Source organism: Opisthocomus hoazin, chromosome 18, assembly GCF_030867145.1.
Source record: "Opisthocomus hoazin isolate bOpiHoa1 chromosome 18, bOpiHoa1.hap1, whole genome shotgun sequence".
NCBI classification, from domain to species: domain Eukaryota; kingdom Metazoa; phylum Chordata; class Aves; order Opisthocomiformes; family Opisthocomidae; genus Opisthocomus; species Opisthocomus hoazin.
The window spans coordinates 10,312,584-10,373,531 of NC_134431.1; the positions used below are offsets into that span (position 1 = coordinate 10,312,584).

The following is a 60,948-nucleotide window of genomic DNA, read 5'->3' on the forward strand; positions in this document are numbered from 1 at the left end:
GAGTGCTAGCAACTCTTCTCCAACTCTTCTCTATGGCTGCTGAGATGACATTGGCCACTGTTGGGTCCCTGTAAAAGGACCCATCAATGGGTCCTTTATGCTAAGGAGCATGTCCTACTGCAGCCAGCAAAGAACCTGGAGAAATGTTGCACAGGTACGACTCACCCTGGCAGTCCCAGACCGCTGAGCACGTCACATTAAAAACACTGTCCCTTGGTGTCTCTTTCCTGCCTAGCAAAGAACCCGGCTTCATCCTGGACTGATGCTTGTGCAGAGACGATGTGCACCAGTTGTCTTGCTGTAAAGTCAGAATCAGCAGTGTGAACAACAGGTCTCAAAGTATCTATTCTTAAAGCATCCATCTTCACGGATTTTAACTTAGCAAACCAAGAAAGACCAGTTCAGTTTTGCCAGAAATTGACTAAAACGGGGCTTTCACTGGGGAAAAAGATTAATTAGGATAGGAACAAGCACAAACAAGCAGCAATGTCTGGGGAACCATCCCAGGAACTTCAGTGGTTTGCTTTACAAGTCTTTGCAGTGCAATCTGAGACCAAAGCTCAGAACCATTTGCTTGATCAGGAGAAATGTGATGCTCCAGCCCTAATACAGACTAAAGCACGTTTGGGGGCAGGGAGGGGGTGTGACTTTGTAGATACAAGCAAATCCTTTGGCCCGCTCACAGTTTCCAGGTTTAAATGCAGTCTTTCCAGACCCTGAAGGAGCACATCCAAAAGAAAGCAGCAGGCTGCCTCAGCACCGAGCTGCAGACTGGGAGGAGATGTGCTTTCCAGCCAGTGCCTTGCAGTGTCAGCAATTAGGGGTAAAGCAAGCCCTAATCCTCCAGTTCCTTTCTGCTAAGTACCAATGGGCTTACCAAAGGTATTGGAAAGTCTTGCCTGGCTCTCAAAGAGAGATGGGTCTGCCCAGGTCTGGAATAAAGGGTCATAAAATCAGCTGCCTCCACCGCTTCCTTGCTTCAAACATGAGCGTTCAGTCAGGTGAAACCTGCACAGGGTGGCAGCTGCCTGGTGCTGCGAGAAGGTGCCATAGCTGCTCCGAGCCAGGCAGGTTGTGCACAGCAGCTCCAGCCCTTGGGAAACGTCAATACAAATACAACAGAAACTTTTAAAGACCTATCTGAGCTTCTCCTGCCCAGCTGTGCTGTGTGCAGGTCTTCTGGGCCACTGCTGCTCGGGCTGGGAGCCGAAACTCCAGCAGAACTTTTTTCCAGGGGCTGAATATTGCACTAATGCACTTTATACTTACAGTTGTGATGCTAAGTCACTCCAGAGCGTCTTCCCTCCACTTCTCGCTTGTTATGTTGCTGTCAAGGAACATCAACCCTCTCCTCGGACCCTGGAGCTCACTCTGTAGGAATAAAAGCCCAGCGCTGCGTGTACTTGAGCTCATGAGTCCATTAGCTATATTTAGTTCCCATCTACCCAAGGATTTGAAAGAAAATGAACAAATGTGCAAATTTAATTGCAAGTTACATCCTATAGATTCTGACAGTTATGTCTTCCCTTGAAATATGCCTCCAGGATGCAGTTCTCTTTGAGTGTATCTAGAGTTCTGTTACTCAAAATGACTGTACAGCATGCTGGAGCCCCCCAGGCACCTTCAGACACTCAGCGTCAAAGCTGCGGTCTCACAGATACAAAGCTGAAGTAGAGCAACAGTATTTTTTCAGACCAATTTTTTCTACCAGTTCTTCATCCCAATGGACTAGTCAATGCATTAGCTGGGTTACAAAGCAGCACAGTAACAATTCTTAACAAACATACATAGAAGTGGAAGAAGGTGATCAGCTGATAGAAGGCAAGCCTTTGCTGTTTCACACATTTTTCAATATATATTGAACTCTGATGTCCTTTTTTGGAGCAGACATCCCCAGGCAGTATCTTTCCTTGTTCAACTCTGGGATTTGTGACCTGATGTGTCTCAAATCCAGTTCGAAAGAGGTCAACAGGAGGAAAATAAATCTAAAATAATGAAACAGTCAGTTCAGAAGACTCACCTTCTGTTGCTGAGTTTGAAAGATAGCTGCTTGACCCATTCAAGTTATTCTGTATTCAGTTACTTGTAACTTGGCCAAAGTTAAAACCACTCAGGAATTTTCCACGTCATTTCTTGGTCTGTATTAGGAATCAAAGGCTATTTCAGGAAAGTCAGCTATTTTCAATAACCAGATCAGGGTCAAAGTACACAACATTAACAGGGATGAGATTGTTACTAGAGAAGAGAAATTTAAGGGATTCATCAGGTTGTAGATCTCTGAAGATTAATAAGGGAGGGAAATTAGGATTTTATGTGAATATCTGAAATTCAGCTTTTCATCTCAATCAGCTACTTGATTTTGCAATCCAAGTAACCTTCTAACATAACAAAGAGAATGAAGTTACATCAGCTACCCTAACCGAAGGAAACCAACACTGCAGCGGAGTCAGGATCCTGGGAGATCTTCCACTGTGTTGCACAAGTAAATATTTTCCACAGTTTGTGACTCTTCCTGATCTATGGTATAAAACCCAGTATTTAATTAAAAAGAGAAGTATGAATTTCTAAAATCATCTGTACAGTCTGCTGAGGAACAAACATAAATTTGACAGATGGATTTGCTGTGTAATCATGCACTGGAGATACCAAAGACATCCGGTGAATTTTCTGTGCGATGATCGTTTTCCCGAGGTAAGGCTGGGTTCGTTGGCATCACAGTCGCCAGGAGCGCGCTGGGGAGGAGCCGCTCTCGGCAGCCTCGCTGCACGCTCACTGCTTGGTGCTGCTGACTGCGCGCGGCTGCCCAACGCACTCGCTCGCTCCAGCTCCGCACCGCATGCTGCAGCACTGAGCCTTTCTCCTCCCTTCTAGAAATCTTTCTGGGTGTTAGCTGCATTATGGAATCTGCTGTATTTAGGTTCCTGAAAGATAATAATGCCGTGTCCGAGCTATTTGATCTGTCGCTGGTGCAGCCAGCTCATGCTTGGCATGCAGTGCATGTCCATTGAGCCTTTGCAGTCTCCTGACTTTCACAGGAATGGGACAGCACTGGGGTTACAGGAGGGAAGACTTCTGGAGTCCTTTGGAGGGCATTTACAAAGGAAAAAACACTTGGTAGCTCACAAAAACAGGGCAGCTCATTCAGTGAAGCTTTCCTTTGGAAAATGACAAGAAGCCCCTGCACCAAGTAAGTCTGACATGGTGCTCTGGCATGGTTTGTCCCCTTCCCTGCCCAGCTCTACCCTTCGCCCAGCCCCATAATGGCACTGGTCCCCTCCCACCCACCACAGCCAAAGCTGCAGCAGGAAGCAGCTGCTTCAGCAGTTCAACGTTTTCCGCTCTTGCCTGGGGATTTTTTCATTCAGTCCAACCTGTCTGAGTATTTTCACTCAGCTAAACCAGTATTAGAAGCCCACATGCCAAAGCTCTGAATGGAGCATGACCATCAAACCCACTATCGACGGGTCTCTTGACCTCACACACTGCACTTACCAGGGTTTACATTGCCGTAGAGTTGGCCCCCTTCCTGACCTTTCAGACCCTAACAGGTCGCAGCGAGAAGGAAGCACAGCCCATTAGCTCCTGTGTCACAGTAGAAAGGACAGAGGGGGACTATGGGGTAAAACCAGTTTTATATTTAGGGCCTACATCGGGTTGTTATGACAACAGGAATTCCAGCCACCACCGTGGGCTCCTCCAAACGCCTCCCTGCCATCCTCTGCAGAGCCCAACTTGGCATCACTCACCAGCCTCCTGCCTAACACTGGGGCTGAAGGGGTGGGGAAAAAAAGCAACTCATCATTTCACAGAGAGGTTTTTCCTCCAGAAGTGAAAAGCAAATGAGAAGAACAGCTTAAATACATATGCCTACAGATAGAAGCACTGAAAGCCAAGTCTAGCAGCAGGAAGGCTCAGACCTTCTCAGCTCATGGAGCCCACAGGGTCCGAAGCCACCAGCATGATGAAACCCGGTTGGTGTGATCCCAGGGCGGACAACCGCACAGCTTCTGCTGTGAGTGAGGTGCTGACAGGATGCGAATGAACCCCTTCTTCCACACCCACCACTGGTCCTCACCAGGGCAGGCCTGGAGCTTGCACATACGCTAGCAGCAGTCTGTCCCTCATGGTGACACTCCCCCATGTGCAGTTTCTTTTGTCTGACCGGTGAAAATCTGCATTTTATCCATCTATGTACTTATACGGTCATCATCTCCACTGTGCCCAAATCTCAAGGGCCACCAGGACATTGTTTGCTTTTTTTTGCAGCTATCATGCTGGAATTTATAAACAGAAAAGCTGCATGTGAGACTCAAAGTAAACCTTCCCTTCCCTGTTACTAAAGCCTCACCTGGAGTTCTGCATCCAATTTCGACCAGTGTTCATCAAGACAGACAGGCCCCAACTGGTGAGAGCCCAGAGGACAGCAGTAGGAGTATCCAGAGATGTAGAAAAGAGCCTCTAAGGAGAGCCAGAGGCAAACAAGTCAGTTAACTCATGAAAACAGAAGGCAGAGCAGAGATGGGGTAACAGCTTTCCATTCACAAAAGGTTCCTGTAGAAGAGAGCAATGGCTTGCTTTCCATGTCTGCTGGGAATCAGACAAAAAATAATAGGATGGGATAATTAGGATAGCTGTCGGGAAAAACATTCAAAGCAGAAGTACAGCAAAGCCCTGAGGCAGGTTGCCCAAGGAGACTGGAGGGTGGAGACATCATTAAGACTTTCAAGAAAAAGGTGTTTAAGCATCTGTCAGGGACGGTCTAGATATACTGACCTCGGCTTGGTACAGGACAACGGATTAGGGTAAGTCTCCATGTCCCTTCCTGTCATGCATAGCTGTGATTTTTCTGTGAGAACCTCACACGTGCATTACAATTAGAAGCTGATCTTACACACGCCTCAGTAGTCACTTACAGCAATCAGAGCCTTCTTAACTGTGGTGACTGGAATTAGGCCTGATATTTCAGAAGACAGCTGAGGTTTTCCATGTCACTCCTGCAACCACCTCACTTTGCACACTCAGCAACTTTCCACTTGCCTTGTCATGGCCACACCAGCCTGGAAGCTCAGCGTCCCCGGCAGCAGCTTTCACCGGTCTTTGCTGCATTTCCTCCCAGCTGATGTCCTTTCACCTTAAACTAGAAAAAGCTGTTACTAATCTGTCAAATACGACCCAGCACTTAGAAACGGCTGTAATGTGATAACACCATTCCTGCAGCCCATCAGCTCCCGGTTTTCTAAGCTGCTTCTGCTAAACACTCTTGCCTGTTCTGGAATTAACAGCAGCTCATTGCATCTTACCGAGAGTCAGAACTCCTTTGCTTACTAAGAGACTGTGGAAAAGAAGTCAGGAGACTGCACACAGCATCCCTGTGCACCTGAGCAGCGCACACTGGCTAACAGAGTGTGGTACTACGTTACCACTAACACAGCGATCCATACGGGGAGGCTGCTGAGCAACAGGGCAGCTTGAATCCCAACTGATTTGAATTACAGATATAAAAAAACCAAACAATTGATAGATGAAACAGAAAATGAAGGGGGGAATCAAAACTCAGAGTTATTGGTAACCAAAATACGCAGAAGCGGTGCACCAGCCCAGAACAGCCGTGTCGTCCAGCATTCCATGGCTACATCTGCATATCAGCTTTGCAGCTTGTCCTCTGCTTCTGACTGCTTTTTCTAACTCACCTTGAACTGCTGCCACGGCTGCAGGATGCTTTAGGAGAAACAGGAGAAGCCAAAAAACCGCAGGGCCCACATTTCCCTAAAAATAAACTCCTGAGAGGAGTCAGTTGTTAAAACTGTGAGTAGATGAACTGGAACCAGCAGAGCCCCCATAAAGTGCAAAGAGCAAAACTCAAATCAGTGTCAGCACAGCCGTGGTGACAAATGCCACCGTGGTGACAAACACCACCACCCCATTTCACACACAGCACCAAGTACCACGGGCTGTGAAACAGACTCTTTACAGCAAAAATTCAATTACTGCAACATAAGATTGGGAAGAAAAGCAGACTGTCAGTGGCAGAGCGAAGTATCAGATCGGCCAGCACTGGATATTTTTGTTCTTGTTAATAAATAAAATTGTGATGATTAAGTGGAAGCAAAATAGCATCTGTATCAATACAAAGTGCCTATGCAGTACATTAAACCCAGGTAATTTAAAGAGTAGAGCATATCATGTAAATAATTCATTCTCTTTTGGTAAGAACAATGCCACTTTAGCTGCCTAAATATTCAAGGAGGGGGTTGCTTTTTAATTAAGATGTAGACATTTACAAATGCATGTGAGCCTTTAATTATTCATGTTTGAAGCAAGCTGACTTGGTCATGCATTAGAAAGTATAAAGTGGCTTTCGTCCATCTGTAGTTTACACCCAGGAAACTGCTGGGACTGTGAATGAGGCGAGCAAGTCTGTCTTGTGATGAGAACACATTTTCGTGCCCCATGCAGCACAAAGTCCTTGGGGAAGATGCGTTTGCTGAAGTGAAACCAAAAAAAGAACAAAGTTCCCGAGAGCCAATGCGATGCAGAATCAATCTGCCTCTGTGTCCATCTTAAAGCAGGTTCTCCCCAGCAATTAGAGAAGTTATGCAGGTGGATAACCAGAGCTCCGAAGATTTCAAAGGGTTTAATTGCTTTCTTCCTAATGACACTGCAGGCAACAGCCTTCTCCCTTCTTCCTGGGATCCCTGGCTCAATGGGAGCTTCTCAGATGGTTTGTGGGGTCTGGATCTGGGGTAGGTGCAGTGGAACAGGGTGCAGGGCAGTGGAACCTCAGCCCTGGCCAGAGCAGCAACTTCCACAAAGCAGATTCTAGCCGAAAATATACTTCTCAGAAAATAAATCAAAAGCACCCAACACTCCTTATTCTGAAATCTCCAGATTTTTCCCCTAAATTGCTGAGTCTTGAGAGGCCAGCACCATGAAACTAGCATTTACCTGCAGAGTCTGCTGTGAAGCACAGGTCCATGCACAGATCCTGGGCTGCTCTGCCCCAACCTGCTTCAACAGCCCACAGCAGCTGAGGATCTCTTCCACGGGTTCCGCATGCACCGAGTCATCTAAGCCTGCCTCAAAGCACAGAAACAACAGTATTTCAATGAAAATTAAGAAAGGAATATTTAGGTTAAAACAGCCCAGTGACCACAACCCGCTCTGCTGGGAATGTGCAGCCCGCAGGGAGGTGAAGGCGAAGGAGGGGTTTGCAGCCGAGATGCTGTGCTGATGACCAGTGGCTGCGCAGGGAGAGGCTGCAGCTGAACCTGGCGGCTCTGAGCACGATGGAGGACTCCTGTTCACCTCTGCCCAGCCAAGCAGATCTACCTGCATGGACTAGAGCTGCGGCTGTGCCTCGCAGCTCTCCTGCTGCTCCCAGCTCCTCTGGGCAGCTCCTGTTTACTTTGCTGCTCTGGCTTTTCACAGACAGAATTTTCCAGAGATGCTCTTTGATGCTGTCAGCCTCCTTCCCCACCGCAAGGAAACAGAAGCAGGAATTCAGGTGCTAACATAAAGTCTTGATGCAGCAGAAATTTGGCTAGGAATGCAAAGTCTTGCTGCAGCCAGTTTGCACCAGATTTGCCCAATTTATGTACCTGCAGCTCGGACACCAAGCCTGGACTGATGCAGGTATGCGTGCCGGGAGCCAGCCCCGGCCCCAGCCCTGTGCAGCCCCGGCAGAGTGGTGCCCTGTGGGCCCTGGCTCAAAGCAGAGGCTCCAGCCCCTCTCAGCAGTGCTGTCCACTGCCACTTTCGGCTTCTCCACAGAGACCCAGCTCCAGGCAGAGAGAGAAGAGGGAAAAGGCAAATTCCTACCAGCGGGAATAAGGGAGACTTCCCAGTTCACCCACACGATGCTCCGCCTTAGAAAATCTGCTAATGTTTAAATACCTGCGTGTGTTAGACCCCACTAATCCCACAGAGAGTGATATCTGAGAGCCGGGTCACCCATCAGAGTCTGGGGTCAGAGGTTCCCTCATCCTCCCTGGGTCATAGCTCTGCTCTGACCTGGCTGGTGCACATCTCCCATCCAGAAGGGGCTAAGCCACTCTGGAATAGTTATCTCCAGCATTCAGCTGGGCCATCTTCCTGCAGCCCCAGCCCAAGGGGGAGAACAGGAGAGCAGCTGCACTGTCACCCCAGCCCAGCACTGACCTGAGGTCAGCATGAACCAGGCATGGCATCAAGACTGCTCCACTTTCCTGACCTTCACATAGATGTGGCTGGTCTTCAGTGTGAAAAGGCGGACAACTGCAGTTTTCTCCATCATTGCCAGACAACATCAGGTACCCAGCTCTATTTGGGACGAAGAGTGAAAACATATCGATGCTCTTGTTTTAAATGCAGGGTACGAAGCCTTGACTCTATAGATATCTTCATCTGATACATCAGCATTTCGACGTTCAGCAGCTCTCTTGTCTCTCACTTCTCCTCCCTTTTGGACTTCTGGTTAAAAAACCCACACCAGACCCGTCCCCGAAAAGTCTCTCCTCTCCCCACAGATAAGCAGCTCTAGAGTCGGCCATTGCACAGCCATCACAGTAGAATGAATACAGCCCAACCCACTGCCCCCAGCATACTGGTGTTTAGGTTTCCACGAGGGAATGACTTCCACATTCTGATTTCAAGGAGAAATGACTTCTGGGTGGGAGAGAGGCAGCTACAGGCTTGGCTCGATGGCAATTGGGGTGGTGGGTACCATGGCTGGGCTGGAAGGTTTGGCTGGCACAGCAGAGATGGCTGACATGGCTGACACCAGGCAGAGATCGGCACTGCTGCTGGCGAGGCTGCAGGGTGACCAGCGCCGCACAGAGACAGAAGCCCCACGCCGCTTGGGTGACCAGACCCGATCCTCTGCTCTCTTCACACCACCTCAGCCGTGTCCGAGGGAACGATGTCCCACGGTCCCTGGTGCACGGAGCCACAGGGCTTACCCAGGGGGTTTCCAGAGCTGTATGGCACTAAGCCTGTTGGATGAACCCATGCTGGTTTAGCCCAACTCGGTACACCATGGTGCTCACACTAAACACTCCAACCCACAGACGGGTGGGTGGTCTCCGTTCTGTGCCCACTCCCCGCAGCATCCTGCGGGAAAGGGACCTGGCTCCGTGTCCCATGCAAAGCCATCACCTTGGGATTGCTTGGCCTTTGGCAGGGCATCTCCATGCCCGAGGAAGACGGAAAACAAAAAATATAAACCAATCTCTAGCTCAGGCCTTTCAGGTTTGTAACTCACTTTTAGCTGCGTTACCCACTACGGCCTTGAGGACAATCTCTCCCCCCCAGAGGCATTCCTGTCAGCCCAACAGCAGCTTTCTGCCCTTCTGCAGCATCCTGCAGTTTAACAGTTATCTGTGGAGCTCTGCTCCATGCTCATAGCAGTGTCGTTGCAAAGAAGGGAAAGTTACAGGTTTTTTTACTTATTAATGTCCTTATTTCAGAAGTGCACGCCATTACAGACAATAATCACAAGATCTGACATCTGGCAAGCAAGAAAGAAAACTTCCACTGGAGGGAAGAAGATTTAACTATTTAAATTCAAGCCACTGGAAGCATGATCTGCTCTTGAGTGTTATTTATCCTCTCAGAGCAGCACTTCTTTACTTTATGAACTCTTGTTTGGCTCTGATGTGCAACCATAGTGCAAGCATTGAGAGTTTTGAAAAAGTATTCTGATACACATCTATAAATTTTATCCAAAGAAAAACATGGTTTTCACCTGATTGCCTGAGGTTCCTTCTTTGCATTCTTATCCTATGTTGAAACCACGCACGTGGCTATGGCTGTACCAGCCTGAACAGAGGTTGCTGTTTAATCCCTGAGCATATTTCGCCATCCCTGTGCATACTCTGCAGGGAGCAGAGCCTCCTGCGAGAGGCTGAACTCATCTCACTGCAGCAGGGCTGATGACCCTGTGGTGGGACAGAGCCCTGGCAGAAGGCATGGAAATGGGAGCAAGGGCAGAGGAGTGACCTGTCTGCAGCCAGCCATCCTGGCACACCAGTATCAGCATCATGATTTTAGCTGTAGGCTGCTTTAGCAATCACGAAGGGCGACGGATAATGCTGATACCATGTTATATCCTACCCAGCCAACTAAACCCCTGCCTGCTCCGTACCCACACGGCCCCACAACCGCCTCAGGCAGAGAACAGAGGAAAACCAGGCAGGTGTGTTGCTTTCCTCTGCCTGCCCTAGGGAGGGGAGAGGAAGACACCAGACACCATCAGCTAACAAGGCTGTCGCGGCTCTTGCAGAGTAACGCCTCGAGCAAGGGTGAGGAGATCAACGAGAACCATGGAAACCCCAGTGTTCCCATACTTTAGCCAAGTTATTTGTGAAGGAAAAATATAATGAAGTCCAACACCCATGCATGAACAGGTTGGAGACATTTTCACAAAGCATGAGCTGCCTTCCTGGGCTCAGCGGCTGAGCCACGCAGTGAAGGGACATGAACAGCCATGTAGAGCGGAGGTCTGGTCCTGGGTGTTTCTGAGCAGCAGCTGGGTCTCCAGCTCCTCAGCCTCCAAAACGTCTCAGGGAGTTTAACCACTGTGTGTCAGGAGAGAACAAAGGTTCAGCAACCTCCAGCTCACAAGGCCAAGCCGTTTGCTGACGGACGCTGCAGACCGTGAAGGTGCTCCTGCCTGGTGCTGCAACCCTCAGTGTTTGCACCAGGAAAGTGTGGGAAGTCGCTAGTCTGAGCACAGCATCATGCTTAGGGCTCTGCACTTTTGGCTTCTTCTCAAGCAAAACACCCATAACCCCATTTATGCACTCAAGATACCTTAAAGAAGAAAAAAACAAACAAGCAAAAAGCCCCCACCATCAAAGCAGACCAGCTGAGTTTCAGAAGGGCCCTACCTATCACTCACTGCCAAAGGCTGTTTGAAAACACCAGTCTCCATCCTCCTGAAACACAACCAGGAGCTGGCAAAGGCAGCTAGTGACGAGTGACCTCTCCGCCCTGCTAGAGCAGGGCTTTGGGAATCCACCAAACAAAGAACAACGTTCCAATTTTTAACTTTAGTCAAACGTTTCAGCAGATTGTCTTTTCCCTGACACACTTAGCAATATTTTGTCATCATAAATTGACTTTGGTTTATATTAACTAAAAACCTCTCTCATTCAATATCTGGTTTGAAAAATGTTGGTAATAAGCATTAATTCAAAGTAGGTTTATACCCTCAGACCATGCTAGAACATGGGGCTGAGTTTTCCGAAACATGAACCTGAATTTTCCAAATAAGAACACGAAAAACCCAAATAAATGATTCACATCACCTAACTCACACAAGATAGATACATGAGAGCAGCGGGAATCTGCCAACACAAACCACTGTCAGACTTTGCAATATTTGTGTGTACTTAAGAAAAAAATGAACTGCAGCGTCTCAAGAGGAGATGGTACTTGCAAGGAGTTCAACATGAATTTCAAATATTCACCACATACTAAACTGCACCAGGTGGGACCCAGTGCTCCCAGAGCCGGGGCAGGAGATGCTTCCAGAAAAGCGGCCACTGCTGCCAGCTTGCATAGGGCTTGGGAGCAGAGATGGGCGAGTTAAGCCTGCAAGACTCCTTGGTCCTCCAAAAGACTCTTTATTCCCTATGAACTTCCGACAGGGGAAAGAAACTCTCAAGGTAGACTCGTGGGATGCACAGAAACACCTGTAGCCTCTTCCAAATGCCTTCACAAATTGTCCGAACTTACATCCCAACCTCCTCCTGTGCAGGCAGACAGCCGGACCATCGCAAACCTGCTCACTCCCTCCACAGAGACCCTACGGCCGCGGAGGGCCCAGCTCCCTGCTCTCTCCCTGCAAAAGCCGAACTGTTTATGCAAACAAAGCGTCAGAGCATGGGGAACTTTGTCTCCTTTCTACGCTTGGCCAGATCTCTGCCGGGGGACCGAGGGCCAGGAGTGCCACAGCGAGTCCCGAAGGCACCCAGGAGGATGTCACCCTTCTCCAGAAGTCAGAGGAAGGAGCAATCCCGTGGGACACACAGCAGGCAGCTGGAAAGGTCGGGGCGATGAGCAGGGCAGGGGGATCCAGCCCCGCTGAGCCCCAGGGAGAATGCAGGGGTGTTGGGACCAGTGCCTTACTGCAAAAGCAGCTGCCAGATCACTTGGATATCTAAGCCCATCCCGGTGAAGGAGAAGCAGCTTCACCTCCCTGTGTCCATCTTCTGGCATGAGGAAGACCTTGCAGCTGTCCATTTCAGGAGGCTGACAGCGTTAGATCTAGGCACATTTGTCTGATGTTTCTACAGAATAATATATTTAACTAAAATCAGACTGCAGTTTGCACCAAAACAGGCAGGGAAGGAGGAAATGGGGAGCTGAAAAACGTCCAAGCTTTAAAAATTTATTCTACTTTTCTTTTTTCTTTAAAGCAAAGCTTTGACTTTGTTTAAAAGCAGAACATTGTTGTATTGACAAATATTAATAGAGAAAAGGATTAAATCGAAGGGTAAAACAACATTAACATGAAACTTCGTATGCGAGTTTGAGGACAAATGTCTCTCTTCAGCTCAGAGCTTTCCCTGGTTTTACTCACTGGACAAGAAAATCCACAGCGGATCCACCAGTCCTGCTCAGCGGAGGGGCAGTGGAAAGGAAGATCCTTGCCAGACATTCCCATGGCCAGGAACCATGCATAAAAAAGCAATTAAGCAACTGAAAAACAGTTACAACGATTTCTTCTGGTAGTAAGTGACAGCTACAGGAGCAGGAGTAACCCACCCAGCGAAATCAGGGAAGTATCACAAGGAAGTCCTGGAGCATCTTCAAGGCCAGACTTGGTGTGAGAAGCAAAAGTCAACAGCTGCTTACCCACCAGCAGCTCCGCTTCCTCGGGTACTTTGAGATCTGCTCTTGGCTTTCTCTCTGCATTTTTAAATATCCTTGAAAACCCGGGATTTCTCCCTCTCTTGCAGGAACTGGACCCAGTTTTTCCCTCGAGCTACTTTTAGCTTTGTCCACCTCGCATCACTGCCCTGATCAGCAAACGTTGGGGATGCTGGGCTGAGAACTTGTGCCCCTGGGAATGAGAAAATCCCCCACAGCGCCTTCCTTTCCTTTCCCTTCCCCTTCCCCAGGCTGCCCCAGCCCCATCCCACCCCTCGCACCCCCGAAGGCCTTTGTCCAGGGGCTCTCTCCTTCCCACCACGCAGCTCCCGCCCGGAGCCACCGGGACCGTCCGGCTCCCGGGGCTTTGGGGAGCAGACCCTGCCAGGGCAGGCGGGGGGGGCTGCCGGCCGGCTTTCCTCCCGTGCGTCGGTGGGGAAACACGCGTGGGTCCCCCCGCAGCTGCCGCCGGCCCCGCGGCTGGGTCTGAGGAGGAGGGGGACGGGGGTTTGGGGTGTCCCCAGCCCCGGGGTCGGGGCCGGGCTGGCTCCCTGCGGCCGCCCGCCGCCAGATGGGGCCTTGGGACCGCGCTCCGTCGCCGGGCCCCGCACCGCCACCGCCCGAGACCGCACCGCCCGGGATCGGCACCGCACCGCCCGGGCCCCGCACCGCCAGGACCCTCACTGCACCGCCCGGGCCCGCACCGCACCGCCGGGCCCGCACCGCCACCGCATCTCCCCGTCCCTGAACGCGGCGCGGGCCCCCCCTGTGCTCCCAGCTCGGAGGCGGAGGGTCCGGGGCTCTCCCCGCTCAGCCGCGGGCTCCTGAGCCCCCGGAGCGGGCTGCGGGGCTCAGCTGCGTGCAGAGGGTCTCTGGAGCCCTCCCCTGAGCATCTCTGGGCCTCCCTGGGGGCCCGGCCCCCCGCCTGCACCCACCCCTGCCCGCCCCAGCGCCCCCAGCCCCATCAGCATCCTGCCCCAGCGCAGCCAGTCGGGGGGGGGGCTCAGCCCCACCACCCATCTCCCCTCGGGGCAGGATAGGACCCGGGAGGCACAGCTCCCCATCAAGGTGGAAGCACTAATTGCTCCTCTCAGCTCCCCTGCTCAGCGCCTGTTGTTGGCTGCACTGAAGCACCTGTGTTGTTTGCAGGCTGTTGAAATCAGGGCTGCAGCTGGGTGAGGGGGTTTGGGGGCTGCTGTCCCCCTCCCCACGCGCTAGTTTGGGGCTGAGCTGTGTCTCTGCAGCTTTTCATTTTTGCTCCCTCTCAGGGTCCGGCTGGCAGAGGTTTGGCTGGGGACGAGGGCAGCAGACCCAGCCACCCCGTGGGTGCTCCGTGGCTGGGGTGCAGCACCCCTCTGCAGAGCACGTGCTCATTTTTTCTGGGATTAAATGCCGCTGGCAGTGGAGTAGAGCAGCTCGGCAGGGGCTCACTCAGGCAGAAAAGCTGATCTGGGTTCAGGTAACCCCCTCGTTCCCCCAAGGCGAAGAGCTCCGAGCTCCACCTGTGCCTAGCGCTGGACAGAATTACCGGCTGCTGAGCTGCTGCAAGCCCCAGCCCTGGCTCATTTGACCCCCCCTCTACACGGGCTCTAAACCCCAACAGAATTAATCTCTGTAAAGGCAGCGTATTCCGTCCCCGCTCTGCCCTGGGGCTGGCTGCCGGCGGCTGTGGTGTCTCCAGGCCTGCTGTCACCTGTGAAAATTTTCCAGCTACAGAAGCAGCTCTGAATTATGAATGAATTTGCTTTGTCAAATGAAGGTCTCTGCTCAGGCTCAGGGATTAGGTCTCAGCCACGGGCTGGAGACACTGTTACTGATAACAAAGCCCCTGGCAAGCAGGTACCCAGTGATGGATGCTGGGCCATCACCTTGTTAATGTGATTAGCTGCTTTAATGCAATCAGAGGGGCAGGAGGGCCGGGAGGAGAGCGGGGAGGCAGGAGCCTGGGTGCCGGGGAGTGATTCCTGGTCAGCACAGGGATGGCTGCATCACCCCCCCCATCCCGGGTCCCCACGCTGTCCCGTGGGCAAATGCAAACCGCTGCAGGGCCAAGATGTGGCTGCACGGACTGTGCTGAGGCCATGGGTTTTACTCTGACCCTCCCGGGGCGGCACTGCCCTTCCCCAACGACTCCCAGGGCAGAGCAGGGGAGGGAGGATCTGCCTGGCCCCGCGGCTCGCGTTGGCCCCGCAGCGAGGCACTGGTCGCAAGGTGGCTGCCAGTTTGGTGGCCCAGGAAGCATTCCTGCCCGCTGGGAACCCACCGCACCGGTCAGCTGGCCGTCCCAGGGGTGTGGGTGGTTGTGCAAGCGAGTCCCACACATGTCACTGCATTCATGGCCTTCGGAAACTGCCCTCCTGCCTGTTGTCCCTGCAACTTGAGACGGGACGCTTAAGGAGCTGATTTCTCAACTGGATGTCCAGGCATCCCACAGTTATCCCCGACTGACCAGCTCAGCCTGTTTGGCCCAGCCACTGCGACATAACAACCCACCCACTCGTCCTGCATCCCCGCCAGCGCTGGAGGGGGTGGCATCTGCCGTGTCAACGGGGTAGAGGGCCAGCCGCGTCCCTGCTGCTCACAGGGGAGTGTTTGCCCTTGCTTCACCCAGGTGATACCAGGCGAGTTATCATTTTTTTCCCCTTTTTGCTGTTTTCTATTCCAAAAGCAACCCAGCAGGCACGCAGCACCATCAGCGGTGCTGGCGAGCCTGGAAGCCATGACGTGGACCAGTACCCACAGCCCCGCTCATCGCTCCCCAAACCGCACAGCCTGCAAGCCCGGGTGGATGCCCCGGAGCCCTGGCCTGACTCCCTGAGGCAGCCGAGCTGTGCAGCACCCGGGGCCGGGGGCTCTCCTCTTCTCCAGGGGAGCACGGGAGGGGGCTGGCACAGCCCAAGGGGTGCCCAAAAGTCCTGGAGGGACGTCACAGAGGCTCCTTGTCCCAGCAGGTGCTGCTGGAGCACAGCAGGGTGCTGGGAGGGTGGGCATGGGCAGGCTGGGCAGAGTGGGCACCCCGGCGGTGGGAGATGGGATGCTGAGGGCAGGCAGCAGCACAGCCTGCTGAGCTATCGGTACTGATTGTGGGAGAGGAGCCGGGGCTGCCGGCAGCCCTTGGCTGTGTATCTGGGAGAAGGTTTCAGAGGAAAGGGGTTTTTGTGAAGTCCTCCCAGCAGGATTTACCAAGGGCAGCTGCCTGAGATCCGCAGTTAAGTCTCCGTGACCCTGCCATTTCTGTTCACCTCGCCTCAACTACGAAGAGCTCTTCTTCTATCTTCTTCAATAACACTCCACATTGTCACACTGTTCACCCAAGGGAAGAATAAATACCTGGGGACACCCTGCCCTTCCCGTGGGGTGCCCACCCTGAGCAGCAGACCCTGGGGCTCAAGGGGCCATGGGACCTTGCCCTCTGCAGGGGGACCGAGGCCAACTCCAGAGCCGCAGCACGTTGGCACAAAGCTCTGGTGCGGCTGGTGACTCATGGCACTGCCTCCTAACCCACCCACTCCCAGGAGGAAATTAGTAACTGTGAAGGGGAAGAACACGAGAAACATTTAACCTAAAATCAGCTTCCTAGAGCTAGAGGAGCCTCTGAAGCCATACGGAGGTTTCACCAGCAGTATCACCTCATGCAGCAGCCTGGCTAATAACAGGGGACACGCTGATGCCACATGCAGGATCCCACCGGCCGCTGGGCAGACAGCTCGGCCCCGTCCTGCCGCGGTGGACACTGTCGGCGCTCACCAGCCCCTCTCACAAACAACGTGGAGTAACTCATCCCTATCTGCCTGACAAGAGGGGCCACGTCATTCTCCCAGCCCTGTCTTTGGTTACAGGAGTGCAGCCATCCTGGTCTGGTGCCTATAAAGAGCTGTCTCTGGCAGGAAAATGTTACATTGCACAAATCCTTGGGGGAAAGAAAATCATTATGGTTTTTGTGGTATTTATCAGATGTTCAGAAAAAGCCTGATTTCTGGAGCAGGTGGTCCAAAGGGGAAGGAGTAGAAGCCAAGCATCATCAGCCTCGCACCTCCACCTCACGGTCGCTGCAGTGCCTCTGCCTCTCCCCAGACCTTGTCGGTGCCCATGCTCACACCTCCCAGCCCGCTGGGCCTGGGGACTGCCGTGAAAACACATGTGAACAGGAGAGAACCCCCTGCCCCAAGCTCCTGCCCAGCCTTTCCACCAGCTCCCATGAAGGGCATCCCCGGGGGCAGCACCCCAGGGCTGCTCCGGCTGGGCAGAGATGCCCCACAGCCGCCTGTGCCCAGTGACGCGTGCGGCTCCGGCTGCCAGCCCAGGCCATCCCCGGCAGGTTTACTGTGTCACACGGAGGTGAAAGGAGGAAACAAGCAGGAAAAACCGCCCTGCTTTGGTGGTTGGGTTTTTTTCCACACTTTGCAGCGAAGCTCGAGGGTTTTGCAGCGCAGCGGGCTGAGCAGGGAGCCTCTCCCCCGCAGGCGTGGGCTGCTCTAGAGGAAAGCCTGCTCTGCGGCCGCTGGTTTGCAGCGGTGGCCATGCTGGAGCTCACTGCCATGCCGGTCCCTCGCAGGGCTCCTCTCTTTGGCACCCTCCTGGCACAGCCCACGCAAAAGGGGGTTTGCTCCCAGCTCTTTTGCAGCTGACCCTGGTGAGGGGTCCCCCCGCCCCACACCTGGGATGCGGGCTGGAGGCTTCACTCGCCTTCTCATTTCTCCCTGCATAGGGGCAACCCCAGATGTCTACATGTGCATCCACCCCCTCCAGCCCAGCTGCTGCAGGGCTGACACAGGCAATGAACCCCCCCAGTCAGGGTACCTGTGGAGGCACAGAGCCACGGGGATCCACCCAAACTGGGGTCAGGGTCTCCCACCAGAGCACGGCCAGGAGAGAGACGGGTCCCCATCCTCACTCCTGCAAACGCAGGGGGAGGCGAGGCCATCGTGCCAGGGCGGGTGGCAGTGGCCGAATGGAGCCCTGCCACCCCGCAGGCCCCAGCCCATGCCGTGGGTGGGAGGAAGCTTCCCAGAAGACAGTGAGCTAAATAAAGGCAATGCCTGGAACAACCCAGGGCTGCCAGCTATTTATTCTAGCATGCCTGTACCCTGCAGAGCAGGAGAAAGATATTTTAAAGCTGCTGCAAGGAACCTTGTATGTCTGCCTGGGTTTGTTGATCAAAAAATCTAATTATCAACCCTCCCCGCCAGCATCTTCGAGTCCTGCAACACCTTCAGCCAAATATCCTTCTGAACTCACCTCTCCCAGAGCAGCGGGCCCCTCCATCAGTACTACACTGAAGCAGACGCTTGGAAAACAGCCTTTTACTTGTACAGAGCAGTAACAGCTTGGGGAACATCCCCATCCTGCGCTCAATTTACTTCTGGCCAACCCTAATGAGAAATTTCTAACTAGCTTTGAGCATCAAGGGCTCATCCTTCTCCACTCAAACTCTGATACGCACTTACCCCTCTGGGCTTATAGATCTCCCCTCCTATAAGAAAAGCACATCCCAACCCTCCAATAAAAAAAGCAAGTAGTGCAATATTTGTTCTTGAATATGTATTTTTTACTGAAAAAATCATTCATAAATTAACAAATACAAAAATGTACAAACACATGGGTAAATAAATGTAATGACACAAAGGATTGCTTTGCTGAGAAGTGTGTGTGTTTTAAAACACTAGTCTTCAGTGCAAAAATGTCCCCCTGGCACCTCTTAAAAACATAACAGTAAGCTCAAAAGCCATGGTGATGGAAAGCTACTAGAGTTTACAGCCACTCCTGATGGCGAGCGACCCTAAGCGCGTGGCTGTTGCTCAGACGGTATCTCCCTTAGAGAAGCAGAGCTTTACAGATAACAACTGTCAATAAATAGTTTTGCAAATAAACCCCTCATGGCTCATTTAAAACAAAAACAAACAAAAAAAAGAAATCAGCATCAAACAGGACCTGCCCTCCAGCGGGGCTGACCAATGGTGTTGACATGGAAGGGGCGAACGAGTGGCCTTGTCGAATTTCAGCTGCCAGAATATGTACAAGTTCTCCTTAATACGAGAATTTTTACACCATAACAGCACATGCGCTTGACAGTATGTTTTTAACAGTTACACTTACTATACAGTATTTGACATAGCTGATAAGATTAACAGTGCACATTTTCAGATATCCCACATTTTAAAAAGGGAAAGAAAAAATTCAACGTGATTAGAACAAAGGAACTATGAAGAGGGATGCTGCTGGGGGGAATGGACCCTTCTGTGCCAACCGTAGAGTGCATTTCTGAGCAGAGGTAACGGCTTTTTGTTCAACACAAGGTGCGATGGGTGTCAGGTACACATCAAAGGCTGAGGATCCCGATTAAGGTAGTTTAACACCTACTCACACACACATGCATGATTCCCGGGATAGTGAACTCGGACTAGCTGAAATACATTCCTGTTTGAAGCACCATTAAACAAAGACAGATTTCTAGCAGTCTCAGGATGAAAGAGAAGAGGGGCAGGGCAACACGGGTTCAGCATCTGAAAAGGGTCCACGTGAATTAGAGATCGAGATTCAGAAGCAAAAGTCTTTATTGCTATATGCGCCAGAAAAGCAAATCCTCACCCTCTGCCTATAAATAACCAGGTTGAATCCCCTCAAGAAGCAAGTTTAAAGCACATGTAAGTTCAAAGACTTTAAACCTAAGTTACAAACTTACCAGCGCTTTTCAAGGGCAGGCTCGCTGTCCTCTCATGCTGGCTGATAAGATCTACACAACAAGAACTCGTGTTCTCTAAACTAACATTTTCTGGATACAGGTTAGGAATGCCCTGGGCAGTCACTCCCACAACAGATGTGCATGGGGATCATACGTCCACGGAACCAAGAAAATAATGTAAACCATGAGAAGTTGAGGAAACCAAAGGCAAACAACACAATAAAAAGAAAATTAAAGTACTTTGGAGGTTAAGTACCCACCGTTGTTCTGTATAAATACAAATTAAAAGGCAACCCCCAATGTATTTACTTCTAAGTCAGAGAGGTCCAGTAAAAGTGGCTGTGTCGGTGCTGTGTAAGGACTGGACCGAGCGTCAGTGGGAGCAGAGCCCGGAGCCCGGCCCGCCCACCGCGGCCACGAGGAAGGAAGGGATGGCAGACGGGACAAGGGGGGGAACACTCCAGTTTGGATGGTCGGATGGGGCATCGGACCAAGCTCTCTGGTTCCCAGTCGTCATTTTTTCATGAGCTTGATTCATGTGTCCTTCATTTCTCCCACTCACCTGCGACAACCTGCCCCACCAGCTGTGCCTGTGCAAGTGCTGCCAGTGCTGACAGCGATAACCACGCGCCCTGCCGGGCTCTAACACCACTCCAGTGTGCTCCCAGATTTACACAACAAACACAACCTCAGCCAACCTCCCGAGCGGCACCGTCACGCTACAGCAGTGACGTCAGGGCGCTGCCGGCGCGGGGTGGGCTCGGTGCGGTGCGGCCGGCTGCCCCATCCTGAGGACGGCACGTGGGCAGGAGCGGCCGGCCCAGGGCTGCACGTCCCGCAGCAGCGTGGAGGCGAGCGCTTGAGCCATCTGCCAAGCTCACGCTTGCCATCAGTGGGATGGAGAGCAACAGGCAAGGGATTTTCTTCCCTGTGGCTTTTGGATTCACTCGCACATCATGTTACAGAAGTGACAGAAAGGGGAGTTTTTCCATAAATATTCCCCATTTCCTCACTCTCCCTGGAAAAAGCCACCCTCGTGGTCTGGAGTGCGTGATGACACGGCTGTGTTTCTCATCCGCCACACTGGAAAGTTAGAGCCCTGTCGCACAAACATTTCTGCATATGCACAACTTAAATCAGGCAAGCAGTCTCACTGGCTTAAAAGGGAACACCGTGCACAAGTACAGTGATGCACACACAAGTGTTTACAGAATTCAGGACTAAAATGAGTGACCTTATGTAAACCTCTAGCTTGGATTTGAGCCATAGGAGAAAAATAAAAAGGGGCAATTTACACAGCGTATTTACACTTACACTTCTTTAAGAAGCGATTCTGTTGTATATACTCCAAGCAGGTCATTTAAAAAACCTCACAGACGTAGAAGAATGGTATCAGAAGTCCTCTGATCTCCCAGCAGGGCAGTTGCCGACCGAATCGCTCCCGACCTTCACTGCCGAGAAGCCAGAGTCCCTCAGCTGAGCCGCTCCCTGGAGGAGAAAGGGCGTCCGAGGCAAGTCCCAGTGCCAGAGATTGCTGGAGGAGGAATGTGGAGACAAGAGCAGCAGGTTGAACCGATGTTCTGAAACCCAGAAAGCAAGTGGCAGAAAAAAGAAAGAGAGTGCTGAGCTCGCTGCACAAGTATCAGGCTGGATTGGTACAGCTAGGGCAATTTGTGCGTGCGCTTTCAGCCTTATTCTCCAAAATACTGTGATCCTTCATTAGACAAAGTGTTGCTTGTCCTCAATAACCCTTGGAAAAGAAAGTCTAGCATGGTGCTTTCTTGGTGAAGGGCGGAGCAAAGTTATTTTCTCCTCTTAATATTCCGTCACCAGAGCCAGCTCCGGTGTCAGGTTAACAGTGATGTTCTTATACAAGGCGTCATACGTGACGTTTGGAAAGTAGTTCAAGTTATTGAGGCCGTCCAGGGCTTGCCTTTCTTTTGACTTCCTCAGCAAGGCATACCTGTGCAACGAGAATCAGAGGTCAGAGTCAATTCCACATACCCCACAGAGCCCTGCAAAGTCCTCCCAACACTACTAAAACACCCTTAAAACAGCCAGTCCCAGCAGCAGCTACAAACCAACCAATTTCTGAGCCCTTAATAAAGATAACCACCTCGTTTTTCTATATTGGTGAATATTCCAAATTTTAGAGAATTACAGTCCATCACTTGATGAAAAGCAAAATGCTCTCTGTGCCACCAGCAAGCATTCCGTTGTGAAAACCACCTGTAACTCCTGCCCGAAGCCTGCGGGTCCCATTCCCAGGAGGGGACTGAGCTCGGGGGTCCCATCAAGCCCTCACCAGTCAAAACACCCTGGAGAAAAGCAGCTGATGGGTGATGCGGTCCTTGCCATTTTTAAGAAGCTGAACCACAAAACAAGAGCAGAACTAAATGGTTTTAGTCTGAGGGATGGGAGACGAGGAAGTAAAACAAGAAGAATGATGGTTTGGGGAAGGAAACTGCAGCTGGTGCACAAAATCAGCCTCCACCAAATTTAGGGGCAGCATGATGAGATACAAGGGCTAAGGGTGGGAGGGGAAAAAAAAATAAAACAAGCAGAAACATCTCGGCAGGACAGGACGCTGTCTTTCTGCACCGCAGTGCTGGGGACCTGGCGGCACCAGGGCGAGTGGGAGCTGGGGCTGAGACCCGGGGACAGAAACAGCACCAGGGAAGGGATGTGTCGGGAGGAAGAGGAAGATGCTGCGTGAGAGCAAAGAGGGCCAAAGCTGGTTTCAAAGAGGTCACAGCATCAGGACATGGGCACTTAGCGCCTCGACAAACATTTTCCTTCTCCTTGGTGAGGAGCGTTGGGTGCCCTGCTCCCTGCTTGGGTGGGAGAGGCAGCAGGGCTCTCCGACGGCAGCAGTCAGGACTTGCCTGTGGGTACGTGCAGAGCAGAGGGAAGCAGAGCTTCCAGAGGCGGGACACCAAGGATATCCATTGCTAAGCCTCACCCAGGCTGGGCGTCCGGCTCCAGAGGCAGGAGCGCTCAGCAGCACGGGCATCGGCCTCAGCAGGGCAAAGCGCTGCCTTGCCCATCCTCACCACGGATCCCCCTCCCGCAGCACTGCCCCACAGCTCCTGCTGACACTGAACTAGGGCTCCTGGCTGGGGTCAGGAGCCCAGGGCACCGTTAGCAGCAAGAGCTCAATCCCACTGCACTCCCAGCCCTCCACGCTTCGAGGGTTTGACTAAAGCCAAAACCGACTTCTTCTTTTCAAGACTGAAATAAAAGCAGCATCTCTTGCTGACTGCATTCTGCGTGGCAGAGAAATGAAAACTAGGGCTAAAGATGACATAACCTCAAATGGAAACTCCACCAAATACGAGTCTGCTGTAAAAAGAGACTAGCAGCTAGCTCAAATGGTGTCTGCAACGTAAACCCTCCTTGCTGCCCCTTCTGCCAGCAGCGGCCAGGTGCCCCTCTGCAGAGCAGAGCTTGCACTGTCCAGCAGCTCGTCACCTATGAGTTTTAATTCCTGCAGTTGTTTGTGAAAACAGTATTTCTCCAGTTTTCTGCTGCATAGTTTTCAGAAGACTCAAATTCCATCCAGGTCCCCTGGCAAAAGCAGACATTCGACCAACCCTCCTACTCCTCAAGACAAGCCTGGCTCCGGCATAAAGTGGTCGGAGCCCTCCTGGAAAGCTCCAGGGAGAGTTTAGGTTCTTTGTGAAAAAGGACAAAGCGTTCACGCAGTACTTGTGCTCCTCACACACCAGGGTAGCTACTGCTCCTGATGGGTGTCCGAAATCTCACAAGAGAAAAACCCTGAATTCAGGGGCTCTGTACACCCAGCCTGGTCTGGGGCCAAGAGGCAGGAATAGAAGAACAAAGAGGGATGAGCTGACACACCAGAAGCAGAGGATGCTATTCAACAAGGCAAAGTGCAAGGTCCTGCACCTGGGTCAGGGCAACCCCCACTATCAACACAGGCTGGGGGATGAGGGGATTGACAGCAGCCCTGCCAAGAAGGACTTGGGAGTACTGGTGGATGAAAAGCTGGACATGAGCCACCAATGTGCGCTGGCAGCCCAGAAGTCCAACCAAACCCTGGGCTGCATCCCCAGCAGCGTGGGCAGCAGAACGAGGGAGGGGATTATGCCCCTCTGCTCTGGTGAGACGTCCCTGGGAGTCCTGCATCCAGCTCTGGAGCCCTCAGCACAGGACAGACATGGACCTATTGGAGTGGGGCCAGAGGAGGCCACAAAGATGATCTGAGGGCTGGAGCACCTCTCCTATGAGGAAAGGCTGAGAGAGTTGGGGCTGTTCAGTCTGGAGAAGAGAAGGCTGTGGGGAGACCTTAGAGCAGCCTTTCAGTGCATGTAGGTGCCTACAGGAAAGACGGGGAAAATATTTTCAGCAGGGCTTGTTGCGATAGGACAAGGAGCAACAGCTTTAAACTAAGGGAGGGTAGGTATAGACTAGATATAAGGAAGAAATTTTTTATGATAAGGGTGGTGAAACACTGGAACAGATTGCCCAGAGAAGCAGTGGGGGCCCCATCCCTGGCAACATTCAAGGACAGGTTGGACGGCGCTCTGAGCAGCCTGGTCTAGTTGAACATGGCCCTGCTCACTGCAGGGGGGTTGGGCTAGGTGATCTCTAAAGATGCCTTCCAACCCAAAGCATTCTACTATTCTATGATCTCAGCGCTGTGGTGGAACTGTGCTGGAGCTGCTGCCATTTCCCTGTTTGCACACACCATCAGTGCAAGTGCTTCCCTCTGACTCGAAACCCTGAACGCTGCCCCACTCTCCGCCTTCTGCAGGCTGAGCAATGCCTCCTTCAACACTTCCATCAGCCTCTTCTAGAAACACAGAAGCTTCTCTGACATTTGGCATTAGCCAAGTATCTTTATATTATATAAATATTTTTATATAAAATGGTATAAATATATAAATAAATTTTATATAATATATATAAAATTATAAAAAAATATAAATATAAAGTTTATATATAATAAGTAAATCTAGATATAAAATATATTTACATAATCATCCACCCCTTTAGGAACACTCCCCTCAAGATATAGGACATGTCTTCAGTCTGACATGCTGACAAGCCTCTCTTTTGGATGGCATCCAAGCAGGTACAGCCACAAAGTGAGGACCCCTCGTCGTAGGGATGCAGGGTATAAAACATACTGGAGGAATCCAGGCAGTGCTCTGCCTCTGTCATCTGCTGCAGTAAGTTTCCTTCACAAGTTAAGGCTGTTACTGCCCTCAAACAGCTGCAGGGAGCCTCGTACACAGTACAGACACTTTGTGAAGGGCTTTGGGATCCTTAAAAATTTACTATTTTTTTGAAATTCACTTGCCTTCCTAGGAACTGCACTTCTCCTCGATGATGGTGGGGAATTGATTTGTACTTCCCTGTGTCTCCTTCTGGTCGAGTCACCGAGTAGCCTGCGTACTGTACTCTGCGTTGGAAAGGAAAGAAGTAAAATAAATATAAAAAAACCCCAAAAATTAACTGCTGCATTTGCTGTGCCATCAGTGCTTGCCAGGGCTGCAGAGTTAGCGTGCTTGGAGCTCTTAAAGCAGCTTTGCCTTTCCACCCAGCAGATAAGCTGTGCAAACCTCCCCACTCCAGCCTGGGCTCTGAGCAAGTCACACAGTGCTCGGCACCTCAAGGCTTCAGCTCAGCCGAGGTCGGTTTGAGCTCAGCAGTGCGGGATCCTGCCCACAAAGCCAGTAATTTCCTAACCAGTGCTTCTCTGCCTCCAGCCTACTGCCTGCACAGGCTGGAGCGGCCCCCAGCCCCCCCGAGCCACCGCAGGCAGGTGAAGCAGGAGCAGCAAGCCCAGTGCCGGCTGCAGCGGTGACCATGCTTCCCCACACCGCACGCGCAAAGTCTGGCTCGCAGAGCCACCACCAGAAGCAGAGTTCAGGGATGCCGGTTGAGCCGAGCCCGTTACCTGTTCCAGAGGTCATCGTCTTCGCCACCCCAGCCCCAGAAGGCGTTAGGGAAACCATTGATCTTCTGAAACTGCTTGACGGTCAGGCCACTCACCCCACCAAAGAATTCGTTGTAAGGGAGCCTAAGCGGGAGAGAAGGGGTTAGGGCAGAGCCTGCCAGCGCTGCAGCTCTCCCGCTTGCAATGGGGAAAGCCCAAACTGTGAGGATGCTATTCCTTCTGTTCCCCTCTCATGTTTACTCTGCACAAAGCATGGGAAGCAAACTCAGAGTCACCCTCTGCCTTTTAAAAACATAACCTAAAACTGGCTCCTTATCTATTACGGCAGTGCGGAGGAAGACCAGTGCTTACAGATACATGTACTTATCCAGCTTGGCTGCAAAGTGCCTCGGCATCTGTCCACACCCATAATAGTTACGGTCATTTTCTGGTATGTGATCCACATCGTGAAAGATGAGACAGTCCCAGTCCAAGTCCTTCATTGCTTCCCGAAAGCCAACGTTGAAGAGCATGGCACGGTTAAAGGGTTGGTTTCCAGCCTAGGGGAGAGAGAGTTCCTTCTCAAGTGGAGTCCCGTGCAGCTCGAGCTCCACACATGCATTCTCAGTCTTGCCTAGAAAACTGCACAGGGCAACCTGCTCCCAAATCGGTTGTGCAAAAGGAAATGACGTATTGGAACAAACAGACTAGTGAGATCCACCAAGATTTCAATATTCAATTTGCTGTGCAGGAGCAAAAATAAAGATGCTGAAGTCTTCTTACTCAGACGCTTGGAATAAAAAAACCCAAACAACTTTGATAAATATTTTTAAGACAGAGCTAAACATGGAGGTATATTTACTGGGCAGATGAAGCCAGATAGCTTAAGTGACAGGTTCACATACACATCTAATGACAGGCTTATGTTGTACTGTCACGAAAGTCTTCCAGACACTGCCCAGACATGCAATGTGTAACTCTGGTCAGGCCATTCCTCTGCCTAGGGAACGCTCCCCACAACTACTACAAAGACATACAAAAACAACACAGCGTTATTTAAACTGCAAATACCTGGTTCAAAGTTGTCTTATTTTTAAAAATACCTACTCCATTATAGTTTAAAAAAAAAAAATCCCGAATCTCTGCTTTATTTGCTAGATAAAGTCATTTCTGGGCACACATCTCAGATGTGCCACTTTTAGGCAGAATGGGACAACTCAAAACATTGCAACACGAACGCTAAATCTTTAAGTGATGTGATCTGGCAGGTAAATGCCTCGGGACACAGTGCAGAGCTACGCTTGCAGCTTTGGCTGAAGCTCCAGCAGACGTCATCTCTAGTGCAGCACGTCCCTGCCCCAGCGCCTGCCGCCCCGACCGCCCCACAGCTCACTCACTTGTTCTACAACGTAAAAGGCGAACTGTAAACGTTGCCGCTGCAGCATGGGAATAAGGTGTCTGAAGAGGACGGGAAGATGCTCGTATCGATTGCGGAATGGGATCAGGATCGCCACCTGATGAGGAAAGGACATGGCTCTTACTGCACCGCACCAGTGGCTCCTGCCACCGACTGACCCCCGGGCTGGCAGCGGGACTGGCTGGTGTTGTGGGACTAAACATGGTGTCTTGGCTCTCCTGTGTAGGACTGGAGCAGCTTTTCTACCCCCACATTACAGCTTTCCTATTTACTTTTTGGGGTATTGCTGCTTTGGGGAAATCCAGTGTAACTCTGAGTGGGAGGGAGACCGGCAGCCCCCCACCCACCAACTCTGCCCAGCGCTGGGGACAGTGGGAGTGGGGCCAGGCCCTGCTACCACGCTGCCCGAAGCCACCTCCCTCCAGGGATGGCAGTCCCCAGCAGTGCCCCCGTGCCTCTCTGGGCCGCATCCCACCCCAGCCGGGGCGGTGGGGGGAGCAGGAGGCTCGGCAGCGGGGAAGCAGGTGGGCGAGCTCCCTGCCCTGCTCCTTAGCAGTCCCTGCGGAAACTCAGAGCTGACTCACGCACCAGCATTTCCCCCCCAGGCACTGCAGCCCCACACTTCAGAGATGCTTGTAACTATTACCGTGGGGCTTCAGCACGTCAGAGACATTCCCATTAGTGTCTTCCAACCGCCCGCCCAGGACCTTCCACACTCAGCAGGGACACGGGGCTCCCCAGCTCCCCGGTTACCTTCCAGCGAGGCAGGCAGTCACTTGGCTTCCAGTGGCCTCCCAGCTTGATGGAAGGGTCTTTTGAGAAGAACTGGTGGATATCCTCCATCGTGATCTCGCTCATATTTACATCGATGGGGCCCTCTGCGGAGACAGCCGGGGAGAAGCAGAGGAGGGGGTCAGGAACCGCTGTGGTCCTGGGTCGACTCGGTGCCTGCTCAGGGCAGCGCTCTGCTGCATCCCTGCCCTCCACCACCAGCACTGAATGCAGGCAGCCTCTTCTTTTCCCCAAGCACCAATAGGAATGGTTAGGAAACACTGCTGGCATGACTTGTAACACCTCCATCTCCCTGGCAGCCTGGCTCTGTTCAGCCTTTGTGGCCGCTGTTGGATGCAGCTCTCCATCAGAGACCCACACCAGCTGGGGCACCCCTCTACTTCTCCGTACAGGTTTCCAGTAGACACAAAACCCCAGACCTGAGCAGAGAGCAGTTTTCCCCTTTTAGGAAACATTTACCCACCAAAGCCAAATTTTCCACTGCAATATCACTTTGGTGGAAGCATTCCTCCTGGCTGCAGTTCCCTTGGTGGGGGCGGGGGGTCCAGCCTGTCTCCCACACCAGCCCCTGCGCAGCTGCTCCCAGCACACCTCGGGACTGGGACCAGCAGCACTGCCGAGGGGCAAGGGAGCCACCCCGCCGCCAGTCGCCCTGGGAAAGGGCTAGCCGAGCCTTTTCACCTGCTCCCAGCACACAACCCCTCTTTTGTTTGCATTTGCCAAGCGATGGGCTCCTGCTTCGGCAGGGAGACGTGCCCCTGATGCAGCAGGGATTAATTCACGTGAGTGGGTAAACAGCGATTTCCCAGGAGGGGACTGGGCTCCAAACAGTGCTCCCTTTCTTCCCCAGGTGCCCAGCAGGGAAAGGTGCAATGCTGGTGAGCCAGGAAACACCACGGTGTGCCCCCCAAAGCCATGGAGAGCAGGAGAGGGGCACAGGGTCGTCGGGATGCTACTCACTCATAGAAGGGAGCCTCTCAGGACAGGTGTGGTTGGGGAAGTAGGTGAAGTCTTCAGGAAGAAATGTTGTGGCTTGCAGAAAGGTGTCGTTGTGGTTCAGATCAAGAGGATAATCTGGGGAATAGAGAGAACAAAAAAAGAGAAAAGTTTACACTTGAGCTGCAGGTCTTTGTTGTTTCCAGCCACCTCCCCATGCCACCGTGAGCAGAGTCCAAAGCCACCCATGGCTGAGGATGTCCCCAACGGCATGGAGGTGTCCCCATGCGGCGTGAGCTCTGCACTTGCAGCCCAGGTGGGTGCTCATCCCCATCCCGGGGCAGGCAGCTGCAGAAGCCCTGGCTGCCTTAGACTACGCCATATCAAAGAAACCTTCATGTTTTCTGGCCAAAGGAAGCTTTATGCATCACAAACAGCTCAAACCAAAGGAGCACATCATGCTTTGAAAGAAAAACTGCTCAGCACCTTGTCCCTGAAGGACCACGGCACAGCGAGAGGAGACGTGGTCCTCCAGCAGGTCCCTTCCTACCCGGCTCAGAGAAGGAAGACCCCATGCAGGTCTCAATGGCAGCAAGGACTGTCAGCACAGCCGGGAAATCCTGCCTCACATCCTCCTCAAAGGATCAACAAAAGCTATCACGTTACACACAGCCTTTCCTACAGTTTGCATCGTGCAAGAGTAGAGGAGCCTCCATGCCCCAGCAGTCACGGCAGTGCCCAGCATGGCACATTTCTCCAGCCCCCCTCCTTCCCCTGCATCCTTTTACCTCCTGGGCAAAATCCCTCCAGCCTGTTACACCTGTAGATGTTTTAAGAAGGTTTTTATATAACCATGAACTTCTGCTTTCTACAGGAAAGTCACCAGCTTTGCATAAGTCATCTTCAGCCAAGCATTACCTTTCTTTTAGGCAGTAGAAAAAGTTCCCTGCCTGTAGTAAGGCATCAGCTGCTAAAGGAGGATGCTGCCTCTCCACTTTCTCCGACCGCCAGACAGTTAGTGGTGGGTTGGCCTTTTGGTCCCACAGCACCCAGGGCACCAGCATCAACCTTGCAGCCCACAGAGTTCCTGGAAAGCGGCCATTTACGGCTGAACCACCCGGTCCCATCCACAGGCAGCCCCTGGACCAATCAGGACAGGAAGGTCTCATCCTTTCCAATGATATGACCACGCACGGGCATTCCTGCAGCAGCTAGCTGCAGAAGCATGCCATGGGGCTGACATGCACCGTGCTGATCCAAAGCAAGAGCAGCCCTGATTTCTCACGAGCACAGTATAAACCAGCTGGTGTTGAGGCACGCAGGGACAAAAGAATGGCTAGTGTCCCACCCGCCACTCCCCGAGAGCTGCCCAAGCAGCTTCACAAAACCTTGGGGCACAAAGGTTACATGCGTTCCATCAGCAAACAGTTATTTACTGTAGGTACCCAGATTTTAAGTTATTTTACTGAACCCAGTGTGAAATTCAGATATTTTCTTTTTTTTAAACCAGCAGCTACAACCTTTCAAATTAAGCATACATTTAGTTTCAAGAACATATTGACAGCAAAAAGGTTTCACACATTTTATCCAGAGAGCAATTTAATAAATCCAGAATTACAGTGAAGTGAATGAATCAGCTAAGATTAAGAGTTAAGAATCTAAGCCATATTTAAGAATAGGAACATTTAAGTAATTACATAAGCACAGTATATTCTCCATAGCAGAAAGGCTACACCTAATAACCACATTAATGATACATCAAGAAAAAATAATCTAGCAACAATTTAATCTTTCAAAGCAAAGCAGGGAGGGTTGCCTTTACCTACAAGGTCAAAGTCTCCTATTTAAATCAACTGGGACAAGTCATTGCTGGCCTCATGTTTCAGCTTGCTTTACTGTGCTAGCACCTACCATCATGCCATTAATACTGTTTACCCGCTCAAATAAGTAGTACCCAAACTATCTCAGACCCAAGGTGGACTTGTAAACAGAACCTAAGGGCTTTTCAAGTATGAGAGACATTATTTTGGATGCTTGATACTGCTCTAAATTTTAATAACCAGATTCCCATTAAACTCCTACCACCAGAGTGCCCTCTCAATACTTCGCCCAGCTGACAATGCACGGTGAAGCTCAACTCCCCTTTTTCCACAAAGGGTTGCCTTTTCTGCTCGAGGAAGCACAGAAGGGGCCCCTCTCGATCCACCAAACAGGAAACCTATTATTGCATCTATTAGCAAATGCTGGAAAAAGTTCTAAATTACTTTGTTATTTTAATACAAGAGGAAAAAAGCTAAGGGCAAAGAATAAATGCAGATGGATGGGGACAAGCACACTGTGCTTGCAGCAGCCCATGCTGTGCTTGGTCACCTTGCCTTTCAGGGTGGGATATCGCATTTTTAAGGAATCTGCCTAGAAATGAAAGCCTCAGCTCCCAGGAGGACGCACACACAAGGCAGCACTGCACATAGAACTGCTCGGCCCTCAGCCCCTTGCTGGGGCACGCGTGACGTGCAAGAGAGGCTGCAGCTGAGAAAGCATCGGCAGCCTCCTACTTCCCAGTGCTCCCATGCAGCTGGAACAGGGACAACCAGAGAGTGGCCGCAGGGTCTTCTGCTGCCCATGCTGGCTTGTGGCCTGTGCCAGCTCACCCCCAGCAGCAGCATCCCTGCCCCTGCTACAAACACCTCTCCCAGGAAGAGGGCAAGGGATGCAGGGATGTGCAGGGATGTGACCGCTGCTGCTGCCTGCAGGGTAGGACAGCCTGGGAGCTGCTCCCAGAACCTCTGAGTCATGACTGGGACAGCCAAGGCCTTTGCTGGGTTCCTCCCTGCAGCCACACCAGGCAGGTGTGCTCTCCCAGCCACCACTCTGCCCGCAGCAGCGTGCGCAGGATGCTCTAACCAGGCAGTGCCCCCTGCCCACAGCCCACCGAGGCACCTGAAAAGTGAGTCAGGGAGGGAAGATACTGATCCTGATGTTAATATACTCCTTGTGGCCACAGTGCCACGTGCCTTCCAGATGTCCCCGCCACCCGTCATGCTCCTGTTTTGACCTGGCTGCCAGGGAAGGTCGCCCAAGGACGGTGCACAGTGCTTGTGTACGTTAAAACCGTCCTGGCGGCCGGAGCTCTCAGCACAGGAGGGGTCTCAGCCCATGGCTGCTGAGCTGGGATGGATATGAGGGCCGAGCAAAGCCAGTCGTTTCAGTAGCAGCAGTACCGGTACCACCAATGCTAACGTGGTAACCACATCCCTGTCTGCTGCAGAGAGCAGGAGCACACAGTCGATTTTGGGAAGGCCAGAACAGCAAGCGGCAGCAGTGGAGCGTCTACTGTCCCTCCCCTCGGGGGATCAGCCACTTCCTTACCCTGGTCTGCTTTACTTGATGTTTCCAGCCTTAAAAATAGCCTGGGCTGGCCGTCCTGGGTGGCTCCGGCGGGGACAGGAGGTGACCCGGGGTGCCAATCTCTTGCATAAGTTGATAACTCCCCTCCTGTGCCCATCCCCAGTCAGAACCCAGCTGAACTGGTGGCTACACCACCCACTCCTCAGTAGGCTGGGCAGCAAGGACACGGCTCATATTTTTTATTACAGAAATCACCTTGCCTTGTAAAACTACCAGCCCCTGCTGACGAACCCTTGCAGTGGAGGAGCTGAGCTAAGCTCCCCGGTATCACTGCAGCCTGATGCCAGCCGAGGCACTGGTGACAGGTCAGCAAGGAAGGTGCGTGCTCGGTGTCACACTGGCCCAAAGGCAATGCCTCACCGTGGCTGACAGACAGCCATGTGCACTCCTGCTTCGCTGGACTGTATTCACACCGAAACTTGCAACCCTGTTATCAGCTCCGTATTAGAGATGACGAACAGCCTGGGAGTGGGAGCCTGGGACTCCGCTCCCCGCATTCTGCCCAAAGTTCCATATATTATTGGTGGCAGACGTCCAGCCAAGTTATCTCAGTTCAGCCTTGCATGGGAAGAGTGAAGCTTATGAGCAAAGGCTCCTTCAGGTGCACGGAGCCAGGGCTCTGTGCACACGTGCACCTGGGAAGTTCTTTTTCAGATATGAAACCTGATCTTTGCACTGAATTTGAAAGTGCTTATCCTCAGACTGGTTGAGGCTAGCAAGTTGAATCCCTGGAAAGCAAAAAGGTTTTCAGCTCAACATCCCATCATTTGAGACCTTTCAAGATTTTCACCCAGTTAGAAATATTTGAATTTTACATATATGTACAGAAATTATTTTTATATATATAATGTGTATATATATACCGTAATTCTATATATAATATGTGTTTTTATGTTATATATAATATGCATTTATATGTATTGAAAAAAGAAAAGCAAATTAATCAATGTTCCCACCCTGCATTTACCAGCATAAATTAATGCCTTCAAGCGAGACTGGTTTGGGCTCAGACCAACTCCACTTCCAGCGGAAGTGGAACCTTTGATCAAAACGACAGCTATTGAAGGAATACCTGAGTCATTCACGCTGCTGTTCCTCTTGGCATAGGCACTGCGGACCACCTGCTCATACACCTGAGCTCCTATTGTTCGCATGTTTTCACGAATCATGATGCCTTGGGCTTGCATCATGAAGAGGTAGGTGTTCACTGCAAGGAGAAGAAAAGAAAAAAAGGAATATTTCCATGAGCATCAGCTTTTGTACGAAAGAGAAATCAGAGTTTTTTGGGAACCATTCCCAGCCTTCTGCCTGGTTTCAGCTCCCTCCTGTCCTGTCAGGAGGATCCCCGGGTCACACATGCCTCGGTTGCCCAACGGGAGCTGGGAAGAGCACAGAGTTGGGAAGCAGAGGCATAAGGCATCTTTGGAAACCCAGCTGGTTAGTAAGGGGAACGTACCCAGCTAGACCTGACAGTGCAGACTGTAACACAGCATTGCAGCTTAAACAACAGTACCTTTTGCTGCCTAATTAGGAAATATCCTTTTATCATCAAACTAAGCTGCACACCTGGAGAAGGGCATTTGTTCTTAGACTGCAGCACCAAGGGCTGAGGCTTGCTTGGCAGAGGTGCCCCAAAGGGCACCACAAAAAACATCCCACTGCCAGTCTCGGAGCACGTCAGCAATCCATACGTCCCAGAGCAGGCAGCATTTTGCAGCGCAAGCCCCCCGGGTCCCTGGGGCCAGCCTGACTCCTTCCTCTCCTCCTTTCCTGCTGACCCCGTGCCCTGGCACTGCGTAGGCTGAGCCTGCTTAGGTTTCAGCTTAAGCTGACACCCAGCGCTGGCAGGGACGGGCCCAAAGCAAACAGCAGCAAGCACAGCCCTGCATCACCAGCAGTGCCTGCAGGGACGGCAGGGCAGCCACCCACGGGGATGGCGGGACGGCCACCGCACACGCCACAGCACCCATCGCCAGCATCGCAGTGCCAGCCACGGCCCCCCTGCAGTGACGTTTCAGGCTTATGAACGAAGCAAAAAAAACCTCTTGATTTGATAATATGGGGAGGAAGGGAGATCTAGAAGGCCAATTCTGCACTGGTGATTAAAAAAAACAAGTCAAAAGACACTCCAGGAGGGATGAAAAGGGCACCAGGCCAAGGAAACAACAGAGACCCCACACAGGGGAGGGCAGTAACCGATAAAATGTCACCAGGAAACATCCGTAACAGACAGGTCGTTTCTACAGCAGGCGTATCACACGCTGTAATAGCCTGAAACCAGCGGCTGCCAGTGCCAGGACAATATAGTCATTGCTGGAGTCACCGGGAGTGCAGATTAGATCGGGCACCCCAAGGGTGGCACCGCTGTCGGGGAGCAAGGGTCCCCCCAAACACCGCCCACCGGCACAGACGCTGATGCCCTGCCCCAGTCTCCCTGCCCTCCCTTCTTCTTTTAACCCACAGGTTGAGTCAGCCTCCAGAAAGGCCGCCCAGATGCATTTCCCAATCCCAATCGTATTTTGTTTTCACACAGCTAAGTAAATATTTCAAAGGGCGACGGAGTCCCACGGATGCCCAGAGCCCCCCTGCCGTGCCCAGGCACTGCCCATGCCCAGCCGGTCCCCCAGCCATGGGCAATCACCAGGTTTTCAGCAAGAAGGGGGTCGGCTGCATTAAGTGCTTGGCAACTAAACGGCTTGAAATGCATTTTTAAATGCTTGTTTCCAGCCTCTCCCTTCCCATACACGCACCCTTTGCGGTGCGGCCAATGCCGCCACCTTACGCCAGTGGTTACACCAGCAACAAGCAGGAGCAGCCTCAGCCAAAGCTGCACGCCAGCCCTCTTCACAGAATCACAGAATGGTCGGGGTTGGAAGGGACCTCTGGGGATCATCCAGTCCAACCCCCCTGCCGAAGCAGGGTCATCCAGAGCAGGCAGCACAGGACCTTGTCCAGGCGGGTCTTGAATATCTCCAGAGGAGGAGACTCCACAACCTCCCTGGGCAGCCTGTTCCAGTGCTCCGTCACCCTCAGAATGAAGAGGTTCTCCCTCATGTTCAGCTGAAACTTCCTGTGCTTCAGTTTGTGCCCACTGCCCCTTGTCCTGTCACTGGGCACCACTGAAAAGAGCTTGGCCCCATCTTCCTGACACCCACCCTGCAGATATTTATAAGCACCTAATGGTCCCCTCGCAGCCTTCTCTTCTTCAGGCTGAACAAGCCCAGCTCCCTCAGCCTTTCCTCATAGGAGAGATGTTCCAGTCCCCTCATCATCTTCGTAGCCCTCCGCTGGACTCTCTCCAGTAGCTCTTCATCTTTCTTGAACTGGGGAGCCCAGAACTGGACAGAGTACTCCAGATGGGGCCTCACTAGGGCAGTGTAGAGGGGAAGGAGAACCTCCCTCGACCTGCTGGCCACACTCTTCTTGATGCACCCCAGGATCCCATTGGCTTTCTTGGCAGCCAGGGCACACTGCTGGCTCATGGTTAACCTGTCGTCCACCAGGACACTCAGGTCCCTCTCCGCAGAGCTGCTCTCCAGCAGGTCCGCCCCAAGCCTGTACTGGTGCATGGGGTTGTTCCTCCCCAGGTGCAGGACCCTGCATTTGCCTTTGTTGAACCTCATCAGGTTCCTCTCTGCCCAACGTTCCAGCCAGTCCAGGTCACGCTGAATGGCAGCACAGCCTTCTGGTGTGTCTCTTAGCTCACTCACCTCTCCTGGGGCCAGCTCTGCAACCCAGAGCAACCACTGCATCGGTTAGTAACACCTACAGAATAAACACATGCTCCGGTGCAGTGTCTTGGCGAGACACTCCCGCTGCAATGACAGTGAGAGACAGCGAGGGCTGCTCCTGCTCGGCAGGACGGGGAATTCGCTCTGGCAGATCCCCAGGATAAGGCTCAAGGAGAAGCTGGCATTTCGATGTGGCACCACAGGCCAGAAGCAAATGGAGCTGAAATTCCCCATGCAAAGCCTGGCACCCAGCCCTAAAACCTCTGTACGCTTGCACTCGGACTCCACTCCTGCTCGGAGCTCAGCGTGGAACCGCACCACCTCCCAGCACCAGTGCTTCGGCCCCAGCATCCCTCCCCGCAGCCAGCCAGGACTTACGGAAATGGGAGCTCCTGGGAGGGGGGAGAAAGGTTTGTGGAAATGGGCTGCTTAGGGGTTAGTGGTAAATAAGCAAGCGATGCAGTCCAGCCGGCACGGCCTTGGGGTCGAGAGCAGGACGCGCAGGGCAGCTCCGGCCCAACCTACCTGTGCAGGTCTCCCAGATGACCATGACAAGACATCTTCTCCTTGAGCTCATCAGCCCACGTCACAGCTCTGCCTCCATTGCAAAGGTGACATATTATGCTTGGGGCATACGGCTCTGAAGGACACATTTATAACATCCTGCCCCGATGACAGCCCCCACCCCAAGCTGCAGCCAGCAGCACTGCGAGGCTTTGCCCGGAGGCAGCACACACCACCACATCCAGCGATGGAACAGCATTCTCCGAAGCCGAGCATCAACTCGTCAGGGAGAGCAGCACCGCACAGGCTCACCTTGGCTGTCAGCGAACAGCGAGGGGCAGAGACTGTCCAGCTCCCCCTCTAAAAACCCAAAAGGCTAACCAAGAGCGGGGGCACAGCTCCCCGTCCCTCTGCACAGAGCAAAGGGTAGCTGAAGCCACTCGAGCCAAAGTGTTTCTCAGGACCAGGCTGTTGGTAAGGGAAGGGGGGCACCAAGCTTGCACCTTCCAGCTTGCCTGGAGTTTGAGTCAGCAGCAAGGCGTAACTCACCGATGCTGAACAAGTAATTGAGATTTCTACTTTGTTATGCCTTCTGCTCGCTGGATAAAGCGTAGCTAGGTTTGGTGAAGCATGAAAGAACAGCAGAAACACAAATCGGCATCCAATCCCTGCTTAATGCAAGGAAGAGGGAGGTTTGTCGGGCGCAGTGAAAGCGCCGTTTGTTCCCTGCTCGCTTGTTGGGCGGACGGAGCCGGGCCTCGCCGCTGCCACATGACACGGCTCGCTGGGTCGGACGCGCACGGGGCTGCAGCGGGAACCCTGAGCAGACTGTCACAGCAGCCACCACCCCAGGGGAGCGCGAACACAAACAACACCAGCTTTGTTTAAAGCAGCAGTTGCCTTTCCACGTATTAGCCCCTTTACTCAGATGATTAAGGGGATACCTGGCCATGGACAAGCTGTGCCATCAACACGGCATCCACCCGACCCCAAGAACCCCCACACTCACACCCACCCCAGCCCAGGGAGGAGAGCCTCTTCTCCTGCCCCCGGAACGACCCACCACTGTGAGATAAGCTTCACAAACCCCACGCTTACCCAGAACATGCAATTCATTCGGGTCAGAAAATCGGATTTAAAACACATTATTTAAAACATTTCACTCCCCCTACCCACACGGTGCCTAAATTAGCTCCACGGAACTCCTGCAGCCAGGGCTGGGTCTGGACCAACATTTGGGAAATCACTGTACCGAACTCAAACCTCACTCTTCAGTTTACTTCACTTCTGATGAGCAAACGGGTTATGTTTTGAATTTATAAAGCCTGAGCTGGCTGACCACAGAGAACCCAGGGCTCCTGTACTGGAGAAGCAGCACTTCCCAGTGCCATCGTGCTGGAGCCACAGCCAGCAGGGGAAGGAGATTCCGAGCATCCCCACCACCTGCCCCTGCCAGGGAGGAACACGAACACACACACACATGCACACACACGCACACACACGCTCACGGCACGCTCAGCCTGAACCAAGGTTCAGCCAGAAAGCAGCTCTCCGTGCCGTGAGATATTGCTAATCCAATCACATAGGATGATCTAAGAAAATCACACTGGCATTCCGCCTTTACTCCATCTGAGCGCGGAGCACTTCAGACCACAGACACAGAGCAGTAACAGCCCGGCTACAGCCGCTGAGCAGCAGGACAAGGACGGGAGAGGGATTTTAGCTGCTGTCAGCAGGAGGGGAGATGCCTGTTTTCCTACAAATTTCCAACAGACCCTCACTACTGATGCAGAAAACAAGAAAAATTTACGAATCCATTTGCCCAAATGACTGCCTTAAGATTACTCTCATTAGTTCATCAAAGGACAAGGCAACCCCGCTGTGATTTAAACACGTGGAAGTCACAGTATCAGACCTACAGCTTGCCACTGGCTGGAGCAGAGGCACACGGGTGCACCCCCCCAGGATGCTGCACCCCAGCCTCCCAGCTCACGAGCAACAGGGAGGGAGGGCAAGCACTCACCCAAACCCATGGTGGATGCAAAAACTTCAAATGGGGAGGTCCAATTATATCAATGAGCACTGAAAGCTTCCTGTAATTATTTCTCTGTTGGTACTTTTGGAGCACTTCTAATCAAGAAACAGCTGACTCTCTCATGGAAAATTAATTCACCGTGATGATATGTACTAGAAGAGGCAGCAGGGTAATCTGCAGCTCGGGAACCGATTCAGAAGAGGCCTGAGTGCGGTCCACGTCAGCTACTGACACAGGAAGGGGACAGACCTGACCCGTCTTGCTCCTGACCCCAACACGCTTCCACCATCTGGGGAAAGGACCTTCCTCCAGCATCCCCTGGTGCAGGGGATTGCGCCGTACTCCAAGCCCCATGCCGGGAGAGACAGCCACCAGAGCTGGGGTCAGGAAGAGGGGCCAGGCAGCTCACAGCAGCCCTGCACGCCCGCAGCAGTATCAGCACCCAGCACGGCGGCCAGGCTTTCCTGAGGAAGGAGTGGGTCTTCCTCTGCTTTGAGATTTAGCGCTTTCTGTCACACTCAGCACTTTTCCTGGTTCATTAGTCCATCAGCGCCGCAGGATTGCAGAGGGGCTGTTTGCGAGTTTATCGTGGTCTCACTGCAAGGCACTGCCTTCTCCTGCCGACACCCAGGGCTCTGGAGCAGCCGGACCCCGTCCCACCAAGGGCAGCCACCGCCAGCCCCTGCCCTGCCCCGGGAGCGCACACCTCAACCAACACAGCCATAAATCAGTGTATGCCCAGGGAAACCACCATGGAACGAACGGCTCTGCCAGACGTTCGGAGCGGTACGGAGCACCCAGCAGAGCCTGCAGGACCCCTGCACACGGGAGATGCACCGGAGCCTCCGGGAGCAGCGACATCCTGCAGGAAGCAGCGATGGGTGCTCAGGTCCCTCCCAGCACCCTGCCAGGGCTGGGAGATCCTGCCCGCTGCAAACACCTCCGCAGGGCCCGGAGACGACGAATCCAGCAGAGTCCTGGCTACCTTCAGCCGTTTGTTAAGTTCTCCCAGCAGATCTCCAGCACCAATTCAGCTCCGCTAGCATTACCAATATACAGGGGTTTAATCCAACTAAGCCTCCAAGGAACAGACAGACAGTTACGATAGTCTTAACTCGTAAACAACCTAACCAGGAAATTTAGCGGCATCCTATTGCCAACACACCATGAGACCTCTGTCTATTAGCCTTCCAGTGGCACCGTATTCCCCAGATGTAGAGTGCTAGAACAATTAAATAAGAGGTTCCTATTAGTTTTAGAGAATTTAATATTAAAGCCATCGCTGTTACTTAGCCCTTCGCCTATAAATAGCACAGGAAGGAATAATTTGATACGTTAAGTGGTCTAAGAATTAACAGTGCTGCAGCAGCACTGAGCTGCTAATTACAAAGCACCCGTCCCCAAAACTGGCAAGTCTGCAGCCTGCACGTGCGCGAAGCAAGCGGGGAAGATGGGAGACTGCAGTGATGCTCAACCAAAACCTGAATATGGCTAATCTGCATCTGAACTGTCTTCGAGAAAAATGACCCTGGGCAGGCTTCAGTAAGGGGGAAGAAAATTCAGATTGTTCTAATAGTCCCTAAATTATTAACCTATGCATTTAAGATGGCAACTTTCAGTTGCAGTCCCACAGCTGGCTGAGCTAAGGCGTTTGCGCAACTCACTTTGAGGAACACTGCACTGATTTTAGGATACCCAGCAAGAGGAGCCACAACACGCACCGCATGCACGGGAAAACTCCGCAGGCCAGGGGAACTCACGGAGCATTTGCAGCACCAAAGCACCCACGGAGGGAGGCCTGCACCCCGCAGCAGCCAGTGCTGGTAGTGGGACCGAGCTCTGGGTCACCGGGGTGCAGCCAGACCCACCGGGACAGCGAGCAGCCCAGCGCTGGCACACATGGCACCCAGCTCCACGCAGGCAACGCTGCGGGTGGGGAAACCAGAGGATACGGTTTGCCGGAGCCCCAGGGCAGTTAATGCCAAGGATGGCTGTAAGATCACACAGGACTTTGCAAATCCCCAGAGCAGCCCAACTCCCGGGCTCTGCTGCAATTCCTCTTTGCGAGGAAGGGCATAGCGACATGTGCAGGCTGGAGCACAGAGAGTAACAAGCATTTGCCCAAGTTAAATATGACTCTTCCTAGCGAGATTCGGACTCTCCTACTTTAATTGTAGCTCAGGAGATGCAACTACACATGACTGCGTCTCCCGTTTATCTCCTATCCCTCCCTCCTCGCGGCGATGGGCAGCTCCCCCCTTCCATGGCCAGCCAGCCCACCCCGCCATTTCGCCTCCCTTCGCCAGGGTCAGCGCAGCCGCTTCCAAGGAGGAAAAACAACATCAGCTGCCAGCAGATTTCTCCGCACACAGAGCATAAAAGCACAGCACTCACTGGGCACTTGTGGGCACCGCACAGTTAAATGTGCAATAAAAGGCTCTTCAGCAGGCGGAGTGAAATGGTTGCTAACCTCTCCGGCTGGCAGCACTGGCAGGCAGGCTGCTGCTGGCTACCGACAGCAAACATTTACAGTTCAGCGTTTGTTCCTTGGGTTCATTAGGAGACAAAGTGGTGGAAATTTCCTGCATCCCGGACACCATCTCGAAGCAGCAGGAATTCTGACGCCTGAGCCGGATGCTCATATAGGATCAGGCTGAGGAAACAGAGAGCTTTGGTCCAAAAAAAAAAAAAAAGAAAAAAAAAAGATTTACGTGAATGCTTGAGCAAGCAAGGGAGAGGAAGAGCAGGCATCCCACACAGCACTGCCCCTGAAGCGGGAGGGCAGGGGAGGACGTGGGCTGCTCAGGACAACTCCTCATCTCCTGGGTCATGGGAATTGGCACGGCTGCGGGAGGGAAAGGAAATCCTTTCCTGCAGGCAAGCCCTGCCACCAACCTGGACCACCTACTCAAACAAGCAGCCTTCAGACATGCAGGAAAGAGTGGATACGTGGGGACGTATTGCCCAGGAAATGCATTCAGCAGGGAGTTTTCATCGGGGCTGTCCTTCACCAGTTGGAGCAATCTGGAATACAGCCAGACCACAGCAGAGAATAGAAGACAGGTTGGATTTGGATTTAAAATTTCTACATACATCACACACCATTTAAATAGATTTTGAAATCACTGATTTGTTAGTCTTCTGAACTGGGAGATGAATTATACCTACTGGAGAGCATGAAACTGTCAAGATAAAAACAACTTAAGAGTCATGGATTTACCAACTCAGTTCACATGGTACAAGCTGCACTGTCTGAACCTTTAACACCCTGACTTTGATGGAGGAAAAGAGAATGGGACAGTTGTTTAGCATATTCTGTAAAAAAACAGACAAAGACCTGATTTTTCAAGCATGTTTTACAAGTTCAGCATGGCTGAACAAAAAGGGTTATCACATGCCCAGCCTCATGTTTGCTGCAACTGAGCTGTTCCAAAGGGGGGTCCGAGATGTTGCTTCTGGTCCGTGGCCTGCCTCTCACACCAGGCTGGACCATCCCAGTTAACATGCATGAAACAACACGCCCTCCCAGTTGCGATGCTCAAATGCAGGCACAGGATTTGTGGTTAAAGCATCCAGGATGGCATTCGTTCTTCGCTCAATTCAGCAAGATCCGCAGCACATCCTCCACTGCCATTTATGGCTAAAGCATGGTCCAGATCTTATTTACATCTTCGTCTCCAAAAAAGAAATTAGCACGGGGAAAGTCCTGCTCCCTGCCTAGTCTGCCCACGAAGCAGACACCCCAGGGGACCCGCTTCTTGCCATCAGAATGCCGAAACCCAAGGCAGAGATTTTCGCCCCTGCGGTGGGCTGGCCTACGCCAAGCTGCTGGCTGCTCCGTGCCCCGACCAGGGCAGGGTGTGCTGTGCCGGTGGGGACACCCACCACGACCCACCCCACGGGAGGTGCAAGGCAGCTCGCAGAGTGCAACCCTCAGCCCACACTATGGCCTTCACCCCAACAGTCCGCAAGCACCACGATGACTACCCCTACCCGCACAGCAACGTTCCCCACCGAAGCTGCAGGCTCTTGTCTGATCTGACGCTGGGCGTTCCGACTCCTCGCTGCGGCTAAAAAGCCCAGAGCCAGCAGCACACACTGCAATATTGCAGTCAGTACCTGCTGCTGAAAATAAAGCATCCTGCAAAGGCTTCAGTCCTGAAAGTACAAAGGCTGCTTTGCAGCAAGCATGATTTGAGCCATGGAGAATGCACTGAAGGGAAGATCCCTCCGTAACAACACCTCAAGACTGTCCCTGCTGCGGTTTCTTTTCCATACATCACCAGGTCCTGGGAAACCAGCCGTTTCAGCAGCCAGGGAAGGAGCACTGCCACAGCCCCACCTCCACGCTACGCATCAGCCTGGCTCGTCTGCTGGAGAGCCCATCAGCCCTTTCAACACCTAAAAAATTCTCCAAACTGAAATTCCTCAATCACGTGGGATTATTGTCATCCCAGATTTCAAAAGGCAGCAGCTCAGAGCTCCCTGCCAAGGGTACTTCCACCACACAGTGCCATTAGGACCCACAGCAGCTTGGCCTCCGCAGTACGATTACAGAGTTGTTCTTGTCTGCAATAATTAAAGACTGCGCTGCAAACAGTCAGTACAGCTGCTGTGTTTTTATAGGATGAAGAAAGCTATCAAAAAGTGGATGCTACTTTGAAGTTCCAGCATACAGACCATTACCTATGGGATTTTATAAGAACTCTGATGCTCTAAGACATTTATTAGCTTTGTTGTGAGCTATGTAGCCTTGGAATTCCTAACATTTTTTATTTGGTTTTCTTCCGCCTGACAAGCAAACTGGTAGTACAGCTGCCGTAAATAAATTAACCAATTCCACTATCAGAGCAGGGAATGACTTCATTGGCAACAATTCATCCCTCTGTCTACGAACTTATTTAGCACTTGACTAAGAGACTACACATCACAGCCTGCGTGACACCTTCCTGGGTGCAGAAAAGCAGTGCCATGAGAGTCTGTTTGGGATGCTCTGAACAAGGCAAAATGGAAAAACCCCTCTCCATCACCCCGCGCCGCAGACCTCTGCCGTGCACTTTGAGACCAGACCTCAGCACACGCCAGAGCCCTCTCTGGGGACAGCCGTGCAGCTTCCCCCTCAGGACCATTCTCCTCTCCCCCTCTCAGCCGACTCATCCCTCCTGCCCAGCCACAGCAAACATTCACCAACCGCGCTGCTGCCCCGGTGCCAGCCATGAGAAAACCCTAAACCTTATCACAGGAAGGGGGAGAATAAAGTGCCCTGGCATCAGAAGCCAGATTCGCACCGCCCTTTACCACAAGCACCACACTCGCAGAGCTACCATTAAGTTACACATTAATCCTAGATAAGCAGAAGCAAGGCTGTTGAGTGAGCTCAGCAAGGGGTAAGAGCTGTACCCAGGGTTCCAGACCCACCACGGGCGATGGCGACATCGCTGGCCACCAAGGACGGGGAGCCCCTGGCCCCCAGCCTCCCACCCCACCAGGTTCTGCTGGGTTTATACAAACAGGGAGAAAGCCCAGTGCAAGTCCAGCGATGCAGGCTGTCTGGGAGCAGGCTGTGGGGAGGGGGCACTGGGCACCAAGCCCAGCTGCCCACAGCATCCCAGCAGCACGGTCACTGCCTTCTCCTGCCCCGAGCCACCAGCTCTCATCTGTGTGGTGGCTCTGCAATGGCTTGGGGACTTCCAAGCCCAAGTTTTTCCCTATTAACTCGCAGCCCTGGAGAGGGACGAGCACACATGGGGACACATCGGGGAAGAGTAAACACCCCCTCCCTCCATCCCACTGCCCCACAGAAATGCCTTTAAGCTCCTCACAAGCAGCAGCTGAAGTTTCTTAAAGAGAGTTGTGTGTTTCCAGAGGGATCTGACCACTAGCTCATCCATACGAGCAACAGGGCAGGGGGAAAAAAACAAAACAAAACAAAAACTAATCAATTCCAGCCTGCCTGCACCCAGAACTCAAGCTCTGCAAACAAAAGTCAGACATTCAGCTAACTTGGAAAAGATAAACACACCGGGAACAGGAGGCCGGTGCTCCCTGGGCCGAGCAGACCCCCCAGCCCCGCATGGGACGTGTCCCCCCTCCTCGCGCCCAGCTCAGCTGCGCTGCCTCAGCCTCCTGTACAAACCCCTTGGGATCAGGGGGCTGCACCTGGCAAACGAGGAGGGGAATTAATTTCTAACTGCTGGGCACATCCCTTGGTTCGGGTTCAGGAGCTCGGTTTAGACACGGCGGCTCCAAGAGCTCATCCATGGGGGATCGGCTTGGGCACACAGAGACTGCTCCAGCCCTACTGCTGCCCACAAACAGGACCCGGGTGGGCAAGAGCAAGGCAGAGTGAGGGCTGGGGGGCAGGTGGTGAGGCTCTGTGCTTTGCCACCACGGCACAGAGGTAAACTGCAGTAATCCCGGCCAGCATGGGCTCCCCTGCCCTGACCCAAGCAACTCCCCATGACTGTAGACAGAGCCCAGTGATGCCAGCCGCTGATTTGTGTCCCTTCTCACACCCAGATTCCATTTAATAGTCTCCTTGTCCTTCATTCCCCACATTGCTAGTGAGAAGTTAAAATTCACAAGTGCATCAAGTGTCTCAGGGATAGCATGTTTCCTTTGCATCCTAAAAAAATGCACCAAAACACTGCATATCTCAGTGTCCATCCCACGAAGATGGACCAGAGCCAGCTCCCTGGCGGTCTCAGGGCCAGGGCGGGCACTGGGCAGCAAGGCACTGCCCTGCTGGGTGCTGGGAGAGCCCTGTGCAGGACGGCTGCAAGCAAAGGCAGCTTCATCAGGGGCTTAACAACCTCCTCCTCTCCCTCTGCAAACACCCCCCTCACTGCAAATCGGGCTGGGCAGGCTGTCGCAGACAGCCATGGGTCTGGAGGGCTCCAGGGGTGGAGCTGATCAGGGCTGGCATCCCATGGACTCTGCCCACACCAGCCCCTCCAACCCACCCAGCATGGCACCAGCCCACCCCCCTCCTCCTCCCAGCCGAAGCACCAGCCCATCTCTCCCTGTAGGATAACAAGATTTTAGATTACACCAACTTATCCACTCAAGGTACCCAATGTGTCCATGTTGTGCTTGCTACTCCACGATATCATTACAGCTAAACACCACCCTCCTCCGCTCCCCCCGTGCCCCACATGGCCAAGCCCCTGGCAGCGCTCTGCAGACACAGCCCTACAAACGCCACGATGCCCTTCCGCAGCAGCACCCTGCAGGCTGGGGGGATTCGACCCGCTCCCAAGCCAGCTGCAGACGCAGTGTCCCAGGTGCAAAGGTGGGTAACAGCGGCCACGTTTAATACAGGTTCATACAGGTTGCTCTTCTTGCAAGTACAGCCCTTCCCTAGCTGGAGCAGATGCTGTGCCACAGGGTCCGCAGCGGAGTCCTCTGCCATCAGTGCTGGTTTTTGGCCCTTTCGTAGGCTTGGGAGAAGAGCTACCCCAGCCCTGACGCCAGGAGCCTGCTGCCACACCGGCGTGGAAGGACACCAGCCTCATGTGGGAACATCCACCTGCGGTGTTTCGGCACCCGTCAAGTGCAAGTGACAAACTGAAGCAGAGAAAGTTCCAGCTGAACATGAGGAAGAACTTCTTCCCTCTGAGGGTGACGGAGCCCTGGAACAGGCTGCCCAGGGAGGTTGTGGAGTCTCCTTCTCTGGAGATATTCAAGACCCACCTGGACAAGGTCCTGTGCAGCCTGCTGTAGGTGACCCTGCTTCGGCAGGAGGGTTGGACTGGGTGATCCCCAGAGGTCCCTTCCAATCCCGACCATGCTGTGATTCTGTGACACCAGGAGCCCCGGCCGCGACCGGGAGCCTTGCACGCCCTCGGCACAGCCTGGGGACACGGCAGCTGCAGCCCGCGGCAGGGCAGGGGACGGTGCTGGGGGAGGGCAGCGGGGGGAAGGGTTGGTGTCAGCACCCGCCGTGAGCCCTGCTTCGCTATCAGCTTTCTGCAGCGCAGCAGCAAATGAGACAATTACTGTGTTGACTGGTGTTTTTTCTTTTTCAATTAGGTGAGAGCAGGGTTAACCCAGAGCACCCTGAAGCTGGGCAGCCCCCCCAGCACAGCTCCCTCCATCTGCTCTTGCTCTCTGGCCCTTCCCAACCCAATGCACAGAACAAGCAACCCTGGAGCTGCTTCGCAGGACCAGGTGCCAGCAGACACCCCACTGCTGCAGCCTGGAAACTGTAAGACCACCTGATACAACCCAGGACACCGGAAAGCCAGCGCTGACGCGATGACTGCAACCTAGCCAGCCTGCTGAGGCCTCTGAGCACTAAAGGACGCTTGTCCCATCCTTACGTGTAATTACAAACGCAAGATAGGGCAGGAGGACACACAGTGGGCTTGGGATGGAGGAGAAGGGAGGTAAAGCTTTGTTTACAGGTTTGATTAGCAATAAATTAAACAAGGGAACACTTTGCACCCAGCTGTCACACAAGGAGATTGGCCAGCCCAACACAAGGGTCAGGCCACATCCCAGTGAGATGGGGCAGCCAGGGTGAGGGATCCCCACGCCTGCAGCACAGTGAGGATGTGTTTACGCCAGGGTTATTTCCACTGCGGCACGCAGCGACGGAAAAACACGAAGAGTTCTGAGAATCAAAAGGGAGAGAGGTTTGCAAAGCCCCAGCACTACTGTAAGCAGCTTCCCCTTGAAGGAGCAGCACCTGCTGCTGCGTGAGAACTGCATAGGTTGGTTCACCTCAAAGCAGAAGTCACCAGTGTCTCTCCTCCAGCCATCAGGTTGGGGTATTTTCTGTTGCGCAGGCAGTGCCTACAGTCACGTTCACAGAGCGGGAGAGCCACGAGCAGCGGCTGCCCTCCTTACGTTGAACGGCGGTGAGGCGGAAGGTGGTTACGGGAATAAACTTCCCTTTTTAAGAAAGAGGAAAGGTGATTTGAATAGCGGGTGTATTTTCAACATCTTGGTCAGCTAGGTTGGGCCAGCAAATGCCTGCAGGCCGAGCGGCGCAAGCTGTGCTCGCAGCACACTGACCACAGACACAGGACAGGGCACCCGCAAGCACCAGCACCCCTGTCACCGCAAAGAGCCCCCGCCCTGGGGGCTGAGACAGAGACAGCCACGCACCTTGCGCGCCCTTTCCCTACCGCTCCAGGCAGACCCCGGCACGCGCAATGCTCTTATCTGGAAAGTCATTTTGAACTTGCCTCAATATCTGCTTACAGCAATGCTTCCTTCCACCGCCTTGGTGTGAACACAGAAATCAGCCCTGTGCAGCAGGTCTACCACCGGATCCCCCTGCCCCGTGCCCCCCTCCCCGGGCCAGGCACCCCTTGCCCCACGTGGGGACGAGCTGCAGGCAGGGCAGTGCCTGCCCGAGCCGAGCTGGAGCCCGCGACCAGCAGCCTGCTGCCCTGGGAAACGGGGAGAGCTGCTCTTGGTGCGAGACGTGGGCTCCCACCGCACAGCAAAGGCCAGCGCAAGGAGCATCGGCTGCTTTTATTCCTCTGCGACCAGCATGAGCCTCTCTGTAGCTGAAGTCCCACAGCGTCCCATGGCAACGGCACTGGGGGGGACCAGGAAAAGGGGAGACTCCTGTGAGCTCCAGCGCTGCTAATGGCCTCTGCAGGGGGTTGTGGGGATCCCTATGGAAGCACTGGAGGATCTGGTCCCTGCTGCAGAACCACACAAGCTCACACACTCACACACACACACACACACACCCCCCCCCCCCCAAAAAAAAAAAAAAAATCACAGCTGCTTTTCTAGAAGGTGAAAGCCTGACTGCCAAAAGCCAGAGCATCTCCCTTACCTGCCAGCATGGAGCTTTGTGTATCTGGAAACATGGTTGCAAACTGAAAGCTAGAAAAGGAAGCCTTTCCCCCCCCAAATCCTCTGGGATACTGAATGACTGACATCATTCACACACTCCTACCTCCCCATCACTTGAACCTTTTCCCACCTGCTTTTGCATTTGGTCACTGCTGCAGTCTGAAAGCTGCCTGCTGAACTACCCGGCTTCTTCGAAAGCAAGCCTCGCCACACAGAAATATGGCTGAGTAACCTTCTCACTCCATAGCCAGTCTCCAGGCTGGCATTTCCAAGGGCTTTGCTCCATTTCAAATAAGGCAATAAGCTTAGCCCTTGATTAAATACATAGTATAATCCACCTAAATCTTGTTAGCTGCAAAGCAAGTCGCTCGTCTCGGTAGTTGTGGGTGGCGTTGCGTTTCGCTGCCAGGCCAGCGGGGCTGCCCGCAGCGTGAAGGGTTCCTCGGCAGCACATCCCAGGCAGGCAGCAGCACCAGGGCAGCTGCTGACCGCAGCAGGCAGGCACCCTGCTTGCCACCGCCGCTCCGGCAAGCCCACACGGATTCAAGGCACAGAAATTCATGGGATCCTTCTGCAAAGCTTCCCCCTGTAATGGGCACAAGCCACCCACAAGAAAGAGCTTGCCCCTCCTCGCTTGAGGACATAAGTAGGGTGCCTCTGGGCTCGCCCTGCAGCCAGGGCAGCAGGCACCCGACAGCCAACAAAGCCCTAAAAGAGAAAAAACAAAACAAAACACAAAAACCCCACAGCAAGAGAAATGACTGACCCCGAGTGAGGGAGCCAGCCTGCAGCGCGGAAGGAGGATGCGCTGCAGCTCTGGGGGAATTTCACACCGTCCCAGTCACGATTCCCCTTCCTCAGGAGGAATGAATCAGTAGCACAGCTCTGTAGAGCCTTAGCAGCAAGGCCCGGGTGCCGAGTGGGAAGCACGCCACGACAAGGGTGACTGTCCCCGCTGCCGCAGAGGCAGCCTGGCTCTGGGAGAGACGGAGGCGTGCAGCCGGGGTCAGCCTCGCACACCCGGCATCGCCGTCCCGCTGCTCCGGCCCGCTCTCGCCAGCAGCGACAAGAAAAGCAGCACCGCGTCCCTCCCGCGTCCCAGGCTGCCGCTCGGCACGTCCCATCACGGGCGCACCGGGCTGCTGCCGTCCCCAGCAGCGGGAGACGGTGGGCCAAGGCAGTTCGGGAAGTCTGGGAAAAAGAAACCCTCCTTCAGGCAGGCCCTGTTCCTCTCCCACTTGGCTCTGGGATAACCATATAAATTTACAGGTGAGCCTTGCAAAGTGCACAGAGGCAGAACACCAAGTGGAGGAAGACTGTGAGGATGCTGTTTCCCAGCCCCGTGGATGCTCCTTCCCAGCCCGAAGCTCCCCACCAGCAATTCCCCCTGCAGCCACTTCCACCCAAACATAAAATCACGCTAGGATGTGGGACAGGGGAGATCTGCTCCTGAGACTACAGCGTATTTATTATTTGAGTTATTAGAAGATAAATTCACTGAAAAGCGCTCTTGCTCTCTATTTCTCTCCAGGTTTTGGATGCAGCAGATGGGGACCAGCTACGATCCCAATCCAGAGGCAGGAGCCCTGTAAACCCCAGCTCCATGCTGCATTAGCAGCTCCAAGGCTTCCCGCAGCAGCCAGGCATGTTTAAACAGCCACTGGAAGGATTTTCATTAAATTTTACCACGTTAACATGTTACGTGGCTTCTGTCATCTCAATTACCTTAAAAAGCCCAGGCAGAGATCTCAGGGGGAGTGCAGGGAAGAGGAAAAAAAAAATTGATTTAAGAATTAGTAAGGAGGGGGAAAAAAAAAAAAGTCTTGGGCACAATCCCAAAGCACAGTCTCAGGCAGATCAGGAAAAAAACTTCACAGGATTTCAAAACCAAAAAAAAAATAGAAAAAAGAGCCAACAGAGGCAGTATCTGCTTTAATCAAATACTAGCCAGGAAGGCTCAGCAGAGCAGATCTCACCAGTCACCAGCTGGCAGAGCAGGAATCAGTATTTTGGCACTGGCATCCTCGCCCAGAGCCGGGCAAGCGAAAGCGCTGCCTGCAGAGGAGCCGGGATGACAAATGACAGCAGTTGAGCATTGCAGGGGCATTTCACCACTTCAGAGGTTGCTGCTGTAACAATCTTCTCTGACTCAGCAGCTGAAAGGGACGCCGGGAAGGAAGCACCACAAAAAAAAAAAAAAAAAAAAAAAAAAAAGTCATGCATTATTAATATGGACTCTGGCAGCAAGACATGAGTTGGAAAAACACTGAGAGGAAGAAAAAAAATAAAAATGACTGCAGAGTAAGAGCGAGCTGCATGTGCGGAAGCATTTCACACTCCCGCAGGAGCTGCTGCGCTCGCAGGGCTGCTGCAGCCGGGGCCACCCCGCACCCCTCCGTGGGGTTCCCAGCTCCGAGGGACGCCCGTGTCTGCCGACGGGAACTTCACAGCCACTGTTTTCTCCCTCGAAGCAGGTTGCTGCTGCCATAGTGTGGAAAACACCACACACCTTGGGCATGGTCCACGCTAGTCTCAAGCTACGACAGCCCTGGGCTGTGGGATACAGCCATGTTAGCCAGTTTATTTACCCATGGTCTGTGCATTACTCGCTGGCTCCCAGCAGCTTCCCGCCCCGCGCACCCCTCCAGCCCTGGCAGAGCCTGGCAGACCCCCGGCCATGCCGCTGCCACCACGCCACTGCCGGGGATTTCAGCAAGCGCAGCCGCTGCGCAACGCGCCCAGGGCTCCCACGCCACTGCTGCCAGCGCGCAGGGCTGCGACAGGCAGGAGCGGGACTGACACGCCTTCCTTCTCCTGCCAGGTAAGCAAGGGAAAAAAAAAAAAAGAACAAAACCCGAAACCATATCAGTTAGTACTTGACTACCTGGTGCACTGCAGTGTTTGCTTTCCTCTCTTGTTCTGCATGCTTTGTACATGTTTTTTTAAAGGCACTTTATAAACATTAGCATTCACGTAGGCATCTTCACCCCTTTGCATCCAAAATCTTTGCTCAAGACACAGCTCCTCCCAGCCTGCTGCTCAGGGGAGACACCATAAATTCAGAGTACATGCTCCGCTATCGCAGGCGTCACGCAGACCTCCGCCAGCTTGTCCTCCTCGCCGCAGGGTAACCCCCCACTCCCTGTGCAGGGGCCTTTCGGCAGTGCCTCAGCATATTTAAAGTTTCAGCGCAGCTTGGTCCCCAGCCTCCCCACAGCAAAGGAGGTGGTGGATGCAGCGCCAGGATTCAAGAGGTCCCTTTGATCGCCTGCACGGCGATAACATTCAAGGAAAACCGGTCAATTATTTTGCCATAAAATTGCCTAGATATGCAAACAAAGACTGGCTGAAGACTGCTTATACCATAGTCCAGCTCACAGCTGTGCAACGGGGTCTTTTGCCTGCATTTGCTTTCTTCCATTGCGCGTGCAGTGGCATCCGCCACATGGAAATCTCTCCCAGCCCTTACCTGTCAGATGAGATGGGCACAGGGAGGGAAGAGCTTTGCAGGCGCCGTCCCACATGCAGCCCTCCCACAGCCCAAGTAAGCATTGCACACACACGCACCCACTCATCGGGGCAGGAAAACACATGTTTTCTAACACAGCAAGCTCCCACTGAGCAGGGAAACTGAGGCACAACCTGGAGAAAGAACCCACGGTGCTATTTGAATCCAAATCTCCTGGAAGCAGCCTTTGCCCTGCAGCAAGAGCTGGGGGTACAGGGATGGGTGACCTGGCTGGGGTCCCCTCTGCTGCGGGGGGGTGCGGGTGGGGAGGACTGGCCAGCACCCCCACAGCACCTTCAGAGGGGCCCCGGGACAAGACCTTGCATGGGGCAAGGGCTCTGGAGGGGTTTGTGCCAGCCCAGGGAGGCCACACGCAACTACAGGCTTGCAAAGGGAAGAGCCCAATGGTTTCACACCTCAAAATCAGAAACCTCGAGAAGTGAGCTTTAGGAAGTCACACACAATGTGGCCAAAGCCCAGCCCAAGCAAGCGCCAACCCCCCTCACCTCCCCCGTGCAGCCAGGAGTGATACAGGAGCTCAAAATGAGCTTCTTGCACCCCCCAACTAATATTGTAAAATTACTGGAATATATATATTAAACTTGGAAAAACAAGTGACAGATAAGGTGCACTAAAGCTTGTGGCTTCACCCACAGTCACTACAGAGCACAAGGGATCCCCCAAACCTGCCAGCCCCAAGGCACAACAGCCCACTCCTTCACTTCAGGTTAGAGCAAGAACAGCCAGCCCCAGAAAATTCCTTTTGTAATGGGAAAAGGGCACCGCTGCCCTGCCCGTCACACTCCACACCATAGCTGCACCCATGAGGATGCTTCCCACGGGGACGGGTTACACGGCTGTCCCCCCATCACCCCAGGACCCTGCCAAGCAGCAGACGAGGACGGCTGAGAGTGGTTTTCCTGCCAGGCACTGACATCACCCCTCAGCTTTTCAGCCTACCTTTCCTTTCAAAATAATAGCAGCTCCAGAGTAATGCTAAAAGCCCTGGTGGTTTTGATGTTCTCAATTTTACATTCTCCAAAAAAACACACCCACAAACATCCCAAAAATTTCTGATTTGGGGTTGGTGTTTTTTATGTTTTTTGGTTTTTTTACTTTGACAGCACAGTCCACTATACATTTTCTGCTCCATCTCTCAGAACAGGACTGACACCAACAGTGTTTAGAGCAGGTGCTAGAAAACCTTCAAACACACGTTAACAATCCTCACACACCAGCGTTTGAAATGCTGTCAGACAAAACCACGGTCAGAACAACAGTCCAAACGCAACGGAGAAGGAAAAGCCAGTATGAAAATAAGCTACACTAAAATAACCCAGCAAAGGTTTTGTCAAAGTAAACACACATTTTATCATAACAACAATGCTTTATAAATGAAGCTGTTCAGGGGAAGATTTTTCTCGCTCTGCAGAGCTGCCTGTGGGTTTCTCTCCCAGGCTATTCCTCCTCAGCGCTGCCACAGGGCGAGCAGAGGGCTCTGCAGAGCCCTGCCCAGCCGACAGCACCACCGGCTCAGGGTCACCCCTTGTGAGGCTCCCCAGAAGTTTCAATGAAATTAAGCATTTACAGACTCCACACACCGCTTGGATATTAAAACCCACCAACAGTAACAGCATTCAAACAGGAACAAGTGCAAACAGACAGCTCCTCACATCGCGCATCTCCATTCCCGGCAGTGGTCCCCGGGGTGTTCACCGTACCCTGCAGAGCAGATGCTGCCCGAGTTAATGCAATTAATGAGTCCACCTGGAAAAGAGGCAGACGATCAGCTCAGGAAACAAAGCAGCAGTGTCACAGCCCTTATCCCCACCAGAGCCAGCAGCCACCTGAGGTAGCCGAGCGCCTGCTGAAGCCCTGGCCTTCCACGGCTTCCCAGTCCCACGAAGACCAGGTCTCCTGGAAGTCTGGGCTGACACCACTAACAGTTTTGCTTTAAGGTTTGGTCCGTTGCAGATCACTGAAATTTTCAAGCATTTAATTTGCAGGAATGAACTGGTACATGGAAGCTTTTGTGATTACTGATCACCTTCCACAAGCCAGGCCTTCCAGAGATAGATGGATGCAACACGGGCTTTTCACATCTTCTCTGCAGTTGCAACACCCAGCGAGCCACCAGCAAAATAACCCAAACCTGACATGCCTGACAGACAACACAGGTGCTTGCAGGCAAAGATAGCCTAGTAATTCACCTGCCCTCGAAGAAACCTTGTAATTTGTTAGCCTTGACCAAAAGGTGGTCTCCAACTGACACCCTGCACCACCAGCGCCTTGGAAGCACTGGCACAGGAGCAGCTCTGTGCAAGCAGGGCTGCGGCCACTCTCCTGCCTGCATGTGCCTTTCAGGAGGCTCAGTGCTGGAAGAAAGCAGTGCTACCAAAGGAGCTATTTCCCACAGCCACCACCAGTCTTCTTCCACAGGTAGCACAGGAGGTCCTGAGCTCAAGTTCTTGTACCAAGGAATGCTTGAGGATTTATTACTACCCCCAGTCACTGTCCGATCCAACGACTGCAAAAACTTCAGTGGAATACACCGAGGAGCTGGGCTGTCCCCTCTGCAGGGTGTGAAACGCTGCTTGGCAGATCTTTCAGGGGCAGGAGGGTTAAGGTGGGCAGCGCTGCCGGTGTTCCGTGGTAAGGTACCACACTCCCTTACGCTGCGGAGGGAAGGCCTAGAAGATGAAAGCCAGGGCTACAACAGCACCAAGCTCATTTTATTATTCCGAGCTGCACCTTCACCTTCTGCCCCTGCTCACGCAGTGCCCAGCCACCCAGCAAGCTGCTGGCAGACCCAAAGGGGCACCTGCACCCAGCCTCTGCCCAGCCAAGCCACGGCCACCACAGCCCACTGGTGTGCTTCTCGGACGGGCTGGGCACCAGCACCCCGCCACGGCCAGCGTCCCCTGCCCCTCGGCCGGGGCTCTGCGCTGCCATCCCCTTCTCTCCACCAGCCCCTGAGCCTAACCTGGCTCCTCCTGCTCCCATCCCCATGAGAAGCGCACAGAAGACAAAAGCAGCAGCTACCCGCTCCCCCCACAACCCTCCTGCACCCCTTTCCCAGACTCTGCATCCCCACAGTGCCGTCCCCCTTCATGGGGCCACGGCCACCACCGCTCCTCTGCTCCTCACCACCAAGGGCAGCTCAGCCCCTTCCCACCGTACCATGGTCCTGGGGCAAGCCAGCGGCTGCAAAATCCTTTGCCATTTTCACCCCTGGAACTCCTCTGTGCTAACATTTGCCAGGCTGATGCATTAAATAACCAAACTGGATCAGCCACATTCAGGCATATAATAAATATTCTTGCAAGGGACCAAAGCAGCAGACGAGCTGTGCGAAGGCAGCTGCTGGTTTCCACAGCACTGCTCTGCTGTCCACCCGAACACGGCGTGCAGGAGTAGCGTTTCAAAGCACTCCTGCCTAACAAAATCAAGTTCTTGCACCATAAAAGTAATTCAGGGCTAATGCTGCTACCTTGTGCCCTGTACGACCGGTCGGGAGCAATTCCTGCAAAGTTTTGAGGAAGTAAAACCAGAGTGAATTACAGCTCTCTCACAAAGGTAACAACCTTTCACCCAACAATTTAAAATCTCTGCATTATTTTCCTACATCAGACCCAACCAAGTAAGACTCCTGTGCAAATCTAAGCTTAAAAAAAAAAAACTAAATAAAAAGGTGCCAACATCTGGAGACACAACAAGGGAAAAGCCAAGAGCAGCTACCCGAGCACCGGGGAAGGCTCCTGACCTCCCTCCTCCCAGCACGCAGCAACCACCCTCTCCACGAGAAACAAGTCCAAGGTCTGAGAAACCCCTACTGTTGCAGCGAGAGTTACCAAGATGAAACAGCAACTTGCAGTGCAAGCGGCTTGTCAAAGCATTACTGTTTTCAGCTGCAGGAAGGAATTCCCTCCATTTCCCAGGCCCTGTCAGAAGAGCACAAAACCAGCAAGACAAGACATTTTCAGGGACTGTAGCCCAGCTCCTTGGAGGACCCTTGCTCCAGCATCAGGGTCCGGGCACGGACAGCAGAGCTCTGGCAGCCTGTTCCTGCACATCCCCTCTGGAGAAGCGAGAGGCATGCGGGACGGTCGTCCCGGGAGCGTGAGCACCTCAGCGCCGGGAACGAGCCTTGCAAAAAACCTCTGGAGCAGGATTAAACGGCTCGCCCCACACCAAGCTCTGCTTATTCCAAAGACAAGGCCCGTGCGATTGCACATAATTAAATCACAATCTGCCTCGCAGCCCTTTAACCGCCGCTGCTGCTCGCAAGACCTCCAAGCAAGGCAGTGAACAAAAGCGACCTCCTCGCCCGCAGACGCATTGCCTCGTACCTGCTGCCTCGCTGGGCTTCCCCGGCAGGCAGCGCGGCCCCGCGCACACACCAGAGCATCTCCTGGAGCCTCCGGCCGCTGCATCTCCACCAGCCGCGCCGCGCCTCAGCCCCAGCTCACCGCAGAGCGGAACAATCGGCCGCCTCATCCAGCGCACAATGGCCACGAAGAGCCAGACCCACACCATCACCCGGCCACGGCAGGGACAAAAGCGAGCGGGCGCTGGGGAACAGCGTCGAGTCAAAGCAGAGCCTGCTGTATTTGTGCCGTCAGCTGGGTCTCCAGCAATTTACTTTCCCAGGTGGCTCTGGAAGCCCAGGGATGTAAATGGTGAGAGGGGTGTGTGGGGAGGACACACGGGTATTGGACGGGAGCACAGCGAAGGAGGCAGCGCTGGCTGTTTACATTGGATCGCTCAGCACAAACTTGAGGCCACAAGAAAATGTCAGTTCCGTAGGAGGAAACCTTGGTGAAGGACAGAAGCGAGGCGCTACCCCAGGCATCCCATAAACCAGGGCACAATGCAAACACAAGCCCCAAAAGCTCTGGGCTCCCTGTGGGTACCAAGCATGGCGATCTGCTGACTGTAAACATGAATTTCTTCCGGCATTTCCGTCTCGAGCAGACCAAGGGCACACTGGCGTTACCTGGTTTGCACGGCGCCAAACAGAACAGCCGGCTGGCGGACAGGCCAGCGCCCGGGTAGGCAACCCAGAGCCCAAGCTGGGCTCCCCTTCGCCATCCCCAAAAGGGCACCAGAAACAGTTTTCCTGCATCTCCAGCCAGTAAGGGAAGCAGCAAGCGTGCCAGCTCCACGCCAACGCGCTGAGACAGCACCCAGAACTGCAACTGTCCCAGTTTTCTCCTGGCACTGGCACACAGCTGCTCCAACACAACAAGCCTCAGCAACACCAGTGGATTTTCTTCCCCCTCAAACCAGGGGCTTGGGGACAGCCCGGGCCCAGCTCTGCCCTCCGCCATGGTGACAGCTCGCCCTGGCACAGGGATGCTCAGACCCTCGCTGCCATCCCAGCGCGGCGCTGTGCCCAGCTCGGAGGGGCTGATGCTGCCCAGGCAGGGCAGACTGGCTCCAGCCCTGGCCACTCAGCCCCACGAGCGGAGGTTTGCTGTAGGAGCCCCTTCCCAGCAGCCTGTGGCACTGTGCAGACGAAAGCCCCTCCAGACTCAGTCTCCAGCCAGTCCAAGCTCGCTCGCAGCTTCAGGTCCCGTTTATTTGGATTTCTTAATTAACATACGATCAAGGAATGGATTAACCACTCCTCTGCCCGTGGTTTAGCCGATGAGCCCTTCTTCAGCCGCGACCCCAACACCTCCTGCAAGGGACAGTTTTAGCGCAGAGGTGTCTTCAGGTCCTTCAGCAGATGCAGAAAACCAGCCCAGCCCTACCCCACCACACAAGGTGGTGGTGGGCAGGCTGAAGGGCCCCAGAGAGCACCTCTCCATCAGATGCCACGCAGTCGATTTATTAAAACCCCCAGCTCTGCTCGTGTCCTATCTCACTTTTCCTCCAAGCTTCTCCTTACCACTCAGCCTGAAAGCAAACTCCCTCCAAGCGCTGGGAAGATGGGCCCAGCTGCCCCGAGAATCCTGGGATGGGTTTTCAGGACAGAAAATTTTTGGCTGAAAGGCGTCGGGGAGAGGGGGGAAGGAAACAGATCTTCTGTCACCTGATGGGGAGATGACTCAGAACATCACTGACATCCATGGGCGGGTGGGGACAGGGACCACATTCACCTCTCCGCCTTCTCGTCCAGCATCGCAGACAGGGAGAACATGGGGCGGGATGCGACTGTGCTATCTGAGGTCCACGCAGGGAAAGGCCTCTGGGCAGAGAGCTGGTCTCCAGCACCTCTAGGACTGGTGACCACACAGGAGTGGCACAAAATGAATCAGACAACCCCAGAAAAGGATCAAAACCATCCTTGTAAGAAAAGTTTCCTTCTGAAACCGTGCAGCCATTGCCTTCAGGCCTGGGGAAGCCTGCCCACAGCTATGCTGCAGCTCTTGGAGAAGACACCCCATGCGCCTGCCTGGCAACGGGCTGCAGAACGCATCTGAGAAAACAACCGCCGGCCCCACGGCAGCACGTCAACAGGACACGTTTATCGAGGGAGCAGGCGGCGGCTGCACCACGTGTTAGCACCAGTACGAAACTGTGCTCCGATGGACGCAAGAGAATGGCTCAGCAGCTCCCAGGCCAGCCTGCAGGACATCGGCCAGCCCGACGGGACAGCAAAGCGCTGGGCCACCGAGGAGAGTGGTGGGGAGGCCAAGGGTGTGTGTCCTCACTCAGGCTGTGCCCAGGACACGAGCCCCACGAGCCCCAGGGCTTCACACACCCGCCAACCCCCACCGAGCCCTGCGAAAGGCTCCCAAAGCCCAGCAGCAGCCATGGGACATCATCTGCAAACAAAAACCCGCAGAAGTCACCTTGAAAAGCACGCACAGGTCTCCCTGGGATGTCCATGCTAGGGATGGCATGAGCAATACCAATGACACCTCAAGGAGAAACTCCCATTCGCAAGATTTCTTTTGAAAGGATTGTTTTTATAAGAATTAATTGTTGTCAAAGTTCAGTTGAAGGCCAAACCACAAGCCTTGGCTCCTTGCAGGAGTGAGATACGCTGTAGGCAGGCAACAGCCGCTTTCGGAGGCACGAGCCTTCCCGCATCTGACGGGAGACGGGCGCGCAGCCCCGCCGGCACCAGGCGCTGCCACTCTGGTACCCGGCCACTCCAGCCCCCGCGAAGCACGCCACGAACAAGCAGACGGGCAGGAGCACGCTCTCCTTCGAAACCCACACTCCTCACCTCCCTGCCTGACAAAACGAGTAGGATTTCCGTCAGAGAGCGAGTGCAGACCACAAACACTTGGGCAACGCTCCGCTGCTTCAAAGCAAACTCTCCGGGACAGGCGGGCGGCGAGGCCGGGAGGCAGGCGGCTCGCTGCCCCCCGCTCGGCCCCGCCACCCGGGCAGCCCCACGGGGAGCACGGCCGGCCCCTCCCGCGGCCCCTCCGCGCACCGAGGGCCGGCAGCCCCGCCGCGAGAGGCACGAGTGGGCACCGGCCACCGGCCACCCCCAGGGGCAGCCCCTCCCCGTTCCCCAGCCGCGGGCTCTCCCCGGCGCCGGCGGGAGGCGAGGACGCGCCGCCCGGCGCCGAGCCCCGGCGCACCGCGGAGCCGCAGCCGCCGGGCCCGGGCCGCCCCTCTCCGGGTCGGCGGGTCGCGGATTACTCAGCGTTTGCAAGCAGAGGACGGCGCGCCCCCGCCCCGCACCCCGGGCCTGGGCCCGCCGCTTACCGATGCCCGGCGCCACATAGACGAAGTAGAGGAAGGAGGAGGAGAGCGAGAAGAGGAAGAGCGCGGCCAGCAGCGAGCGCCGGGGCAGCAGCCGCCAGGCGCCGCGGGGGCCGCGGGGCCACCGCATGGCCGATGCGCCGCCGCCCTGCTCCTGCCGCCGCCGCTCACATGCGCCGAGGCCCGGCGGGAGGCGCCGCGCCGGGGCCGCTCCGAGCCGCCGCCCGCGCCCAGCGCCGCCGCATGGAGCCGCCGCGGCGGGGCGGGGCGGAGGCGCGCGGCGGGGCGGGGCGGAGGCGCGCGGCGGGCGGCGAGGGGCGGGGCGGGGCGGGGCGCCGCGGGGACCGGCCCCGGAGAGCCGCTGCTGCGGGGACTGAGGGTGCTCGGCGGAGACCGGCTCGGCCCGCTCCCGGGGGGCCCCGCGGCACCCGGCCGTGGGCACGAGCACCGCCGGTGGCACCGGGACACCGGGAAACGGCCCCGCGACACCCGGCCATCAACCTGTGACACTCAACCATGGCTCCAGGACACCCAGACGTGACCTTGGGACACCTGACCATGGGCATGGGCCACCACTGATGGGCCTGGGACACCCGGCAATGGCCTCAGGACACCTGGAGATGGATCTGGGCACCACTGATGGCACTGGGACACCCAGCAATGGCCTCAGGACACCTGGCCATGGACCTGGGGCACCCACCATTGGTCCTGAGACACCCAGCGATGGTCTTAGAACACACAGAAATGACATTAGGACACCCAGCCATGGTCCTGGGGTACCACTGACCGTCCTGGGACACCCAGCAGTAGCCCCAGGACACTTGGCAATGGCTCAGGGCACCCAGCAATGGTCCAGGGATGCTCAATGGTCCAGGGACACTCAATGGTTCAGAGACACTTGGCCGTGTTCCTGGAACACCTCAAGACACCCAGCAATGGCTCAGGGCACCCGACCATGTTCCAGGGACACCCAACCATGGCCCCAGGTACCCAGCAGTGGCTCAGGGCACCCGGCCATGGTCCCGGGACACCCGGTAATGAACCTGGGACACCCAGCACCAGGAGAACAAGGGCTGAGCCCCCCGGCCCCCAGCCCACCAGGCAGCAGGGCTCTGTCTGGACGAGCGCTGGGTGCCCCCCAGACACTGCTCGGGAGCAGGCGCGGCCTGAGATGGGCACAGATGGGCAGAAGTGAGGAGGGGGCGAAGCCATCACGGTCAGTGCAATGATCAGCACTAGCAGCAATCAGCGCCCCAGTTGGTTAAAAAGCAATTAAGTAGTTTTGCACATGTTTGTGGGCAGTTCCTCTGCTGTGTGTAGGAGGAGTTGGAAAGAGATATGGAGATGCCTGAAAACAAAAAAATTCGAGAGAAGATACGCCATCCCCATCAGGGGAGCCAGAAGAAGTAGCTGCAGAGCAGATGGGGCCCAGTCCAGCCCATAGAGCTGCGTTTTTTGCCTCATTTATGATTGCAGGATCTGTGCAACTCAGACTTTGTTTGGGAGAGAAGGGAGGGAGAGGTCGTTCCTTATTTCACCAACAGACAGAGCTGAGAAATCCAAGCCCGGGCTCCAGGCCCAGGGAGGGCAGCGGGGCTGTGGACCAGGCGTGCAGGCAGGGTCCGGCTGCCTCTGCCCAGGGTGGGCAGCGCAGGCAGCGACACCTCCAGGAACGATGGGCTGTGGGGTGGGAG

At 53.9% G+C, this 60,948-nt stretch overlaps 1 protein-coding gene across 2 annotated transcripts; it reads right to left on the bottom strand.

The window, feature by feature from the left end:
- Nucleotides 1-18,378: 18,378 nt before the first annotated feature.
- B4GALT5 (beta-1,4-galactosyltransferase 5) lies at nucleotides 18,379-59,394 on the bottom strand. 2 transcript variants are annotated; one of them, XM_075438838.1, is made up of 9 exons: nucleotides 59,258-59,394; nucleotides 33,065-33,199; nucleotides 28,609-28,722; nucleotides 27,610-27,734; nucleotides 26,837-26,953; nucleotides 25,812-25,999; nucleotides 25,461-25,583; nucleotides 24,861-24,962; nucleotides 18,379-21,497 (listed from the first exon to the last, which is right to left on the bottom strand). In XM_075438838.1, exons 1-9 carry the CDS (start codon nucleotides 59,382-59,384, stop codon nucleotides 21,350-21,352), a joined length of 1,179 nt encoding a protein of 392 aa, XP_075294953.1. In that variant the 5' UTR covers nucleotides 59,385-59,394; the 3' UTR covers nucleotides 18,379-21,349. The 2 variants fall into 2 exon arrangements, with proteins under 2 accessions (XP_075294953.1, XP_075294954.1); XM_075438839.1 differs by lacking the exon at nucleotides 59,258-59,394 and adding an exon at nucleotides 42,277-42,303.
- Between the last annotated feature and the right edge of the window lie 1,554 nt (nucleotides 59,395-60,948).

What these genes read in the sequence shown, in the direction of transcription:
- B4GALT5 (XM_075438838.1), bottom strand. Translation starts at nt 59,384, where the DNA reads ATGCGGTGGCCCCGCGGCCCCCGCGGCGCCTGGCGGCTGCTGCCCCGG. An exon ending in CCTTTTACGTTGTAGAACAA is followed by an intron (nt 26,000 to 26,836) that starts GTGAGTGAGCTG and finishes TCTCTCCCCTAG; the next exon opens with GCTGGAAACCAACCCTTTAA. An exon ending in GACGATGACCTCTGGAACAG is followed by an intron (nt 24,963 to 25,460) that starts GTAACGGGCTCG and finishes TTTCCAACGCAG; the next exon opens with AGTACAGTACGCAGGCTACT.